The sequence below is a fragment of the Erpetoichthys calabaricus genome, chromosome 5, assembly GCF_900747795.2.
Source record: "Erpetoichthys calabaricus chromosome 5, fErpCal1.3, whole genome shotgun sequence".
In the NCBI taxonomy this organism is placed as follows: Eukaryota; Metazoa; Chordata; class Cladistia; order Polypteriformes; family Polypteridae; genus Erpetoichthys; species Erpetoichthys calabaricus.
In genome coordinates, this window is record NC_041398.2 from 25,810,214 (window position 1) to 25,868,467 (window position 58,254).

The following is a 58,254-nucleotide window of genomic DNA, read 5'->3' on the forward strand; positions in this document are numbered from 1 at the left end:
TACAATAAAAATTGCGATAGTTGTTGTCTCATATGGAAATAAAGGTTTATCATTTCACTCATTTTCTAATCTGCTTATCCAGTACGGGGGAACATTGCCAATCCCATCACTGTGCACAAGATGGCAGCAACACAAATATTAAAAAAATATGACAGCTTTTCACTTTATAAACTACACAGAATTTGCTGTCCACTCAAGGCCTACTCAGAACATGACAAGGTGAGGTAACCTACTTGAGCATGGGAAAAGCGCTATATAAATAAAATGTATTATTATTATTATTATTATTATTACTCCCTGCACAAGCTATCAGCTGCATGATTTACTGCTGAAGTGATTGTCATAATGTTTGAAGACAGTAGCTCCGTCATATTGCTGATACTTCTGATAGCAGTTTAAATAGGAAGCAGAGTTGCAATGGCCTCACAGATCCTTCTTGCTTCAGTTACACATGGGAAGTCATGCCAACGTTTCCACTGAGATATTAACCACATCTGCACACAGTTTTCTTTTTGGCCACCATTAGGCTCAGTTCTCTCCCAGAACCTGAAATAAAAGAGGAGACATCAGTCCTGCGCCTTATCTGACCAAACAAATATTTCATGTACATTAATACACATATATAATCCACATGTATCCACATGAGGTTGGCCATGTGAATCATGACAAAAGTTTGTTGCAAAGGTCAGTATATGGAGTATGAAGTTACAGCCCACCGCAGGGCACGCACACACTAGGGACAATTTAGGATCGCCAATGCAACTAACCTGCATGTCTTTGGACTGTGGGAGGAAACCCATGCAGACACTCCACACCGGGAGGACCCGGGAAATGAACCCGGGTCTCCTGCGAGGTAACTGTGAGGCAGCAGCACTACCCATTGCGCCACCTGACAATACCAGGCTGTTGAAATTAAAATATTCTCATTTTTAAAAAATTACTTGGAAAAAAGTTCTATTGTGTGTAACATTATTTAATGTACAGTACTTATGGTACTAGGGTGTTGTACCGTGTTAGCCATTATGAATGTAGAGAAAAACCAAGCAAAATGTCACCTTTTATTGGCTACAATATGCAATCTTTTGAGGCAACTCAGGCCCCTTATTCAGGCAAGATATATAACCAAGTTATATAATTTTTTAGGAAAGCTTGCATATTGTAATCTTTTTAGTTAGCCAATAAAAGGTGTCATTTTGCTTGGCTTTTCTCTACAGTACTTATGGGAAAGAGTTTGCTAGAATTTCACCTGAAATTGTGTTTACTATACAGTATGTTATGACTCCATTCCAGTAAATGTGCATTTAGGATTGGAGCGTAACTGCTGTTGCTTTAAATGATTAGGATTAGGTGAGTTTGACTAAAACACACAGGATACTATTATATATTATTATTTATAAAAGAAACCAGAAAACACAGAAAATCATTAGAACATTAAACCAATTGTGAAGAGTACAGGCCATTCAAGGGAAAAATCTATTCATGGAGATTGTCCAAAATGCCATCAATCTGAGATTTGAAGGCCCTGCTATCTAGCATACTATCTGATCATTTATTCAACGTATGTATATTGTTCTTTGTGTAAAGAAAAACTTCCTAACATTTGTATGAAATCTGCCTTTAACAAGTTTTCAACTGTGTCCCCGTGTTCTTGATGAACTCATTTTAAAATAACAGTCTTGATCCACTGGACTAATTCCCTTCATAATTTTAAACACTTCTATCATGTCACCTGTAAATCTTCATTTGCTTGAACTGAAATGGTTTAACTCCTTCAATATCTCCTTAAAGCTCCTACCTCTCAGTCCTGACTCAGATGGCTCTTTCTTCTCTGGACTTTCTCTAGTGTTGCTATATTTCATTTTAATTATTCATGAACCTATAGTTCTGGAGATGGGTATTAACACTACAGTATAACAGAAGACATAGAAAGCTGCGTGGGTGAATGAGAAATCACCTGTATATATACTTTTTTGATGGCGTGTTGTCCATCTTAAAAATTATAATTGTAATGACAGGTCAACCCAGGTGGATTTAGAACAATATTATTAAAGTTACAGAGCTCATACAGCTGTCATGATTGCATATACTTTCAGCCAGCTGTAGCCTAATATATGGACCAGCTTTAATTACAACACTGACAAAAATTAAACCCAGTGTAAATGATATGGAATGAAGCTCACAGGAAAGAACACCACAAACCTGAGAGGCTTCTAGAGGAGCGCCATCCTGAGATTCATGCTAAGGTATGTCACATTATCTAGGTGGCGACTTGCCTGACACCAATACCGTTACCTCTAGCTCTTGTTCACCCGGCTAATACTAATGTATCGAGTGCGAGTGAGGAAAACGTGACACACACACACACAGGATTTTGTTATTACCAGGTTTATCCCTTTACAAGTTGCTTAAGAAACAGATTTGGGCAGCTTTGAAAGTGCAATCAGATGTGCTGAGCTTCAGAAGTAAGTTGTAACTGTTTAGCTTGTAGTATTATGCATTTGTTGCAGCAGATGAAATTGCTTTTAAGGCAGTGTCCTACATAGTCCTGGTAAAGGAATGGAAGCTTTGCAATCCTTTTTTTGATTGAAATGAGTTCATCTACACCTGCTTGTCTGAGTATCCACCTGTTTGGTAACTAGTGAGTACAGTTCAGGGTGGCGGGTGACACCACCTCACATGCATCCACTTACACATAAAGGCACAGTGGCAGTGATGGCAACAGTCGTAGCAATTAAACATCAAGGTAAGTTTCAAACAAAGTGGCTATTTGGCTTGTCCACCATCACCGATGAAATGAGCTGCTCCATTTATTAATACTAACATAAAATGTATTTAGGATTTCAGTGCTTGAAGCACATCTCCTAATTAATATTATATGTACATGTACGTTACGGCAAGACAGCATTTCTTTACCAGTGAATTCGAATCTGCAAACACTAAATTTGTGTTATTCATTTGGTTTTTCAGGGCAAACTAACGTTTACAAATATAACCCCTAAAATGTAAAGAACGCAGAAGCACTTATATCACATATTAGAATGTTGTGTTACTGATTGTAACGCAGTCTCTCTGGATTAAGTAATTACAGGTAACTTTTGTAATTGTGGATTTGCATAAAGGCTAAGCAATAACAAAGTCTGACCACTTATGTGAGACACTTTAGAAACAGCATAGCAAAGGCTCTTTTACAAGAGTTCTGAAATACTGGATTAGTGTAAAAATGGACTCCTCTCGTTAAATGTTACTCTTTAGTGAGCTGTTAACAAGCTAATGATCTAAACATAAATCTTACAATATCAGATGTTGCAGACCTAACAAAGGGATTCTCTGACAAATATTTTGTTACAAAAACAGCTTTTAAGGGTTTGTTTAAATGTAAATTTTGTACATTATTTTCGAATTCATTAATTCAACAGTACAGATAAACAATGTTTGAATTTTAATCAGTATTTTTCAGTTGCTGGAGAAAAACTATCAGAGATTAAATTTAAAATTTGCACATGGTCAGATAAATCAGTCTATATGTCCATATATCAGTCCAATATGTGCTTCCCTGCAGTGGGTTGGCACCCTGCCCGGGATTGTTTCCTGCCTTGTGCCCTGTGTTGGCTGGGATTGGCTCCCAGACCCCGTGACCCTGTGTTCAGATTCAGCGGGTTGGAAAATGGATGGATGGATATGTGCTTCCTTGTCCAGCCTTTTTGGTGAAATCTTATAGCGGGATAACTGAGGCATGTTGAGGGCCATAAAACTGTGATGACAGACCAGAGCTGCCATTTTCTGATTATGATCTTTTGGAGTAAATCCTTTCCACACCTACTCTTCAGTTTATGTTCAATGATCACTACATGTGGTTTGGCTCATTAGTGTGCATGTTAACGTGATAAGGTGCCACATGAGAGGTTGGGCATTTAATTAAAAGAAGTGGGAGTTCAGGGTGATGTTTTTAGATAGATGCAGAATTGGCCTCAGACACAGGAAGGAGAAAGTGATGGTGCGAGGAACTTCATCAGAATTGGTTGATGTTGAGAGTGGTGTTCACAGGGGCCAGTGCTAGGGCCATTGCTATTTTTAATACTAGGGGGCTTTGCCCCCTGCTCGCTTCGCTCGCCAACCCATATGTGTGGTTTTCCGGATACACACTTTTAAGATTTTTTTTTCTTTGAATTGTTGCTATTTCATTAGTTTCACTTTTATTTCAGAACTTTTGTAAAAACAATATTTGTAATCTTGCGAGTCCCAATATGCTGAATCTTTTTAATGAGGTCAGGATAGTTTTCTCTGTTTGGAATTTCAGTACAGACAAAACGATCTACATCATCAGCAGTTAATAATTTCTTTTTACAAAGTGACCAATAAATACATGTGCGGTAAACACCATTTTTGAAATTCTCAAGATTCTTTATTTGTCACATGCATAGTTATACAGGACAACATGCAGTGAAATGCATCCTGATCCGCTTATCAAAAACTGTGCAAAGTTAGAAGAATATCAGTTAGATTAACAAAAAGTCATAGATTGAAAGATAACAGTATAGTAGAACATAATAAATAAGTAAAATTATGTGAATAAAGTAGATTTAAGTGTTACGGTGCAATAGTGTAGTGATTATTGTGCAAAACCAAAGTTAGACTGGTGCATAGTTAAATGAGGCAGTTTGTTTGTTTGAGCTACTACGATGTTTACTTTCTTTTTTTATGTTTTCTAATTTTCCTACTTTCATATCCTTTAACTTTCTCCAAATGTATATAGCACCAACGTTTTTTTTTAGCCTTTCTAATTTCCCTGGTTTCATAGTCTCTAACCTGCTCTGCATGTGTTTAGCGCCAACGTTTGTAAACGTCTTTATGAAGTTCTACTTTGTCTTTTACTCATTGTCTTTTAATTCTGAGCCGGATTGGACGTGCTTTTTTTTTTCCAATTCCACTTGTTCCGGGCTGATAATTACTTTCCTTATTTTATGAATTTGCACATCGATTATTCTTTTTTGCTCTTTTTTCTCTCCAACGAATTTGAGTCTCTTTTCTCCACGCTGCTTTCTTCTTCGCTTAGATGTTGACATTTCATTTATAACGTACTGTCCTTATACGCTTAATATGTGCTGAGAGCCCTGGATCTGTGTGTGCACAAATCCTTCATAAGTCTGAATGTTTTGCTGCCCCGTTGTCCTATTTGATAGATTGTAAGTAGAGCGTGTCTTTCAAGAATTTCATGTTCTACGTCATCGCGAGACGGTCCTGGGTCTCGCGGGTCTTTTAAACGTCTTCCGAGAAGATCACATATCGTAGCCTTGCTTTTGCTTTCCAGGACAGGATTTCTTTTTATAATAGAGAGATATATATAAATGATTTAGATAAGAATATAAGTAACCAGCTTGTTAAGTTTGCAGATGATACTAATATAGCTGGATTAGCAGATAATTTAGAATCCATTACATCATTACAGAAGGACTTGGATAGCATACAGGCTTGGGCAGATTTGTGGCAGATGAAATTTAATGTCAGTAAATGTATTAAATGTATTACACATAGGAAGTAAAAATGTTAGGTTTGAATATACAAAAGGTAGTCGGAAAAGCGCAAACAAAATGTCAGGTTATATAGCACAGTGTGTGGAGTACAAGTCACAGGAGGTTCTGCTCAACCTTTCTAATGCACTGCTGAGGCCTCATCTTGAGTACTGTGTGCAGTTTTGGTCTCCAGGCTACAAAAAGGACATAGCAGCACTAGAAAAGGTCCAGAGAAGAGCGACTAGACTGATTCCAGGGCTACAAGGGTTTAATTATGAGGAAAGCTTAAAAGAGCTGAGCCTTTAGAGTTTAAGCAAAAGAAGATTAAGAGGTGACCTGACAGAAGTGTTTAAAATTATGAAGGAAATTAGTCCAGTGGATCGAGACTGTTATTTTAAATTGAGTTCATCAAGAACACAGGGACACAGTTGGAAACTTGCTAAGGGTAAATTTTGCACAAACATTAGGAAGTTTTTCTTTACATAAAGAACAATAGACACTTGGAATAAGCTACCAAGTAATGTGGTGGACGGTAAGGAACTTTAGGGACTTTCAAAAATCGATGATGTTTGTTTAGAAGAAATAAGTGGATAGGACTGGCAAGTTTTGTTGGGCTGAATGATCTGTTCTTGTCTGAAGTGTTCAAATATTCTAATGTTAGTTTAGAGGTACAGTATATTCTGTACAGATTCAAATGTGAAATAAGATATCCATCTGATTTTGACTGTTTGACTAATTTCCTTTTACTTTTAATTGACTAAAACATGGCCTGTTCTTGTCTGAAGTGTTCAAATGTTCTAATGTTCGTTTAGAGGTACAGTATATTCTGTACAGATTCAAATGTGAAATAAGATATCCATCTGATTTTGACTGTTTGACTAATTTCCTTTTACTTTTAATTGACTAAAACTGATTTACGTTTTCTTGGCAAAAATTCATTTACTTTTTGTGGACTATAACTAGACTAAAACTAACAATAATTAAATGACTAAATATGACTAAAAAATGCAATATAGTCAGAAGTCTAAGACTAAAACTAAATCAAAATTTATTGTCAAAATTAACACTGCTTTCAACCCTGCCTAGTTTCCCAGTCCTTGCCATTGAAAAAAAAAAAACCCTACAGCATAATGCTGCCACCACCTGCTTTTAGAATGGTGTTGCACAGGTGATAAGCAGTGCTTGGTTTCTACCAGATATGACACCAATCTTGATTTTATCACTCCAGAGAATCTTGTTCATTATATGCTGAGTATCCTCTAGGAACCTTTCTGTAAAATCTAAATGGGCTTCCATGTGTCTTGAGCACTTTGAGTAGTGAGAAAAGCACTATATAAATGAAAAGAATTATTATTATTATTATTATTTTACAAATGAGAGGCCTCTGTTGAGCTATTCAGTCATAAAGCATAGACCAGTGGAGTATTTCAGTGATGGTTGTGCTTCTGAAAGATTCTCCCATCTCCACACAGGTTCTCAAGAGCTCATCCTTAGTGACCATTGGGTTCTTGGTCACTTCTATTACGATGGCCCTTCACAGATAATTGCTCAAGTTGGCCAGGTGGCCAGCTCGAGGAAGAGTTGTGGATGTTCCAAACTTCTTCGATTTAAGAATAATGAAGGAAAGTATTTTCTTGGGAATCTTCAATGCTGATGGAAGTTTCTGTAGTCTTTTCCAGATCTGTGGCTTGACACAATCCTGTCACTAAGCTCTGCATGGTAATCACTTCAAATATATGACTTAGTTTTTGCTTTGCTGTGGGACCTTTTCATATCATGTCCAGTCAATGGAATTGACCAAAGGTGGACTACAAACAAGGTCTAGAAATATTTCCATTGATGATAAATTGAATGGGTTGCACCTGAGCCAAACAAGTGTCAGAGTAAAGGGTTTGAAAACTTATGTTGATGTGAGATTTCGGTTTTTTATTTTTATTAAATTAGCAACAATTTCTAAAATCCTGTATTCCACTTTGTCATTCTGGGTGTTTCTTGATATGGGGAAAAGTGAAGTTAAATGATTTTAACACAAGGCTACTACATAGCAAACTGTGTTAAAATTGTAGGGGTCTGAATACATTCTGAATCCACTATAAGTGTGTCTCATTTTGTGTGAAGACAAACAGCAGTAACCCTGCAATTGTTTACTTTAAATTACTGGGATCCCCTGTTGCTCTGCAAGCGTATTCCATTAGGTTTAACCCTTATTCTATACCAGGACCCCCCATTTCAATCACATTTCCCTTAGATAAGAATCTGAACACTGAAACTTCAACTATTGCAATATTTATAAGAAATGTGCAACAGAACAAACAAACATTACCCCTTGAAACAATCTCTATATATATTAAATCCAACATCTGTCTGTCTGTCTGTCTGTCTGAATGTCTGCTTTTCACGAGAGAACTACTGATTTAGATCAGGTTTTTTTTTCTATAATTTTCTTGAACATTCCGATTGATTTTGGGACTTCTGTCATCGCGCTAAGAATCATAGTTCACATGCAGGAGCGATATATATTCATGCTAATCCGAGACAGAGGCTGTGGGCCAAGGGAAGGGGGAAGCGTGATGTCAAGAGTGGAGATTCAGCCTGACCCTCCTCACTCACGTGCCAGCCTCCATTCGAATTGCTCTGTCTCTCGCCATGTTTTGGAGCAGACCTTGCCTCTGCTTAGCTAGCGATAACTTTGTTTTCACTGATTTTTAAAGTTTGTCCTATTTCACTACTACACTGGCGTAGCCACCGGGGATGGTGAGTTATTTTATAAATACAAGAAATTTCCGACATTGCACCAATGGGTTGCTCTCATTTTGTTTAACCATCCTTAAAAAAGACAAACTAGAGCTGGCTTAAGTTATGTTTCAAACTTAATGGAAGATGTGTTTCCACTGGATAGAGTGCTCATCACCTGCCTAATACCATCCCAACAGTGTATAGAATGTCCCCTATGGTGGGACTTTAAATTCATATATGTGTGCCTTTCAAAATGACACAATCAGTTCAGATTGTCGAAGGTGAACTCCAATCAGGGTCTTGAAACATCTAGGATAATTTAAGTAAACAGGATTCATCTGACCACAATTTAGAACACCACGAGCACGGGTCTGAACAGTTACTGTATATGAATGAAAGATTCAGTTTGTGATTTTAAATAAATTTGCAAACCTTTCTGAACACATTTTCACATTTTCATTATGTAGAGTGCAGATTGATTGGAAAAAATGGCAAATTTATGCATTTCAATATCCTCTTTAATAAAATCCCTGCGTGCGTCCAGGTGTCTGTGTGTGTGTGTCTTCTGGTGAAGTGCGCATGTGTGGGGCACGGTGTGGCGCACAATATTACTGTCACAGAAAGTTACAGGCGTTTTATGGAAATACAAACCAGTATTACTGCGAGAGGAAATTAAAGATACACAATACAGTGACGCATATTACAGCCACATACAAGTCAGTATTACTGTCAGAGAAAATTAAAGGCATATTACCGATGCGCACGCCTGTATTACCGCCAGGGAAAAGTAAAGGTATATTACGAACGTACAAGCCAGCGGACGTACAAGACAGTATTACTGCCACAGAAAATTAAAGACACACAATACACGGCGGCAGCCCACGAAGAATGGTCAGCTCAGCAAGTAAACATCAACAAAAGAAAGGCTGAAAGAAAGAAAAATACGACCAACAAAAAGAATGAGGTCAAAGTCATTTAATATAGACTATTCCTACTAATGTTTATGCACTACTGTTCTAGCGCCCGTTATTGTAATGGGCTAAATGACTAGTATAGTATATTTATTTATCTGTTTCTTTTTATAAAGAACTTTTGAATTAAAAGGGCTGTTTACATCTATCTATCTATCTATCTATCTATCTATCTATCTATCTATCTATCTATCTATCTATCTATCTATCTATCTATCTATCTATCTATCTATCTATCTATCGAAATTAATCAGGTCAGCTGACTCCATGAATTCTTTTAAAAAACAACTCAAAACTCATCTGTTCAGGAAGGCTTTTAGCTCTACTTGACTTTATTACCTTTCTCTCAGTTTACTTCTCTGTTAAGATGCTCATGTAACCTGTATGTGTGTATGCTGGACCATCAATTATGTTAATTATGTTGTCTGTTTTTTTTCAGAATTTACTGTCTTAATCTTCTTTATTTATTTATCTGGTTTGTACAATGCTATATACTGTATATTCTGCCATTCTTTATTATATTCTGTAAATGCCTTGAGCATGGGAAAGGCGCTATATAAATAAAATGTATTATTATCTATCTATCTATCTATCTATCTATCTATCTATCTATCTATCTATCTATCTATCTATCTATCTATCTATCTATCTATCTATCTATCTATCTATCTATCTATCTATCTATCTATCTATCATTCAATTGAGTGAGATCAACACAGATTCTCACAGTGCTGATAATCTTGGGCACTACCACCATGCAGTACCATTCCTTGGTCGTCTTCATTTTACTAATCACTCCCAGCTTTAGTTCTGATCAAGCTCTGTTTTGTCCTTGTAATGGGACCGACTGGGGTGCCACCTGGGAGTAACGAGTCACATATGGCCTCAATTGGAAAGTGGAAGGCTGTCAACCCTCCCTCAGGCAATTGCAGAGTATAGGGTAAGCTTTCTTCAGCCTCTCTATCTCTATACAGTTCAGTAATGTAATTAAATTTACTTTAATTATTGCTAGTTTGCCCAAGAAAGCCAAATACAAATCTTTAACAATATATACATTTTCATCTAACAAAGCTTTTCTTTTAGAGAGAGACTCAAAGCAATGCCTACCACTGGAAGAGTTTAGCCACTAGGTCCATATAATAGCTCATCAGTTTGTATTCAAGTCTTAAAATTTTTACTCCCTATGTGTAATACTTTATATTTAATTACATCAAATCTTCCACAAATATGATTAAACCAGTGTTTGCTGTCTGACTCCCTCAATAATAATAATAATAATAAATAATCAAGGTGCTTCACAGAGTCTCAGTAAGAACAGCTGGTATATGTAACATTGGATACATATATTTTCTGCACACTAAAACAGTTAAATACAGGACATGCAAAGTAATAAATAGAATAAAGACAATAAACCAGAGTAAATACAAAATTCAATACAAAATAAAACCCTGAACAAATAACATAATTAATAATATAACACATACAAATTATCCTGATCATCTGGACAGAGAGGTAAACTGAAAGAAGGGACAGAATGTTAAGTTCAGTTACAAGTCTTCCTGAAGAGATGAGTTTTAAGTTGTTTTTTAAAAGAATGAATTGCATCAGCTGATCTAATTAATTCGGGAGGTTATTTCAAATGTCAGGGTGCCATACATCTTATGGCCCTGTCATCCAGAGTGCAGGTTAGTGTGGGAGAGAAGAAGATGGACAGAATCAGAGGACCTTAGTGGGTGAACAGGAGTAGAGTGATGGAGAAGGTCACTGATGTAGGCCAGTGTGAGGCCATTTAAAGCTTTGTAGGTTATTAATAGAATTTTATATTCAATCCTGTAAGACACGGGGAGCCAGTGAAGGTGAAGTAGGATTGGTGTGATGTGCTCACTGTTGTTAGTTCACGTAAAGACTCTTGCAGCAGAGTTTTGAATTAACTGGAGCTGTGATATAAGATTAAAAGGGGCACCTGCCAGTATTGAGATACAATAATCGCAGCTGTGATGTGCCCTGAAACCAGACTGAAAGGGTTCTATTAATTTTTAGAAGTTAAGTAATTGGTGAGTTGAGAGGCTACAACACACTCGAGAACTTTTGACAGAAAAGATGAGAAGTAGGCTGAAAATTGTTAAGATTGTCAGCATCTAGACCAGATGATTTTAACACTGAGGTTACAGAAGTGATTTTAAAAGTGGCTGGCACAAAGCTGGTGTCATGGGATGTATTTATTATTGTTGTAACAGATTATGGCATGAAGACAGGATTTAAGAAGTGTGGTGGGGATGGGGTCCAGTACACAGGTAGTCGGCCTCATCTTACAAAGCAGGTCATTAACAAATGCAGGTGTGACTGGTGAAAATTTAAAAAAGGAGCTGGATGGAGTGGGAAGACAGGGCAAGATATACATGGATGATGGATTTATGTTTGTTGAATTATTTAGATTTTTAATTTCATTATGGAAAAAGTCGAGGAATTTTTCACAAACCTCAGTAGCAGAGGTAATTTGGGTTATCATGTTGTCTTTAATTAGTTGTGTTAGTGAATTAAAGGAGTGGATGAATGAGAACTACTTGTCTTTAAACACCGATAAAACAGAGATGTTAATTGTTGGAGGGAATGACGCTGATCACAACAATATTTTGTCATCATTTAACTCAGTTGGAATCCCCATTAATTTTACTGAATCAGCCCGCAATCTAGAAGTTATCTTTGACTCTAGCATGTCATTTAAAGTGCATATTACAAAGTTGTCCAAAACATGGTTCTTCTGTCTTAAAAATGTTAGGAAATTAAGGAGCTTACTAAATAAACAGGATTCTGAGAAATTAATTCATGCATTTATTTCTAGTAGGATTGATTACTGCAATGCAGTGTTAAGTTTAGGGCAGATTTCAAAATCCTCCTTTTAACATATAAAGCATTAAATGGCCAAGGTCCAGCTTACTTGTCTGAACTTATCATGACTTATAAACCAGAGCACACATTAAGCTCTCAAGATGCCGGTCTGCTTATGATTCCAAGGATTAATAAAATAACAGTGGGAGGTCGAGCTTTTAGTTACAGGGCCCCTAAACTGTAGAATGGTGTGCCTGCTACTATAAGAGATGCCCCTTTGGTCTCAGCTTTTAAATCCCGGCTGAAAACTCACTACTTCAGTTTAGCATATCCTGACTAGAGCTGCTGATTAACTGTACAGACTGCATCTCTGTTGTTAGTCATTAGCACTAAAACATAAGTAACATGATAGTTATAATTGGATACTAACCCTCACCTATTCTGTTTCTCTTCTCGGTATTCAAATGTGGCACTTGGTGCCACGGCCCACCTGCCAAGTTGTTTTGCCTGCCTAAGGTAAAGTCATCCCTGATGAAGGATCGCAGGAATCATGGGAAAGAGGGGTCCTTTCATCGGATTGGCTGGCCCAGCGCTGTTTCAGCCGTGGAGTGGCCAAATGGGGGAGGCAGCTTGATGGATGAGGTCTCCAGGATTCTAAACAAATCCCTATCATATTATGTGATATCATCTACTGTTAAATTCTGCTCTGTACTTCTAAAATTTTATTTTTATACTGTATTGAGGGTTTGTTCTTTTCTGTGTATTGTATTGTATTGTATTGTATTGTATTGTATTGTATTGTATTGCATTGTATTGTATTGTATTGACCCCCTTCTTTTGACACCCACTGCATGCCCAACCTACCTGGAAAGGGGTCTCTCTTTGAACTGCCTTTCCCAAGGTTTCTTCCATTTTTTCCCTACAAGGCTTTTTTTTTGAGAGTTTTTCCTTGAGAGTCAAGGCTGGGGGGCTATCAAGAGGCAGGGCCTGTTAAAGCCCATTGCGGCACTTCTTGTGTGATTTTGGGCTATCCATATTACTAACCGAGAATGGTAAACCAGATGGCATGGACGCAGGTACATGGCGATGGGACCATGAGACATACTGCACAGGCGCGTACAGCGCATGTCTCATAAACCGCAAGCGAAGTCGTATCCACAGCGAACGAAGGAGTCACAGCCCAAAAACGAAAGAGCTCAACTGACGTGAATGAGAAATGAAGTAACAACGTGCACATAGCTAACAACTAACGACACAGCCACACAAAAAAGAGGATTCTGCGCTGCAGCCCAGATTCAAACGGAAGACGCTACGGAGGCCCCACAGGTCCACAAAGATAGTACGGAAGGCGCAGGTGTCACCGCCATATTGTGAGTGGCACTACTGTGGAGTGAAGTTACGAATAATGTGCTGCTTGGGATTGTACCAAAAACGAAAGAGCTCAACTGACGTGAATGACAAATGAAGCAACAACGCTCCCATAGCTAACGACTAACGACACAGCCACACAAAAAAGAGGATTCTGCGCTGCAGCCCAGATTCAAACAGAAGAGGCTACGGAGGCCCCACAGGTCCACAAAGATAGTACGGAAGGCGCAGGCATCACCGCCATATTGTGAGTGGCACTACTGCGGAGTGAAGTTAGGAATGATGTACTGCTTGGGATTGTACAAACCGCTGAATGCTTTACACCAAATTCAAACACAATACAGCTCAACTAACACACGGCCCCAGAGAACGGCCACAGAACAAACAAACACAACAGGATTCGGTGCCCCGCCCAAAGTCAAACAGGAGAGAGTACAGATACAGATCAACGATACAAACACGAGCTCACCTGGATAAGATCAATGGCAAAGCGGGCACAGCTCCAAAACGAACGAGCTCGACTAATGTATTTCAGGATACCCAACGCCGGGGGTAGGCGAGCGAAGCGAGCAGGGGGCGGAGTCCCCTTGTACAAAAATAAATGGTATTGTATTGTACTTTCTATTGTTCTGCCATAATGTGTGTTCTTGGCTACAGTTAGTGCATCTCTGTAACCCTTTGATGTTCAGAGAAAGCCTGGATGTGTACAGTGAGGCCAGTGCTAAGTGACATTCTCTCAAGGCGTCGGCCAACTGCTTTCATAGACCATAATTCTGAGTTGTGCCATGAAAGTGAACACTTAAAGGGACCCTCCCTATATTTTAAAGGAGTGATGAATGAAAGGCTGAGTTATTGTAGTCAACAAGACTATCTAGTGTAGATGGAGTAGGAGAAGACAGAAAAAGATCAGAAATGGATCCAACAAGGATAGAGAGACAGATATTTTTAAGGCTTCTGAAAAAAAATTGACATTTACAAGTAAGAGGAGGGAAATGTAATGAGACAGTGAAAAATACTGCTTTATGATCAGAGAGTCCCAAATCAGGGCTATAATTGTTGTTGACAGATAAGCCAGATGTGCAGATCAGGTCTATTATATGACCACCAGAGTGGGTAGGAAAATCAACAGGTTGCACCAAGTCAAAACAGTCTAGTAAGGGCAGGAATTCTTTGCTTATTTTACATGTAGGAATATATCAATACAAATGTTGAAATTGCCAAGAAGAATGACCATCTGGGAAAAGGAACTTAAGTGGGTTAATAGTTCAGTCAAATCAGGTAAGAAAGACCCATCGTATTTTGGGGGATTTCTAGTTTATTATTAGATTATTAGTTTAAGAACTAATCCCAATTGGCAATGGACAGTCAGTTGGTATTCTCTTGATGTTTAGCTCAGATGTAACAATTACGGTGACTTTTCTACCTTGTCTTGAGCTGTGTGCCTCTGCGATGTTGTCACCTCCATAAGAGGCATACATTTGTTTGGTTTTTGCCAAGTTTCTGTTAAGCATAGCATATCAAGTTTTGGAGTCTGTAATGAGTTTTGATAGCACCACTGCTTTGCCATGATGCAATGTAATCTGCCTGTCCTATCCTCCGTACAGACTATGTACTCTGTCAGACAGATAAATGTTTTTCTTTGTCTTCTTTTGGCTGCTCCCATTTAGGGGTCACCACAGTGGATCATCCGTCTCCATCTATCCTTGTCTTTTACATCATTTTCTGCCACACTGACTGCCTTCATGTCTTCTCTTTGGCCTTCCTTCTTTCCTCTTGCCTGGCGGTTTCATCCTCAACATTCTTTTCCCAATGAACTTCTAATATCCCCTCTGAACGTGCCCAGAACATCTAATTTCCAGCTTTGCCTCCTGCCTTTTTGTCAGTATTACTGTCTCCAAACCATACAACATAACTGGCCTCACTACTGTTTTATAGACCATCCCTTTCACTCTTGCAGGTACTATTCTATTGCAAATCACTCTTCTCTGCTCAGCCCACCCTGCCTGCACTCTCTTCTTCAGCTCTCTGTCACATTTTCTGTTGCTTTGAACTGTTGAACTCAATTATTTAAATTCATCTTCCTTCACCACCTCTGCTCTTTGCAGTCACACCCTTCTACCACCTTGTCTCTCATTCATACACGTGTACTATGTGTTACTCCTACTGACTTTCATTCCCCTTCTCTCCAGTGTGCACCTCCAACTCTCCAGGTTCATCTCAACCTCTTGTCTACTCTCACTACAGATCACATTGTCATCTGTGAACATCATAGTATGTCTTTCTTTTACCAAAAATGTATAGACAGTTGCTTCTTTGTTCATTTATTTACATTAAATGAGATAGAATAAGATAAAACACAATAAATCCATCCATCCATTTTCCAACCCGCTGAATCCGAACACAGGGTCACGGGGGTCTGCTGGAGCCAATCCCAGCCAACACAGGGCACAAGGCAGGAACCAATCCTGGGCAGGGTGCCAACCCACCGCAGAACACAATAAATGGCTTTATATAAATTATGTAAATATTATACCACTTTAAATAAATTATTATGGCACAGTAATAATTATGTCTAATTAATAAATTCAGAAATGTAAGGACAGAAAAGTATACTTTAGAAAATAACCTAATTGTTAACCTCACAAGAATAGTTAATTACTTGAACAAAATATGTGCAAAATGGAGGATAAGTGAAAGGAACACATATTTGTTATGCTTCCACAATCAAAGAAGAATCAGTGGCAGTGGATTGTAACAGTACAGAAAAATACAAAGTACATCCACTAGATGGTGCTGCCAATCTGAGCTTGGTATTGTCTGCAAACTTAACCATCTTGTACTTATTTTCCTATCCACATCATTTATATATCTATTATCTATTAGAAAAAAAAATCTTGGGACAAGTCTTTTCCGGCAATGAGACCTGATCTTTTGAAAAGAGACACTTTCAGCGTCCCACGACACGGGCAAGTCACGTCATACTTACAACCTTTGTTTGATACACATGCAGAGCAGGTTAGAGATAAAGGAAGTAGGAAAATTCAAAAGTCTCAAAAAAATTAGAATAAAGATCACATTAGCGTAAACAAATGGAAAATATTACTCAGTGAAATAATGGAAAAGCGAAAAGAGATTGCATAGTGTTTGACGACAAAAGGACATGTGCTATACAGGCTTTTAAACCTTCGAAGCACCACACAAACGTGGCACGGCAGCTGCAGTAAGCTAGTAGCAATCCAGCAGCTGATTGAGCAAAGAGGAGGTAAAAAAAAACAACTGTTATTTGTTTCCCATTGTATCACTGTTTAAGAGGGGTTTCAGCCTACCTTTTCACAACGATGCATACCGCTGGCGGGGGGTGGGGGTTGGGGAGAAATAGGTGAGCGAAGTGCAGATCACACGGGACGGTAGCAGCAGCAAGGCAGCAGCTGATTGAGCAAAGAGGAGGTAAAAAAACAACTGTCACTTGTTTCCCATTGTATCACCGTTTAAGAGGGGTTTTGGAGGAGCGACCGCATCTCCTTGGGGTGCATTCAGCCCCCCTCTTCACAATGTGCAAAATGCTGTCGGGGGGGGGGTGGGGAGGAGGGGATGACGAGTGAATTGAGCAGGGGGCAAAGCTCCCTAGTATATATATATATATATATATATATATATATATATATATATATATATATATATATATATATTAAAAATAGTAGCAGCCCTAGCACTGACCCCTGTGCGACACTACCACATTTAATATCATCTAATTGTGATAAATAGCCCCCCATTTGACCTCCTAAAAATCTAAATTGGGATGGATGAGCAGAAAATACATTTTAAAACTATGTTATGGGGTTATACATCGCTCTCTGCACAAAACTGGGTTTGTAAGTAAAATATTGTAGTAATCAGCAGACTTCTTTTAACAGGTTAGGTGGGATGCAAGCTGTAAGCAAGTGCATCACACACTGGGTGAAGTGAGATGCTGACAATTAGAGTGGAAATGGAAGAGTGTCCTTTTAATCAGAAGGATTTGAGAAAGAGGGCAGAGAATATTTGATGAAAAAGTAAAAATAAGGGCTCCATGCAGGCATTAATGCTTGCCTTGGTCTCTGTAATAGTGAACAATATGACAATGTGGATAGCAAAAACTGATAAATATTGCTAATTCTGGGATATGGTGTGGAAGAACACTACTTTACCCTCAAAGTGATGTACTTCTGCCTTCCGTGCTCTTAACTACCTAGAGCAAGGGTGTCAAACTCCGGCCCTCGAGGGCTGCAGTGACTGTAGGTTTTCATTCTAACTATCTTCTTCATTAGTGACCAGTTTTTGCTGCTAATTAATTTCTTTTGCCTTTGTTTTAATTGACTTGACTCAGACCCCTTAGTTGTCTCTTTTTCCCTAATTACCAGCCAAACAATAATGAGACAGAAAATGAGCCGCCACATAACCAGCTCACCTGTGCCCATCACACAATATCTGAAAATAAAGAAGGGTGAAGGTCTTAATAAGGTTGATCTCTCAGGTCAACAAAACATTTTGATGGTGTTCTTAGAAAAAACAGAAAATCAACAGTTTTGGAAATGTCTGCTGTGGCAGAATGAGAGCAGCAATATGCAGTGGAATTAAATAACGGGTTTAATTAACAGCAAGAATCAGCTTCTCATTAAGAGATTGGTTGGAGTGAAATTGGTTGGAGTTTTAAATCCCAGTTTAGCTGGTCATCTGTTGGCTCGTTTCACGTCTCATTCCTGTTTGGCTATCATTTAATGAAGAAAAGAAACAATTGAGAGGACTGAATCCTTAAAAACATGGCTATTAAAATGAAAGGAACAGAAGTTAATTAGCAGTGAAAACAGGTCACTGATTAGGAAGGGATAGAATGGAAACCTGCGGCCACTGCGGCACTCCAGGCCTGGAGTTCGACACCCCTGAGTAGACCCACAGCACTGATCTATAGCAGAATGGAAAATTGGATCACAGCACACAATTACTTTAAGCAGCATGATAAAACAGCCATTTTAACATTTCTCCCACAGCGTCTACAAGTGTATGTGTTTTGAAAAGCAACTGTTTTGTCTGATGCCAGTCAGAAGTACATGGTGGTACGGTTGGGTAGGTACATGGTGGCATAGGTTTTGTTTATAGATTGCATATTGATTTCTGAAGTGTGTCATCTAATTAAAATGTAAATATCCTCCATAGCTAATTTATTGTATAGATAGATAGATACTTTATTAATCCCAAGGGGAAATTCACATCGTATATACTATAACAGTGTTTCCCAACCTCAGTCCTGGGGGCACACTGTGGCTTTAGGTTTTTGTTCCAACCAGCTTCTGTTTCCCAAGTTCTGTGTTTTGGGAACAATATAGAAATTAGAAAAACAAGTTTGGTTAAAAAAAAAATTTAAATGTACCAAGCAGTTATATGGGAATAATGCGTTTTTTTCTTTTTTAACAATATTTTCATCTGGATTTTCATTCTACTTTTTTTAGGTGTTCTAATTGTTTAATTAATCCATTATTTACTAATTAGTGGGTCTGACGCTAAAGTACCTACAGCCTTTGATTATTCAGTGTTGTTTGCCTGGGTGTCTGCTCTGCTCGTTTTTAGTTGTCATTAATACGATACAATGAAGAGGGAAAAACTGCACAGAGAAAGGGCAAAATATAATGATATCAACAAAAGAGAGTTAAGCATTTAAATCTATAGCAAAAATAGAAAGATTTGTAAATGTCTTATAAATGTAAAAATCATGCTGCTCTGCTTTTCTGAATGTAGAATAAAAGAAAAATTATCCCAGCTAATTAAATGAGATCAGTGTTATCAGGTGTTGTCACTGATTAGGAATCTGGTTGGGACAAAAACCTGCAGCCACAAGGGGGGCCACAGGACTGAGTTTGGGAAACATTGTACTATAACAGCAGAGGAAGATCTCCGTTGCTCTTTTAAGTTCTGCTTATTATTACAGAAACAAAAATTGCATCCATGATTACATGTTTAGTGCCAGCACTGCTGGTAGGATTTGGGGAAAGAGTCAGTAAATTTGAAACCATCGGTCAGCAGTTTATATTTGATAACAAATAATATGCTTTTTATCTAAGAATATGCTAGAAGGACACTACTAATTATCATATTCATTCATCTGTAAAATGTTGAGATGATAAAGAGTTAGAGTTCATCTTAAAAAAAGAGGGAAACTTATCCTGAGGTGTCACCCTTTGTTCTTGCCTAATTCTGTTTTGCTGCAGGTTTTAATTTAAGCAAGAAGTCCCAGTATGAAAGGAGTTTCCTTACCTGTATTTTGGGTCTAGAGGTCTGCTGTCCACCCAGACAAACTGGCCTTCTTTCTCCAGATCAGTTAGGCCAATCCAATAACCATAGTTTTCACCTGTCAGGATATTAGCTTTATCTTCTAAAAAATTCTGATATAGAATAAAAAATCAGTGAGGTTTTCATACAGTTCAACTCAATCAGTAGTTCATGGATAGGTTTGCATGATAGTCATAATATAGAAAAATTGAATTATCATTTATTATCTTAGCAAAATTCAATTATTTTCTCCCTATGTTTGTTAAATCATTAATTATTGACTAAGTGGAAGAGGTTAAAGCACGTTGTCTGAAATAAAATTTCTGAATACAAGCCCTGAATTTGGTTAAAAAAATCCAAATCTAAACCAATGCCAAAGAAGAAGGAGAATTATACTTGAAATCAAACACTAAAAAAACAGACATTAGAATTGTCTAGAATTGCATTAGAATTTCTAGTTATAATCTAGCAGAAAGTTAAAACTAACATTTATTTGGGCTTCAGTAAAATTGGGTGTATATCCTCCTGCAAATACAAAAAACTGGCAATTTTTATACAAATTGGAGGAATAATGGCTCACCTAATTAATTATTAATTTTAAAAAATAAATTAAAAAAACAACTTGGCCAGAAAGAGAACTCTGTATATTATTTGGTGTGCTAAAATACTTTTAAAATGATTTTCCTCTGCTTTTTTTCTCTCCATGAAAAAACTGAAGAGCAAATTACAACTGGCTTTTTGTACTAATTGATCAAGAGTACTCTTGTTATCTGTTACACATCTCCTAGTCCTGCACTCAAAGATCCAGATCAGCCATATACAGATATTCCTGCTTTTGCATAGCCCCTGAAAGACTTGTGCCAGCTATGATGTAGCACTGAGTTGATGAACTCTGTGGTTCCTCTTGTGATGCTCTTTTAAAATCCTGTGCAGTTGTTCTGAAATTTTAATCAACTGTATAATAAAGTGCTGTCCATTAAAATTGTAACATTAGCACATATGAAAAGGATATGTTTGAGATACACCGCCTGGACTTTCTCACAGTAGTATAAAATGAGCCTGCAAAGGGAACCTTATTGAGTGAATGCTGGCAGTTAGTGTATTCTTAGGGACCAAACATGCCATGGTGAGGAGGACGATAGCCATATAGTACAGCCAACTCTCAGACTTTTGTGGGGATATAGCAAGGTAGATTATCCTTCTGGGACATCCAACATGAATGCAATGATGAGGGTATGGTGTTAGTGGGGAGATTAGGGACCCACTGAAGTCAAATGAATGGGAGGACAAACTTCACTTATGTACAGTAGTGCTGGACCAAACAGCCACATCACAGACTCTGGCCAAACACTAGGGGTATGTCACATGCCAGATAGTGCCTGTACGTGCTGTTTAATGCTGCTTGCAGCAGAATGACCTTCTTACTTATCATTCATTGCTTCAGATACCCTTGACCCTTAACTACAAACATCTGCAACTGCAGTGGATTCAAAAATGCCACCTGTGGCAGGATGACTGGCATCACATAGTGTTTTCAGATATTTCTTGGTTCAATTTACTTCACCATCATGGACAAATCTGAGTTTGGAGGCATTGCAGTGAAAGGCAAGAATTTTGCAGCACCATACAAACCCAGAATCAGGTGTTACGATGGGGAGTGCCATTTGTTAGCACACTCATTCCCACCTCATACACATTGCTGGCACATTTACCAGCCAGCAATATATCAAAGAGGTGTTAGAGGCTGAGGTGTTGTCCTCTCTGCAGTGCTGTCTTGGTGCCATATTTTAACAGAAACCACATGATGTACCATCTAGCACTTCTTCCTTGGCCTGCACATTGTCCCTATATTACCCTCATTGAGCACATTTGAGGTACAGTTGGATGATGACTGGAGTACAACTGAAGTTTTGGCTTTTATATAGGCTGCAAGGCAAGCCATTCCACAAACACTCATCCAGCATCTATCCTGTCCATGCCATGTAGAAGCTGTTATTTCTGCCTGTAATGGATACACCAAATAATGATTATTGTGCGTTCTGCATGCATGACTGGGCTATACTACTGATCACGTAAACCTTGTACCATAAATAATCTGCCATGTAATATCGCTTTGACATCTCCCATGTTTCCTAATACTGAATCTTCACAAAAGAAAGAACTTTTCAAAATAGCTATATGCAAGTTCACCAGGATAAAGGGTGTACCTCCTCCTCCATACTTTCTATGATCACCAAGTGTCCTCCCATACTCATGCACTGTTCTTGGCTCAACTGCCAGGTCTTTATATCGGTGGAGAAAAAATAACACTTGAGATCAAAAAGCAACCAGCCTTCTGGACATGAAACATTTTCTGCAACAACAACAAAAAAAAACAAAAGATCATATAAAATGAGGAAGTAGGTTAAACTAGAGAACTCAAAGTATACTCACGCTACAGTAAATCACTTACCCCGAGTCATATTTATAACAGGATTATTGCATTTCTTTAATTTTCTGTTCCATGCCAGAAGCTCAGCATGGTCCTTTTTTAGAATTTCACATTGAGATTGTAATGTAGCATGACTTTTCATTAGAGCACTGTGATTTCTTGTCCAATGAATCTCTAAGGTAGCACGACTTTCCTGCAGAGCACTGTAGTTTCTTAAACACTGAGTCTCTAAGGCAGCTTGACTTTCCACCAGAGCACTGTAGTTTTTTGTGTATTGAGATTGTAGGATAGCATGAGTCTTCAACAGAGTACTGTAGTTGCTGGTCAAGTTGTAATATGCATTTTTTATCTCTTCTAGGTCTTGCTGCTTGTCATTAAGCTTTGAGAAATCTGAAAAAAAAATGAGTTATTTAATACCATCAGTAATACAAAGTAATATATCATTTAGACATCAATCAAGATACTATCAGTTTTAGATTGAAAAAAACCTGGATAATTCATACAGCTTGAAGGTAGTCTGACTTAGGAGAATAAAGGTGAGACTGCCCACCGAAAACAGAATCACATCACATCAGTCTTAGCTTCTCTTCACTGGCTTCCTGTTCACTACAGGATTGTGTTTGAAGTTTTACTGTTTGTTTTTATGTCCCTGAATGGTTTAGCCCCCTTTTATCTTATTGACTTCTTGCACCCTTACTTTCCTTCATGATCACTGAGGTTCTCTGACCAGACCCTATTGGTTGTGCCCAATTCTAGACTTAAGCTTAGAGGGGACAGTGCTTTTTCAGTAGCTGCCCCTAAGCTTCGGAATAGTCTGCCTTTTTATATTACATCAGCACCAACTTTAGTCACTTTTATATCCCGTCTTAAAGGCTATCTTTTTTGCCTTAGCTTTTTAGATTTTTATGTATTTATTTTTGGTGAATTTATTTACTATCTATCTATCTATCTATCTATCTATCTATCTATCTATCTATCTATCTATCTATCTATCTATCTATCTATCTATCTATCTATCTATCTATCTATCGGTGTATTTATGGAAGCTGCACAGCAATTTGGTCGACTTCTGTTGTTTTAAATGTGCTCCATAAATAAAATTGACTTCACTTGACTGACTGCACCACACCCAAGTTATTCATTTAACTGATCACAGTGAAAAAAAAATGTAAGAAATTTAACTTCTATCCTTAACACTATCCTTTAGGAAACCTTGGTACACAAAAAAGCAAAAAACAGTAAATACTTTTCATGCCAGTCATCAGCCAAATGAAGGTAATGTCAGTCAGTCAGTACCTAACCCGCTATATCCTAACACAGGGTCACAGGAGTCTGCTGGAGCCAATCCCAGCCAACACAGGGTGCAAGACAAGAAAAAATCCCCAGGCAGGGCGCCAGCCCACTGCAGGACACACACACACACACTAGGGACAATTTAGGATCGCCAATGCACTTAACCTGCATGTCTTTGGACTGTGGGAGGAAAGCAGAGCACCCAGAGGAAACCCACGCAGACACAGGGAGAACATGCAAACTCCACGCAGCTAGGACTCTGGAAGCGAACCCAGATATCCTTACTGCGCGGCAGCAGCGCTACCACTGCGCCACCATGCACCATGAAGGTAATGTAATTTTTTAAATAACATACAATGTCAGAAAATATAGACTAACAACAGGTCGACACACTGATTACTTAGGAGCATCAAGTGCAGGAGTGATGGAGTATGAAAGTATGTTAGAAGTTTTGCACATACTTAAAAATGGCAGTTTCACTAAATATATTAGCCTCTGTGTCAGGTTCTGTAGCTGGTTGATTGAACTTCACACAGTTTTGTGCATTTTATTGTTATAGAATTTAGCAGCATGTGTATATCCTTTAGTACAATATGTTTCCTTGCTGAACAAACAATGTAGGGCCTCATGTTAAAATCCATGTTTTGATTCCCTACTAAAATTTTGCTAATACTCCAAAGGCAAAAATTAGACTTGTAAAATCATATGTACATCATGTGCTACACCAAATTCCTTTATAAATCTCAAATCAACTTAAAACTATACGTTTGTGTATGTGCTATTAGCTACTCCATGTCACTTCCCTCCAGAAACCATATATGACTTGTATAATGCCCTTTTTTGAATAATCATGATCTAATCAGCATAAAAAATTTGCCCCTGTTCCTGAATGACATCTTTACAACAAAGTATAACAGAACAGAGGAAACAAAACTTCAGCAAACTTTAATTTCAGGTGTTACTAGAATAACTGGAGATGGCAAAAACATTCGTTTTGCTGGTCCATCTGCAGGAGTCACAAATAAAAGAAAAAGCAAGTGTGGGAGCAAGTGCAGACTGCTGTGTATTACACTACATATAAGTTTCTTTTCATTTGACATACAACATCCAAGCGTCTTCAAACTGCCATTACATCGATGACCTGAGCGATAGGGTCTGGGACATCATTGCCCTCATCTTGGCCTGTTCCAGGTGGCAGAGGCAGTCCAGGCTTCTGCGCTATGTTGTGCAATACTGCAGAAGTCATCACAATGTGGCAAACCTTTGTGGGGCTGTAGAGCAGTGGGGCAGGCTACACAAGGAATGAGTTTTCAGGGATCACAATTTTTTGGTGATGATGATGATGATGATGATGCCTAGCTTATAAGCTAATTTAGACTATATAGAGATGTCTTCTTGGAGTTGTGTACTGAATTGGAACCTACAATATAAAGACCATCATGCAGAAATCACGCTGTCTATTCTGTTACAGGTTTTAATACTCGTAAGGTATTTTTCAAATTTTTCCTAATGGTGCAGTTGACTACTAACATATTGCACTAAAGGCGCCATCATAGAATATATACAACTAATATGTGATTTGTTTTCAATCCCATTTTTTTATAAAAATTGATCTATTTAATAATAATATTTGTATGGAATGCTTACAATAAAATCAATAAAATTAAAAAAAAAAAAAAAAAATTTGTGATACCCAAATGTGTATGTCGATCATGATTGTAAAGTGGCCTGGCTCAACCTATGATCAGTTTATTTTATCAAATAGTAGTGTAGGAAGCAGGCTTCAGGGTCATGCCATGTGTAATGGTTGACTCGGTAATGCTGCCATTGCCATTTATGCTGTGCAGCAGACAGGATTCTCTTTTTATAGAAAGCATAGACAGATAACACACTAAGGCAACTAATGCCTAAGGCACACATTTATCATTATTACCATCATTGAAGACAGCTGTATGGAGTGAACGTATCAGTTAACTGTGATAGAATTAGTTCAAGAACATTGAAATGGGGCTGAAACATTATTGAAATGGGCAATGAAATGAGGTTTTCTATTTACGTCCTTCTCCTTCCACCTGGAGTCACTAAAATACCAACACTAAATATGTCTGCGTAGGACTTACGGATGATCGAAAGTTGCTGCAATGTTAAGCCAATTTTGCTGCCAAATAACTCTGTTGGATATTTTATACTCCCAGAATATTGGCTTATACAGTATTTATCATGTCATGCCCTGCCATGGAATGCCGTGGTAAGTAGTGTCAATAAATGTGTTCAAAAGCATGAATATAGCATACCCTGCATCAGATATATTAGAACACTAGCCAACCCGCGGCGTGCCATACGCCGCATAATCAGGCCGGTTTTTTAATGATTTTTAAGCACAATGAAAAAATTAACATTTGAAAAATCCAGAGGAGAGGAGAAGGACGCCCATTACGCCCTATCCGTCATGCTAGTCTGCTGATTTCTTGTTCAGTAACCTGTGAGTAGTGATGGGCGGAGTGAAGCCTCACGAAGCATCAACACGTTTGAAGCAATTGTGTCGGAAATCGTATCGAAGCTTCAAAGTATTTAACACTCACCTCTCTAGTGACACCTCCTGGCCATTTTCATTAACGTTACAGAAACTTATGATACACTTTAATGACGTCTGTTAAAACTCATATTGCTTTTATTTTTTCGCAGTTACAGACTGACAACGAAGAGAAGCATTCGTCAGCAGCTTCTAGTGTGTGATGTGTAAAAAATAGAAATATAACTAACGCCGATAGGCAGAATGCACTATACGATAGCAAGAGTTAAACAAAATAAGACATCTCACCTCATGGATTCCCGGCTCTTTCAATTAGTATTTACTTTTGCACTGTATCATTATAATCGCTCCTGTTATTAGTATTATAATTAACCCTGATCTTTTCTTGAGATCACATTTAATAGCCTTACATGTTTTGTTTGGTATGTCTTAATTAAAACGAAGTAGACAGAAAATAAAGGTTTATCCATGTACTTTGCCATGATATAGGTAAGCACATTTGAGAAAGAAAATGTGAAATCCTTAAATCACAGATGTTATTATTCGATCAAGTATTAAAATCTGCAGTTCTTCGAAAGCTCGACACAGTGTCGAAACCTGAGTATCGAGCGGCCCATCACTACGTGTGAGTCAGGTAGACTTTTCATTGTTTGCAGTTCTGGCCGCTTTTCGCGTACTGAGTTGTTCTGGAGTCACAGTTGAGAAACACTTTTTTAATGTCTTTTAAGCACAGGGGAAAAAATGAATATGTGGCCCGGTGCATTCTTTAACTGCCTTGTGGCGCTGTAGTAGTACGGCTGCTTTGCAGTAAGGAGACAGTGGAAGATTGTGGGTTTGCTTCCTGGTTCCTCCCTGTGTGGATAGCAAATTATCCGCGACAAACAAACTGTTTTACACTCTGCAAACCAACCCGCGGCGTAGTATACGCCGCTTGGCGACTTTTTGCCAGCCGTCTTTCCTGGTTTGGGCTGTTTTTGCAGTGTTACCGCTTGTGCATATTAAATCTTGAATTCCTTTGAGTAACTAATAAACTAACACCCACCCACTTAGCTTGTGTGAAAAAAATGCGCCCGTTCTTTCATCATTTTTTTGCAGCAATATATATTGTGTTTTCACTCAGCGCGGAGGTGCGCATTCATCTCGGATTATTACATCCAGCTAATCTGCTACACGACTGGGTTTGAAAAACCGACTTATCCCTGATGAGTTTCACCGGCATTAATGATTAGGAATCTGGTTGGAACAAAACCCTGCAGCCACAGGGCTTCACCAGGACCGAGTTTGGGAAACACTGCTGAACATAGACGAAACTGACTCAGGTGAGGAGTTGGGACGGGCAAAGTAGTTGCAGCTATTGATTATTCAGTGTTGTTTGCCTGGATGTCTGATCTGCGTTGACTGACATGGCTATTTTCTGCGTATCCCATGGTTGTCTTCCGGAAGTGTGAATGCCTCGAGAGACAGGGCGTCCTTGTGTGGTGAGTTGTTGCAGTTTGTAGAGAGCGAGGGTAGACGCGGTCCGTGAAAAAAGGAGTGTTGGTGGCGCGGATGCAAATCGCTTTATGCAGCGTGTAAAACAGTTTGCGATGGAGGACGCAGTTGTACGTCATAACCGAAAGGAATCTGTGGCTCTGAGGTGCATGTGGATCATAGCAGGGAGGAACTCGACTAACGTGGTGATTGGTGAGTTTTTGCGTCCGAGTTGGTGGTCGTGGCTCTAGCCAACCCACGGCGTATCATACGCCACATAATTATGTATTGATGGGTGAACACTTTCTGAACGACACAGTTGTCCAAACAGAAGTGAAAGTAAAATCAAACCTGGTGCATTCTTTAACTGCATTCTCTGTCTTATAGCGCAGTGGTAGTGTTGCTGCTTTACAGTAAGGAGACTGTGGAAGATTTTGGGTTCATTTGGGCTGCATTTGCAGTGTTACCGCCTGTGCATATTAAATCTTGAAATCCTTCGAGTAACAAATTAACAAACACCCACCCACACACACACAGCTTGTGTGGAAAAAATGCGCCCGTACTTTCATCATTTTGTTGCAGCCTATCAAAGACTTGCTGCCTCCAACTCAAGGTGGCTCAGAGGTCCATGTGTAGCGTACAACAGATGAACATAAATGACGCCGTTTTTTCCAAGGCGTCGCGTCCCAGTTAGTGGGCGTGGCTCTGCGAGTTGTTGTCGTATCCAATGGTCATAGAGTTGGTGGGCGTGGCTCCTTCCTACTTGTCGGCAGCTTAGTGAATCCACGCCCCTTCCTGCGTGCTTTCATGGGTGTCTTGTTTTGGTGTGCGTGCTTTCATGGGTGTCTTCCCCCTTTGGCGGTGACTTTGTGAATTATATGTATAGATTACTAACTATGCAAATTAAGGCTGCATTTGTACTAACAGAGGCAAAATCTAAAATACCTGTGTTTTTTGATCAAATAATTAAAAGAAAACAAAGAGACAATCATACAGAACTCAGAAAACACATTAGACCAGATGTTGTTAAGACTGCATTATACTGCTATATTTATATGAGGATTAAAAAGTAAATTTTTAATTGGATATAAGTTTAATTTTTTAATCAAAATTAAATTAGGCCATTGTAAAAAAAAAAATACTGGCCAATAAAGAGGTAATATAATATAATATAAATATAAAAAAATATATATATATACAGTAATCCCTCCTCCATCGCGGGGGTTGCGTTCCAGAGCCACCCGCGAAATAAGAAAATCCGCGAAGTAGAAACCATATGTTTATATGGTTATTTTTATATTGTCATGCTTGGGTCACAGATTTGCGCAGAAACACAGGAGGTTGTAGAGAGACAGGAACGTTATTCAAACACTGCAAACAAACATTTGTCTCTTTTTCAAAAGTTTAAACTGTGCTCCATGACAAGACAGAGATGACAGTTCTGTCTCACAATTAAAAGAATGCAAACATATTTTCCTCTTCAAAGGAGTGCGCGTCAGGAGCAGAGTCTGTCAGAAAGACAGAGGAAAGCAAACAAATCAATAGGGCTGTTTGCTTTTAAGTATGCGAAGCACCGCGGCACAAAGCTGTTGAAGGCGGCAGCTCACACCCCCTCCGTCAGGAGAAGAGAAAGAGAGAGAGAGAGAGAGAGAGATAGAGAGAGACAGAGTTTGTTTTTCAAGCAAAAATCAATACGCGTCCTTCGAGCTTTTAAGTATGCAAAGCACCGTGCAGCATATCATTTCAGGAAGCAGCTGCACAAAAGATAGCAACGTGAAGATAATCTTTCAGCATTTTTAGACGAGCGTCCGTATCGTCTAGGTGTGCGAACAGCCCCCCTGCTCAATCCCCCTACATCAGAATCAGAGAAAGTCAGCGCAAGAGAGACAGAAAAGTAAGCCGGGTAGCTTCTCAGCCATCTGCCAATAGCGTTCCTTGTATGAAATCAACTGGGCAAACCAACTGAGGAAGCTTGTACCAGAAATTAAAAGACCCATTGTCCGCAGAAATCCGCGAACCAGCAAAAAATCTGCGATATATATTTAAATATGCTTACATATAAAATCCGCGATGGAGTGAAGCCGCGAAAGGCGAAGCGCGATATAGCGAGGGATTACTGTAAAAAAATACTGGCCAATAAAGAGGTGGTGGTGCAACCACTGCAAGGACAGCTTTTCACAATCTAACAAGAAATGTGTGGCAGAGATTAAACACATCATAGTTAGACAGATTCAAAGAAAGGCCGAGTTTATATACTTTGAATCCTTCATGCTATTACCAAAATAGCCAGAACTGACAGTCGGAACTGGCACAGCTCAAAAGCCAACCACTGGTCAGCCAGAGTGATGAACTGCCTGGAGTGACTGATGTGACCCCATAGGAATGACACTATTGGTACACATTGATGATGCCGTCAACAAAAGTGTCATCTACACTTCACACTGCTTTTTGTAAAGTGAATCATTGTTGTGGCTCCAATCTGCATTGCTGCATCTTTATGGAAGATAGAAGTAGGGTGATGTACCGTGTTATCCATTATGGATGCAATGAGAAGTGAAGCAAAATGATAAGTTTTATTGGCAAACTGAACAGATTACAATATGCAAGCTTTCGGGGCATCTCAGGCCCCTTCTTCAGGCAAGTAGAAGAATGGAAGTATAGTGCTTTAAAATATTTTTTATACCCCACATCATCTCAGTTCTCTAAGACACCTACGGTACACTGTCAGGAAGATAATGGCAGCCACCAGCACAGCACATATCAGCAGCAGCAGCTTCAACAGACGGTGTTTATTGCCTGGACTGGCAGGAGGGTCTGGATCTGATGGGAGACGGAAAAAGAATGAGTTGAAAGAGAGAAGGATCTGCAGAGAAAAACTTCACTTTGTCCACTAAAAGCAGCTATGACCATTTTCTGCCACGATTTCTCTGGAATGTCTGTCTTGCTTGCAGTATTCCACATACAATCTACTGTTTTTCTTTTTTTTAATCATTGACTTTTCAAAACTAGTTTACTAAATTTGAGATTTTCTGCAGGTATTAATGAGAATGTGGATAAAGCTGACAGTTGCTTTCTTATTCAGCGGGACCCAGTGTCAGATGTCATGGACTTTAAGCAACCAGATATCTGCTGAATATATATAAAGCTACATGTTCCTGTTTGGCTCACTGATTGAATAGCAAGAAATTCTTGGCAACTTGCAGATAACTCACAGAAAAATGTTTTTCTCACAGCCTCAACACCCCCCAAAAAATCCAACCACATTGAAAAGTAAAGTTAATCCTGAAAAAAATGGAAAAAATAATGTGATCATGTTTCTCGTGAATGTTACTTGTAGTCCACATCAGATGCTGAAAAGCACAGATCTGCTTGACAGCAAGTCAGTGTCAAACTGATATGTATATGTCCAGTTCTTTTATTCATTTTTGGTGTTTCGTACACACATATACATTTATTTCCTGCCCTTTGCTGGTTAGCCTGAAATGAATAAACAACTTCCCCCATTTCATGGACCGCAGAAATGGGGGGTATTTTTGTACGTGGATTACTCGTTTAGCCGGATGTAATTGTTGACGATTTGGCCTGATCCTTGATCTGTCGGTTTTTCGAAACTCTTGCTGGATGTGTTGTCATAACAGCACATCCAAATCCTCAAACTTGTTCGGAGCAGGTTTGTTCTATGTAAACAAGGATTAGCTCACACACTTAATCAGTGTCCATGCGTGGAATTCATTCAGTCATGGCTTCACCGTTCATGAATGAGCGACCAATTGATATCGGTACGCAAATTATGAGAAGTGAATTTCATATAGAGAGGGTTTTGTGTGATTGACAAGATCCTTTATTGTTCCCGGAGGAAATTCTTTTCGAAAGATACCGCTTTAGCTGAGGGCGAATATTGTACCTCAAAAATTTATTAGGACCTTATATTCGAAGTCAAACTCGGCGAAGTCGGTCTCTCACAACCACACAGACAGTATGCATTGCTTTGAGGTTTTTTGCAAGCGGCACTTTTTTATATACTGTAGGCGATGCGGAAAATCTATCTAAAAGTGCAGTTTTCCAGGCGATTCATAAAGTCTGTTTTGCTCTGAAATATTTCCTTCGGGTTTTCATTGTGTTTCCTGGACACCTGCGTGTGCAGACAAAAGAGGCGTTTCATGCCATTGCTGGTAGGTAATACACAGGTAAAAACACCCACAGTTCTGTAAAGAATCTCACAATCAGCCTAACATTCTCATTACCCAGGATTTCCAAATGTGATTGGGGCACATGAGACTGATCAGAGTGGAGTTTGATCAAACATTATTTGGAAAATGTATCTCTCCTCCTGATGAATAATCAGACACAGTGTCTTCATCAAATATTTGACCTTTGTCAATATCTCGTTGGTCAGACATAGGTTCTAGGGATATGACATTCCCTGCAACTGACCCCCCCCCAAAAAAAAAGAGGGCTATATGGAACATACCTATGGCACACATTGAGGACAAATATATGCAATGACCATCCTTTACCTGAAATGAAGTGACCACTGCATCCTGCCACTGGTTCTGAGGAGGAGCTTCCCCCTGGGATGCCCTCAGAAACAGGGCGATGGGCATTTTGCTGGAGAGCCAACTCTTCTGCAGGGGTTAGGTCTGGACCGCGTGGACCTCCACCTGTTTTTTGCTTGTCTGCCTTCTTATTGGCTTTAAAATTAATGTTTTTTAAATTATATATGATTCTTTATGTCAACAATTCTTTAAATAGTTATATACTAATTTTTACCAGTTTGAAGTATATTCTTGTACTTCACTTTAACCTGTTCTCGTGTTCTCCTTGTGCTCACGTTTGATCTGGAATTATGACATATTAAATAATAATTAATCTGACACATAGGAAATGAAATGCTGCTTTCAGTAAGTACAATGCACACACATTTCATTTGTCGGCCACTTTTTGCCAGCTGTCTTTTCTGGTCTGGGCTGCTTTTGCAGTGTTACCCCTGTGCATATTAAATCTTGAAATTCTTCATGTCCTTCGAATAAAAGGTCTTGCTCTGCTTGTGTGAAAAAAAAATTCGCCCATTCTTTCGTCATTTTGTTGCAGCCTATCAAAGACTTGCTGATCATGTTTTCTAGACTCGATATATATGGGCTTTTCAATCAGCGCGGGCGTGCGCATTCATCTCGGATGATTAGATCCAGCTCGACTAATCTACTACACGGCTGCGTTTGAAAAACCGACTTATCCCAGATGAGTTTCACCAGCATTAACTCCTCCAAGATGAGGCACCTGATCTCGGATGATTTAAGCAACGTACGGAAAATACCCCCATGATCTGCAGCCACGGGTAGCACATTACACGGAGATTGCAGCACAACAGAAACTACAAGAAACGTTGAAGGCAGCTTGTGATTGGTAATATTGGTAATGTTCTAAAGATTACTAAGCAATCATTCAAATGTCATTTGAACTTATGGACTTAATACATTTCTACCAATAAGAAACAATCAAATTTAATAATTTGAACAAATGGGTGAAAGCACTTCCCAGGATATGACGTAGCTTCATGATCTCTTTCCCAAAAGTGGGAGCGAATATGCAAGTGATTCAGGCCAGGAGAACTCATCGATTCCAGAAGGTTCATTGAAACTGAAAATGGCCTTACCTTCCGTGTTGTCAACTACTCCTCATGAGCCAGCAACTCCGACTCCAACTAGGATAGTTACTTCACCCACATAGCATGGAGAAGACTGAAACGATCTATCCGAATTGAAGGTAACGATCACTGCAATGGCCATCGCTCTTGGCAGGGACATAAAGAAGCTCAAAAATGATATAAAGAAGGATATAAATGATGTAAGGAAAGAAATAAAGGATATACACAAGACAAACGAGAAGCTGCTTCAGGATATTAAAGATCAGGAAAAACATTTAAGTAATCTCTTTGAGGCAACCTTTAAATGTATGCTAGAAAAAATAAAGGGAAATTCATCTAAGTTTGAGAATAAACTTAGAACACTTGGTGCTCAGTTTGAAAACATTAAGCAAAAGTTCACGACTCGTATTGAAATAGCTGAACAAATGCCATCTACCGCTAATGGAAAAGCAACGGCTGCAAATTCTGAATGCAAAGTGCTCAGAGACTGACTAGCTGCACTGGAAGATGGATACAGAAGGAATAATATCAGAACTGAAGGTCTCCCTGAAAACCATTAAAGTCCAAACCCAGTAAAATTCATAGCTGAATTATTCTCTAAAATAATTGGAGAGGACTTCAAATCAGACACACAGATAACAGCAGCTTACCACATACGTGGATCAAATACCTCAAAACTGGAAGCCTCATTGACCATTTCGACAAATTGTAATTTAAATTACATATAATGTTACTTCTCAGACAGAAACAAGAGATTATATTTGAAAATAACTGCATTCGTATTTTCCCTCATTTCTCACCTTCAACAGTTGCTAAACATGATGCATTTTACAGTATTAAACAGCGCTTATGAAAAGATGCAATCAGATACAGCCTCTTATATCCTGCCAAACTGAAAGTGGACATTCAAGGCAAGTTGTACATATTTACTTCTCCGGAGGAAGCAGAAAAAGAGCTAAGAAAACTGATTGTGACACTTCTTGAAATAAGATTGTGAGTCGCACACACATATGTATGTGTGTGTGTGTTTATATATATATATATATTGTCACACATGTATGTTTAGGAGACAACTAAAGGGCTTGAATTCATGTAATTCCACGGCAGACCAGAGGGTGGCGAAATACACTAATTCTCTCTCTCGATCTCTTGCAGACCATTCTAGAGAAATCCCGCCCAGCTCTGGGGCAGCCAGCGACGTCACTTCTGGTTCTAATCCTGATGACATCACTTCCCTTACTGGCCTTTAAAGCCGCCATCTTGTTGATAACAGATCAGTTCTGTTTTGGACTCTGTTCTGCTTTGTCATCAATTTTGCAGCCGGGAAAAATTATACGGGTGGCTGCCCCAAACCTTCTTGACCTTATGGTCATTCTTCTTACAGTGGCATAGTCGGCAGCAATGTGGTAGACAGTAAGACTTTAGGGACTTTCAAAACTCGTCTTGATGTTTTTTTGGAAGAAATAAGTGGATAGGACTGGTACACTGAATGGCTGAATGGCTTGTTCTCATCTAGATTGTTCCAATGTGCTAATGTCAGGGGACTGGGACTTCATGATGTGTGGTCTAGCCTCACATGGGGAGGCAAAATGGGGGGGGGGGGGGGGAGGGTGGGAGAGAAAGAAAGCACGCTATCACGAGCAGTCTGAATGATTTCCGCCCAGTGGCACTCTCATCTGTCATCATGAAGTGCTTTGAGAAACTGGTGCAGAGTCATATCATTGCCTGCCTGCCAGCAGACCTGGACCCACTTCAATTTGCTTACAAAGCAAAGAGATCCACGGAGGACGCTATGGCCACAGCCCTTCTTGTTGCCCTGACCCACCTGGAGCAGCAGGGGAGTTATGCCAGACTGCTTTTTGTGGACTTCAGCTTGGCGTTTAACACTATCCTTCCACAACGACTGGTGTCCAAACTGGTAGATCTGGGACTTCGATCACTCACGTGCACTTAGATATCGGACTTCCTGTCTGGTCGCTCCCAGAGGGTCAGACTGGGTCCCCACACCTCCACTGCTCTCAGCCTCAACACCGGGATGCAACAGGGTTGTGTGCTCAGCCCACTCCTTTACACCCTCTACACATATGACTATGTCCCCACTCACCATAGCAACAAGATGATAAAGTTCGCGGATGACACGACAGTGGTTGGACTCATCTCGGGCAAGGAGGGTGAGCTGGCATACAGGGATGAGGTGGAGCGGCTGTCACAGTAGTGCAGAGTCAACAACCTGCTCCTCAACACCACAAAAATGAAGGAGCTTGTTATTGAATTTAGAAAAAACAAAACTGACATCCCTCCACTCATCATTGGCGGGGCCTGTGTGGAGAGGGTCCCGTTGTTCAGGTTTCTGGGTATTGAGCTGGAGGATGACCTGACCTGGAGCGCCAACACCAAGCAGCTGCTGAAGAAGGCACAGCAGAGACTGTATTTTCTGAGAATCCTCAGAAAGAATCATCTCCCCAGAAATCTGCTACTTGCCTTTTATCACTGTTTCATCGAGAGTGTGCCCATGTACGGACTGTGTGTGGTATGGCAGCTGCACTTCCTCAGAAAGGAAAGTGCTCCATAGGGTCTTTAGGACAGCAGAGAGAACAACTGGTTGTACCCGCCCCACTCTGGAACAAATCTACACCTCCCGATGCCGCAAAAAAGCAATAGACATTTCACAGGATTCATCACATCCCGGTCATTGCCTCTTCCAGCTTTTGCCATCGGGCAAAACCACCTTAAAAACAGCTTTTATCCAAAAGCAATCATTGCTCTGAACTCAGAATAAAACTGCTCCATATCATTATCCCAATGTGCAATATAGACCTTAAGTCAACCAGTGCAATTTGTATATATAGCAAGTGCAATTCGTATATTTTGTAAAGTACTTTTATTACTATTCGGTTTGTTATTATTTTCTCTTTTCTTGTCTTTTTAACTCTTATGCCTCACACTGAGTCGACTGCACCTTTAATTTCGTTGTTCCTTTGTAAAAGTGACAATGACAATAAAGATCTATCTATCTATCTATCTATCTATCTATCTATCTATCTATCTATCTATCTATCTATCTATCTATCTATCTATCTATCTATCTATCTATCTATCTATCTATTCTTTTAATCCTTATAATTGCAAGTGCCAACATAAAAATAGGCTTCATGGCAATAACATCTGGAAAAAAATTGAAATTAAGGTCAAAGCTATCTTATGTAATAATGTACTATCTTAAATTAGACTGCAAAATGTTAACAAAAGTTCAGAAGCAATGTCTCCATGACCAAACAGTTAACTGTGTGAGCTGGATTGTTAAAGGTCTCAATCAAGAATTAAAGAGAAAAAAAGTATTCTCTCACCTAACAAGTCTAAAAGCTAAAATAGCATTTTTACAGGAGAGCCACTTATTAACCAAGGATCAGTTTTGTTTGCACAGAGATTGGACTGGCCAAATATTCCATTACAGCTATACAAAGAAAACTAAATGTGTGGGAATTCTTATACATAGAACAATTTTATTTGTAGTAGCAGATATAGTATCTGATTCTGAAGGGCGATATGTGATCGTCATGAGTAATATATTTAACTGTAAAGTGATTTTGATAAATATCTATGCAACCATTGTGGATGGTGGGGACTTCATCCAAAACATATTTGCATCCATTCCTAATGTGAACACTAATAAAATTATAATGGCTGGAGACTTTAATTGTGTTTTATTTCCAGACATGGATAGGTCTCCTGACACAGGGGTGATGACATCTAACACTGCAAAAACAATTACACGGTTTATCACTGATCACAACTTATCAGACTCCTGGAGATTTCTAAAACCCAAACCCCAAACTCAAGAGCATATTCCTTCTACTCACCTGTGCATCACTGCTACTCAAGAATTGATTACTTCTTTATAGATAACAATTTCTTGCCTAAGATCTTGTAAGTACAATGGTATGTTATCACTGATCATGCCCCTTTGATCAGGGGTGGGCAGATTCAGTCCTGGAGGGCCGCAGTGGCTACAGGTTTTTGCTCCAACCCAATTGCTTAATAAGAAGCCCTTATTGCTCAAGTAACACTTCAGCTTCACTTTAGTTGTCTCGCTCGTTAAGATTTTGAACCCTTATTTCTTATTTTAGTCTTAAACAGCTGTATTCTTGGTTTTTAATTGCTCCTAATTAGCAATACCATGCAAATGACAAAAGAGACCAGCATTTCTCCATTTAGCTTGTTACCATTTACACCTGTGTGTATTTATCATGCACTATTTGGTTTAAGTAAATACTTGGAAGGAAAGTGAAGAGAAAAAAGTGAAGCACTGAGAATTACTCATCTGTTTTAGACTTCAAATCATTTGGATGGTATCCTTAGAAAGGAAAATATATCTAGGATATGAGAATGACCTGAAATGGCAGAGTTAAAGCACTAGCAAGCCATGCAATTAAATAATTGATAAGGATTGGTTTTTAATTAAGCAACTGGGTTGGAACAAAAACCTGCAACCACTGCGGCCCTCCAGGACTGAATCTGCCCACCCCTGTCTTTGATCATGGAGCTCAATCACTATACCCCACATACTAATCTCGCAGCTGGTGTCTTAACCCACTTTTATTAATAGACGAGAACTCTACAGAATTTATATCCAAGCAAATCAATTTTTTTAGAGACAAATACATCCTCAGAGGTCTCTGCAGGAATACTCTGGGAAACTCTGAAGGCTTTCTTTAGAGGACAGATTATTTCATATCTTTTCCACAAAAATAAATCAGAAACCAAGAAGGCATCAGAGCTAATCAATGAAATTACCAGAATGATCAATAACATGCTAGGTATCCAAATGGGCAACTTCATAGGAAAAGCCAGGCTTGGCATTCAGAACTCAGCCTCTTGACAACAAAAGACACAGAACAACTTATTTTTAAATCAAGACACCATTACTATGAACATGGAGAGAAGGCTAATAAGATCTCAGCTCAACAAATCCACAAGCAGGATGTTTGCAATGCAATACCAGTAATTACCAACACAGATGGAGACAAAATCATTGACCATAAAAATATAATGCACAAATTTAGAGACTACTATAAGTCCTTATATTCTTTAAAGAAGAGAAGACACAACCTAATACGTTTTTGGACGCATTACAGATACCGCAACTAGATACTCTCAGTGCAGAGGAATTGGATAAACCTCTGGCACTCTCAGATTTACTAGATGCTATAAACTCACTTCAGAGTGGGAAAGCAGCAGGCCCTGATGGCTAACCTGCCGATTTTATAAAAAAATTCTCAATTTAGCTCACCTTTTAATAGCCACATTTACAGAAGCTAGAGACAATAAAATACTACCTCAGACCTTTCGCCAAGCATTATTTACTGTCTTTCCTAATTAAAATAAAGACTTATTACAATATGCATGATACAGACCAATCTCACTTCTGAATAATGATGTTAAGATACTCTCCAAAGTTCTAGCTAGAAGGATTGAGAAAATGTTTCCTTTGGTAATATCACAAGACCAAACTGGATTTATTAAAGGCAGACACTTAGCTTCCAATTTTTGACGACTGTTTAATGTAATATATTCACCCATAAAGTAACACCCCGGAGATATTATTATCGTTGGATGCAGAAAATGCATTTGATATGGTTGAACTACCTTTTCACTACATTGGAGAAATTTGGGTTTGGCCTGAACATCTATGCATTGATCAATCTACTGTATACCCGTCCAGAAGCTTCAGTTTGTATTAACAACATTATTTCAGACTACTTTAAATTTGATACTAGACAAGGATGCCCCCTCTCAACACTGCTTTTTGCAGTCACCATTGAGCCACTGGCAGTTCAGTTTCTAAATGCTTATGAGATAAAGGGGATTATCAGAGAAGGATGTGAACATAAAATATCACTATATGCAGATAAAAGTGTGCTCTTTCCAGTGAACTCTCTAGCATACAATATTAGATTGGATACCGTCCCTTTTATCGTTGCAGATCTGTTTAAATACCTAGGGGTAAACATCACAAGTAAACATAAAGCTCTTTAACAACATAATTTTGCTGTCTGCATGGAAAAGCTTAAGCAAGACTTGCGTAGATGGTCTACCCTTCATCTCACTTCAGCTGGAAGAATTAACATTGCCAGATGAATATCTTTCCTAAGCTTCTTTTTCTATTTCAAGGCATTCCAATATACATCAGTAAATTATTTATAAGAAGTTAGATTCAACCATAATCTCATTTATTTGGAATTCAAAACATCTACGTACCCAAAGGGCGACCCTACAAAGTACTAAGGCAGAAGGTGGCATGGCTCTACATAACTTTCAGTTTTATTACTGGGTGGCAAATATACAAGCTATGAAAACCTGGACACAAATAGATGAACATACACAGGTTGGTCTGCAATAGAAATAAAATCCTGCAGTACAGTAATCCCTCACTTATCGCGTTCCAAGGCCGACCGCGATAACTGAATTTCCGTGAAGTAGGGACACCATATTTATTTAATTATTTAACGTGTATTTGGATGTTTTTAAACCATCCCTGTATTGTTTACAACCCACCCTTTACTCTATTAATAACAGGGACAACTGCTAAGCAATATGAAATCGGTAGATAAGTTTACACTTACTGTATAGCGAAGTACAAGTAGCTATATTTGACGTGATGATGGTGATGAATATGCTGCGCAGTAAAAATGATGACGATGAAGGTGATGATCCCCTGAATGCAGTAGCAAGAGCACGTTAATGCTGAATGAGTGAGATGAGACTTCCTGGTTAATGCAGCACTCCGTCGCTGAGCCAATCAGCAGCACACAGGAACTTAACTGCGTGCTCTGATTGGGTAGCTTCTCAGCCATTCGCCAATAGCATCTCTTGTATGAAATCAACTGGGCAAACCAACTGAGGAAGCAAGTACCAGAAGTAAAAGAAACCCGCAGAAACCCATGAAGCAGCGAAAAATCCACGTTATATATTTAGATATGCTTACATATAAAATCCGCGAAGTCGTGAATCCGCGAAAAGTGAACTGCGAAATAGCGAGGGATTACTGTACTTCTTTTTATTCCTTGCTTCGTACCCCAGTAAATACAAGTTATCGCCAATATACTAACAACCCAATTGTGCTTCATTCACTCATAATATGGAACCAATGTAGGAAGTACTTCAAGACAGAGAAGCTTTTATCTGTGGCATCTCTGCACGATAACCACCTTTTTCCACCCTCTCAAACATACACAGTTTTTAATGTTTGGAAAATATACGGGATTAAATCACTTAGAGATTTATACATAGACAATGTCTTTGCATCCTATTATTTACACTCCAAAGCATACAATTATTCAACTTTAAATTATATATCGAGCACATCTGTCTCGAAATTGTCCAAAATGTCCAGGGAAAGATTCAACCTGTGAATGTTGCAATCAAGTTCCAGCCTCATTGTGTCATATGTTTAGGCGTGCACCAAATTAACATCATTCTGGACCAAAATATTTAAATGCCTTTCAGATAGCCCTGGTGCAACAATCCCTCCTAACCCACTAACAGCTGTGTTTGGTGGACTCCCAGATGGGCTTAAAGTGGAGAAGGACAAACAAACTGTGATTACCTTTACTACACTATTGGCACATAGACTTATCTTGCTCAACTGGAAGAATCCTAACTCACCTCTTTTAAGTCAGTGGGTAACTGACTTTTTAAAACCTGGCAGGATCTAATTATTAACATTTTAGAATACGCATTTAAATTGGTGAAAAGGATTTTCTTCCCTTTTTTATTTATTTATTTTTTTCCTACTCTTAAAGTTTTACTCTGTATGCGCATGAAACGTCTTGTGTCTCCAGCATGATGATCATCTTCCTGTGCTGTCGGAGAAGCTTTGTAAACTCTGCATTTCAGTGGCGGCACTCTCTGAGGTACGAAGACCTGTGACTGGCCAGATCTCTGCAGGTGGGTACACATTTTATTGGTCTGGTCACTTTAATGGCTGTCATACTCAGGGAGTAGCTGTTGGTGTGGCAGATCTCCTTCTTCCGGATGGTGTCCGATGTCACTCCTTTCAACCAGTGTGTTGTGAGAATCAGATTATGGCACTCTCTGTATGCTCCAACCACAGTGAGTGATGTCTCAATGAGGGAGATATTTTATTCACAATTTCGCTTGGTGGTTAATGGGTGCCCGTGAGGTGGCACTCCTCTGGGCATAGATGACTTCAATCTGACCATTTGCACTGACAGGACTGGCTATGAAGATTGTGTCATTACCCATGGGTCTGGCGTGAAAGTGGCTCCATGTTCCTTGAATTTGCAAAAGGTTAGGGGCTGCAGTACTCCAATACTGGTGGTGCGGTGAAGGAGATCGATCACATCCTTGTAGGCAGATACCGGAGGCTTTTACAAAACTGTAGGGTCTACAGATGTCCCCAGATTGTGAATTTTGACCATAGACTTGTTGTTGGTACTCTGAAGATCCACCTTAGGTCCAGTAGGCTACTACCTATTAGGAAAATTATGCTGGATTAAATAACTAGAAAAGTTCCAAAATATAGGCAAAGCTCCACAGGTGAAAGGATGACCATAAACCTTCAAATTGTATACAAAATGCTATCCAAAAAATCTTTATAAATGAAAGAGTTATTAGAACAATACAAGCAAAATGCTTAAAATAGCAAAAATAGGCAAAAATGAGATGCCAAATATGACCAAATCCACAATTCACAAAAATCCAGGGACAGAAACAAACAAGAAAAAAAAAAATAGAAAACTAGAAGACCAACAAAAATAACAATCCTTACAAATGTTTCATAAGCAGTGTTCTCCTACTGCTGAACCTGCTCTACTCTGATTAAACAGCCAGAGAGAGGGTTCAAGAGTGGTGACATCAGTGTGACCCCACCTCCAGGTCATTTAACTCTTTGAGGGCTGAATATTTTTTCCAAACAACTCAGTTTTCTAAAAAGCACACAAAACAGTGGTTTCACGCATAAATCAACATGAAACATCTGTTGCTACGTGCTGTGGCTGCTGTTGGTGCAGGTTCGGCATCTCAGGCAGCAGTGGTTGTGCAGGACTGCCCTTAATGGCCAGCAGGAATGCATGGTAGGCCAGCTGCCTGGCTGTCTTCGCACAGCAAGTTGGTGGTAGTGGCAGTCGCAGCGGGACGCAATATGGTTTGTACCTCTTGTCATCATATGTGGTGGTCCTCCCAGGCGAACACTGCTGTAGGCATATCAACTACACAGATATGTTCAGCACCATGATCAGCTGGGGACTGATCAGCCGATGCTGATACCTCACTTTCGTTTTTGATCTCCATCTCCAAATCATTTACATCAAATTCCAAGTCCGATAAGTCAGAGTCCGGTTCAGCGATAAATACATAAAACGTCTGTGGAGTATTTATTTATTACCTGCATTTTTATTACTCTTTAATTTAATATTGTTTTTTTGTATCAGTATGCTTCAGCTGGAGTATGTGAATTTCTCCTTAGGATTACTAAACTATCTATCTATCTATCTATCTATCTATTTTAATTTGCACATTTGCTTTAGTCTCAGATGTCGATGCCATTTTAGAGGTTGTTTGCTCTTCACTACTGATGCACACACAGGAAATCGAGGTTAAATCAGCAAAGCTACTTCACTTTCCTTCTAGTAAAGATAGTCAAACTAAAACGTAAGGGAGATTTTTGGCACAGTTAACACCCGATTACCATCCTCTCCCCCTGAATTTCGACAAAAGTCAACATCAGCCCTGAAAGAGTTAAAGGAATGGTACATATTTACAAATGTCACAGAAAATACATAAAAAAAAAGAAAAATAATAATTCCAGAACAACAAAACTAACAATAAAACATAAACACACATTAGCTCGGCCTGTGGCAGGTCATACTGTGAACTTACGATCAGCTTAGACTTTGATGAAACTTTAACAACCTTTTCCTTCTCTTTCTGCCTCCTTGGTTTCCTGCTAATGTTTTTAATATACTTGTAACTGATTCCCCTCCACTTATCTAAATACAGGATATTTCAAATAGATTAAAAAAAAGCTGCCAGGGAACACCGTCCCAGACATCCACCCTAATTGTTCAGTTTTATGAACAGAGACAATACACATCTTGTTTTTGGTGCAGAGTAACAGCTGAAGTAATGGACTTGAGCATGGATGGACGCTGCTCCCAAGGAAGCTTACAGTGTAACACACACACATTTATGACCTCTTTGATTTTTTCAGAAGTTAATTTCCAATACCTGGTGCATTAAGTAAATGTATGTACATAGTTAAGTCAATAAATGTTCAAAATTAAAAGTATTTGCATAAGATGTATAAATCAAAATCTCAGCATACAGTTTATGCACATAACTATAAAGTTTGTGCATCTCAGTATCTAGTCTATGAGCAGATCTCGGCATAAAGCGTGCATTTCAGTGAAGAGTGTATGCATTACTGTGTATGAGACAATATCTCACTATAGTGTAGTGTAGACGTTTCACAAGACTGTGGAAAGCAAGAATTTAGATAAAGTATTTAAGTATTTAGTGTATGTAATGTTAAGAATGAATTAAGTCCCAAATGATACCTCATGTTTATGTGAGGTACCTCCAAAACAAAAGAACATAGGCTGTTATACAGGAGTTCTGAAATAAAAGGTTAAACATAAATGGACACATTTGATTTAAAAGAAACAGCATAAAAGTTGGAACAAATGTAAAAAAAAGAAAGGGAATGTGGAAAATTAAAGCATTGGTAAAGTATGACATTTGAAATTGATTGTGCCATTAAATATTCCTCTTCATTATTATTAGTAACCAGCTAATATTTACTCCATATGCAAAGCACACGTAAACCTCATCAACAGTCAATGTCACAAATCTGAAAAAGCTGACTTTAAAAGTATGTGGTTAAAAAACAACTTTAAAGAGTTTGTGGAAATGAATATATAGTGAATTTGCTTGATATTCATTAATTGATGTTTGCCTTTTATATAAACAATTTCACCATATATTACCTTTCATTGATCTATTATATAGTGCCTTTCCTTTTATACAAAGCCTTTTACTATCAGTTGTGCAGCACCTTTCATATAACTGTATAACTCACTATGTCTCCCTTGGTTAGACAGTTTTGTTAAATGTGTTCTGGGGTTTTTCAGGTAAGGAAAACACAAATGTCAAGGTGAGGTAGTCTGCTTACTAATAATGGCACCAAAGAGTGGCCATGCAAGCAAACATTTCACTGTACTCTGTAAATGTGACAATAAATGTCACTATAAAGCTATAATGTAGCATCAATATATATCTTTTTTAATATTGATTTTAAGCATTATATATTTTTCAGTTGCCGATCTGAGGAGGGATGTGAATACATTTACCATAAGTCAAGTAGACCCCCAAACCAATAACCCAGTTTCTTACACTGAGGAAAACTCCTGCCACCTCTACCACAAGGGAAATTCAGGCCCTGTCCATAAATTTTTAAGTGAGATTTTTATTATGCTTATGGCATTCCTCTATTATTTTATCCAAACTTGCCTGTAGAGGTGGGTACACCACAGTGCGTGTTTCATATCTTATGGTGATGTGATTTTACAAGGTGGACTTTGTATGTGACGAGGGTTGTTACCGAGCCTAAGAGTGAGGTATGTCTTTATAAGCAAAACAATAATTATCAGCACAACAAATGGCATATCAAAAATTGTTTATCCTTTATTCTTTGTTTACAGATTTAGGAATTAGATATATTTTCAACAATATTCCATTTAATTTATTTATTAAATTAAACATTTCCTTATTAGTATCTCTTTGATAAAAACATTATTGAACTTTGTGCATTATAAATTAGAATATTATGCTGTATTTTTGTCAAGATTTTTCTTCTAAAAACCATGCAATTCTAAAGTGTTCAAAATAACAAGTTTCTCAGGTGTTAAGATGTGCATTGTGTGTATTTGCGTAGCCTGTTTGTTTTCCCGTTTAATGTTGCAGTTACGGCACGGTGGCGCAGTGGTAGCGCTGCTGCCTCGCAGTTAGGAGACCCGGGTTCGCTTCCCGGGTCCTCCCTGCGTGGAGTTTGCATGTTCTCCCTGTGTCTGCGTGGGTTTCCTCCCACAGTCCAAAGACATGCAGGTTAGGTGGATTGGCGATTCTAAATTGGCCCTAGTGTGTGCTTGGTGTGTGGGTGTGTTTGTGTGTGTCCTGTGGTGGGTTGGCACCCTGCCCAGGAGTGGTTCCTGCCTTGTGCCCTGTGTTGGCTGGGATTGGCTCCAGCAGACCCCCGTGACCCTGTGTTCGGATTCAGCGGGTTGGAAAATGGATGGATGGATGGATGTTGCAGTTACTAATGTGTCTACCAAAATGTATTAGAGTAAAAAGAGACATTTGCATTTGAAAATGTACAGAAGTAAATGCAAAAGTAGACAAAACGTTTTAGACTTGTGTAAAGCAGAAATATTCTAACAAACAAACACAAGTACAGTAACAGATTATTTTTCATTTGTTAACATATAACACTGAATTTACATGGCAGAATGATTCTTACTTACAGTATACAATGTATACACCTTTTCCTCTTTTTCTAACTAGAATTTAGCTTCTTTCCCTGTGCAGAAACACAGTGTGTATCGGTCCACTCATTTGATACGTGCTCTTTTAAGTTTTACTTTACCACGGGCTGCTTTTGCCATGTGTCTATTGGAAACAGTTAAGAGAGCATTGGGAGGACTGCTGCTGCTACCCTTGTTCACAAAGATTCATTCTGTAGCTTCGTAAGGGATGTGCCGGATAAAGAATTGTATTGAAATGCTTGTCTACCTTTCAAATGTTCAAGTGTTGTCAGAAACTAACAATTCTATAAACTCTGTGCCCAAGAGGTTTTAAAGCCTTTTTGACACTCTTCCTTCCTCCTTACACTGAATGTTTTGTTACTTGCACTGGTATACGATATATTTTTGAATATTTCTAAAGGAGCCGGCAAGACATGTTTGTTACTTTTTAGTATTATAGTATGTCATGTTTATGTATTATTTATATATGTATATATGATGCCTTGCATTGATTGAATGGTGATAATGACTTCTTTGCATTTATGCAGGATGAAATAAAAAGGAAGCATAGGCAAATTATACACCCTTTTCATTGACCTTTGAGATTATACAGTATTACGCTATTGAGTTTAGTTCAAGAGTCTAAATATAATCTATATGGTTAAAGTATATGGGATTGCATAGAAAAATTACATTAATGTGAACTACTTTGTTAGCTGGTGGTTCAAATAGAGAGTGTCTCCTAATTACAATTGGAGTTATTTCTATTCAAGGGCAACTTTTTTTTTCACTCATGTTACAAAAATATTTTTAGAAAAGCTTGGAATGAAAGAAAAAAAAAGCCTGCTGATACATGTTTTCTGCAGTGTCACACACACCTTAAACTTGCATTTTGCAGAGAGAGTCTTGTAGACACCTTTAGCAGTGATGACTCCACTCAGAGCCCCTTTGAGTACCGACAGACAGGAGCTGACCAACCTGCAAAGAATTTTCAGTCAGCATGTCGCAGGTATTCAGGCTTGTTGATTAGGTTTCATCTGTCTGATTAATTCATTTTTATTGATTTTGCAGATTCAGTATAAATATGAGTACACAGTCATATTATTGTAAGATTAATTTGAACAGTTCAACCAAAAAAATAAAACAACACATACTGTATAAGCCGAAAAACAGAACCGAAACACTAGATAGGTCGTAGTGTGGAAAAACATATCCTCAATTTGTATTGTATTTATGTGGATATATGTGTCTATTCAGGGTTTGCATTCTGCTCTGTTAACTTTAAATCATATCACAAGGAAAGTATATGTTGTTGTTTAACAATAGATAATGAACTGGGTTTCATGTATATTAAATAGTTTCATACTAGTTATTTTCTTAAGTTGTAACCGAATCTTTGTTTTTATAGGTATGGAGAATTTTGGAGTTTCAAGGGTCAGGCAGTTACTGAAAAGACAATTAATGATCTGTAAGCAATAAAACAGATAAATGTTTGCTAAGTAAGGGTCACCAGACATGACCTAACTGTTGTTGGTATGAAGCAGGCCGGTTGACATTGATTGATGATATGGCAAGGTGGGGGGAAAGATGTTTAAGCTTTAAAAAACTGGAGAATGCTTTAACTGATATTCAGAATTTTCTTATTAAAGTTCTGGATCAGCATTAATGCTATTAAAGATGCCCTTAAAGACCTCCTTTCGTTAAATTAAACTATTGAGGCGTATTTTCTTCCACGATTTCAACCTAAAGTGAAACACAACTTGTAGGGACTTTACAACTCATTTTTATCTTCTCGCCTTTTCTGCTCCCATATTGCCTCATTCCATACACCGGTCTAGTCTGACAGCAGGGGGTGAGTGGGCTTGATATGATCTCTGGAGGGTAATCAACCCCCTGGAGTACATTTTGTAATGTATAAAGTACATACTAAATATGTAGTGTAACCAAACAGGTTACATTATATTTACTGGCTACACCTTATTTATGAAAATGATGTAAAATTAATATTAATATCAAAAGTGTTAACCTTTTCTGAATGTGAATGCCAAATAATGTTAAAAAATGTTTACTAAAGCTTGAATACAAGACAGTAGTTTCTTATTAGATAGATAGATAGATAGATAGCTGCTGTACATAGTGATAATATTTATTAATAGTAAATCCTGAGATGTAAAATAGAACCTCCAGCTGTAGCAAAAAAAAAAAAAAACGTTTTCTTGCTATTTCAAACAGAATTTTACACACATACAGCTCATATGGCCTTATAGAAGCAACATCAAGGGGTCAAAATTGAAATATTACGATTGAAATTCTTAATTACAAGTTCCTCTGTTCAGAATTGTGATTAAATTAGCGACGTACAGAGCATAAGTGTCATTCTTCTCAGTATCTGCAACAGGTTTGTAGAGACATTAAGATTCAGTAACCTCATAGGTAACATCTCCTCCAATTCTTAAAGGTCATATCAGTCTACCTAATATAATGTTATGAACAAGTTTTGCTTTTTTTATTACTTAATCTGTATTATGTATGCAAGAGTTATGTCTCAGCTGTATAACAGATATGACATTGATTAACAGAAGTGATTGGTTGAACTGTTGGATGTACAAAGAGATCTGTAGTAATAGCACATCACCATTTACAGCTCATTTTGACAGAAGGAAGACTGCTTGGTTACAATTAAAGTATCTAAATGGAAACACTCCATAGAATGATCCCTGCTTTAAAAATCAAGTCTGCCCTTATGGATTTCAAGATTGCCAGCTCCATCCCCACCACTGAACCCTTCTGTGGACTGAGTAAAATGATTTACTATAACCTGCCATTGCTCTACAAGGTGAAAACATGAACACAGTTATACTTCATTATCATAAATGTATGTATCCAAAAACACACAATGAATTCATGAAAATTGCTGAAGGTGTCAAAAACCTATGACAGTGTACCAAAGGACAAAGCATTAATGTGAAACAAAAATAAAAGTGTAGGAGGAAAAGTTCAGAAATATGCAAGATAACTGAATAAATATTTTTTTTAGCTTTTTAGAATAAAAGTTCTCCCTATGGTATGTCATATTATACTCTTCAAAGGTCATACAAGGAACGTTAAGCCATACAGATGGCAACCTATGATCTTGTGATGGACAAGCCAGGTTCAAAACAATAGTAAATAAGGTTAGGACCAGACGGCTAACATAAATGAAACTCGTCCACAAGCACACACGGGCACTGATTACAGGCAACTGGGTTACGTTTGGTTTTTACTCAAATATTAGAAAACCATTATCTGTCATCACATTAGAATTGTATAGAATTACATTAACCTACCTTCTTGTTGTCCTACATGTTTTTTCAGATATAAACTGACAACATTTTCATAGCTGGCTTCATAATCTTGAGGCATGAGGCGATTATTCAACTGCATCATTGTTGCTCTCTAAAAAGTAACTGAGTTGTAAAGTAAAGGAGGAAGAAGCTCAGAACTTTCCCTGTGGTATCAGTGAGTACTTTTATTTATTTATTTATTTTTTGTGGTTAGACTCACAGTTTCTCGCATATTTATAGAGAGAATTTTCACAACTGTTCTTGTAGATGTTGGGTACAAATTCACAGACTCACAAAATGAAGCCCACTGTCCAGATTGCTCCATACTAGCAATTCTTTCAGTTGCAGATTTATTGCGATTCTTTTCTTTGTCTATTTAACTTCTCCCTTGATTATCATTTTTCATTTTTAGTATTATATTAATTCTGCATTAATTATATGGTGATTCAAAATTCCAAGAATGACTAAAAGAGCACATTCTATTTTGTACTTCAGTGCTCGGAGCAAGCATTCTTTTAGTGGGTCATTCTTTGTCGATTTGATCTTGGCACATCTCCTGTCATATTAATTTATGTGCTCATCAGACTTGAATAGCAAGTACATTATAACCATGACAGTACAATCTTAAAAAGTAGGATTAAATAAACCATTTAATCCCCCCACAGAAACACTTGATATATTCCTAAAAAATTAGCAAATCAAAATTATAATTTATGTTTATTTTCATTTACAAAAAACAAAAGTAACTGAATAAAAAATGTATGATTAATATAAGGACTCCAGTTAACAACAGAAATTGACTGGAAGGGAAAATTCCAGCCACCTGAGTCCCTGAAGAGGCCCTGAAGCACCGCTCAGCTACTGAAATCTGAATGAAAATGTGTATGTAGCCTAACTTTACACAGGCAATTGTGTGAATATACAGTATATGATTCTAAAGATTCTTTAGAGACAACTCTCTATTAAAGTTCCATTATACTGTGCCATTGTTGTGCAGAGACTCGAGCCTTAGGCTTCAAACTGTACGACTGCCCATCTTAGAGTCCACTCATCTACACACAGGTCCAGTATCAGAACTGCAAGCAAGTAGAAGATGAAATAGATAGATAGATAGATAGATAGATAGATAGATAGATAGATAGATAGATAGATAGATAGATAGATAGATAGATAGATAGATAGATAGATAGATAGATAGATAGATAGATAGATAGATAGATAGATAGATAGATAGATAGATAGATAGATAGATAGATACTTTATTAATCCCAAGGGGAAATTCACATACTCCAGCAGCAGCATACTGATAAAGAAACAATATTAAATTAAAGAGTGATAAAAATGCAGGTAAAACAGACAGTAACTTTGTATAATGTTAACGTTTACCCCCCTGGGTGGAATTAAAGAGTCGCATAGTTTGGGGGAGGAACGATCTCCTCAGTCTGTCAGTGGAGCAGGAAAGTGACAGCAGTCTGTTGCTGAAGCTGCTCCTCTGTCTGGCGATGATACTGTTCAGTGGAAGCAGTGGATTCTCCATGATTGACAGCAGCCTACTCAGTATCATGTTACATACCGCCTTCTTATCTCGTCAGGTAAATAGGGAACCACACCGGCGCCAAACATATTGGCATGTTTACTGTGCATGCATTGTTTTTATGACATATTGGAGGAAAACAGTTGGACCCAGAGAAAAAAATCAAACACAAGAATATGACACAAGGACACAGGGAGAACGTGCAAATTCTAAACAAGCAACAATCAGAAGTAGGATTCAAATCTAAGACACATCTGTTCCACACCCAGTATTTAGTATAGAATATGTTTGATTAACACTAGAATTACCAGAGCCTACGAAAAAACTCTCCATCAGCATCTTTTGTCCTGTAAATGTGCCGATAAAGACAAGCAGCAAGCAGCCTGATATTCCATCCCCCCACTGCCGCAGAACGTTCACAAAGTTCTCCCAGCTCATGTCTTGATTATCTGGGAGTGAAGTGCTGGAGTTTTAGAGTGGAAATAATAGATCGTTATTTGGAACACATGCATTTCATGCGTTTTCCGTTTCTATAATAATCTGTGTAAACACATTGTTAAAACAGAAATGTTTTTCATATTTTAATAGTAAATGACAAAATGTTGGCATAAACTGTATAATTATAATGTGAGTCCTGCCACGTGCAAAAGTTCGCTGATGACACTGCTATCGTGGGCTGTATCAGGAATGGGCTGGAGGAGGAGTATAGGGACCTAATAAAGAACTTTGTTAAATGGTGCGACTCAAACAACCTGCACCTGAACACCAGCAAAACCCAGGAGCTGGTGGTGGATTTTAGGAGGCCCAGACCCCTCATGGACGCCGTGATCATCAAAGGTGACTGTGTGCAGATGGTACAGACCTATAAATATCTGGGAGTGCAGCTGGATAATAAATTAGACTGGACTGCCAATACTGATGCGCTGTGCAAGAAAGGACAGAGCCGGTTATACTTCCTTAGAAGGCTGGCTTCCTTCAACATCTGCAATAAGATGCTGCAGATGTTCTATCAGACAGTTGTGGCGAGCGCCCTCTTCTACGCGGTGGTGTGCTGGGGAGGCAGCATTAAGAGGAAAGACGCCTCACGCCTGGACAAACTGGTGAGGAAGGCAGGCTCTATTGTTGGCATGGAGCTGGACAGTTTAACATCTGTGGCAGAGCGAAGGGCACTCAGCAGGCTCCTATCAATTATGGAGAATCCACTGCATCCATTAAATAGTATCATTTCCAGACAGAAGAGCAGCTTCAGTGACAGACTGCTGTCACTGTCCTGCTCCACTGACAGATTGAGGAGATCGTTCCTCCCCCAAACTATGCGACTCTTTAATTCCACCCAGGGGGGTAAACGTTAATATTTAACATTATACAAAGTTATTGTCTGTTTTTTCACCTGCATTATTATCATTCTTTAATTTAATATTATTTATTGTATCAGTATGCTGCTGCTGAAGAATGTGAATTTCCCATTGGGATTAATAAAGTATCTATCTATCTATCTATCTATCTATCTATCTATCTATCTATCTATCTATCTATCTATCTATCTATCTATCTATCTATCTATCTATCTATCTATCTATCTATCTATCTATCTATCTATCTATCTATCTATCTATCTATCTATCTATCTATCTATCTATCTATCTATCTTCAGGCAGCTGGTAATGACCAGTATTCTTAAGGCCAAAGGACGTGACTTTAAGATTAAAGAAGTATAGTAGGATTATAATGGCAGTTTTCATCTTGCACCCCACTTCCATCAGCTTTTGCCAAAACCTACTTGTGGTAAGATGAAAAAGGAGTCTGTAGAGGTGTGTTGGTTCTTAAATTGAAAATTTGTGCTCAGGCTTGGGATGGGTGTATGGAGCAGCCCCAGGGTGTTGATGGTTGAATTGGTGAGCCCAAATTCAAGTGCAGGCGAAGACAGTTCAACAGATGTCTTCATTAGCATTCTGAAGTCTGTAATTAAGGTACTTGAGTGGGAGATGTGGGATGTGCTTGCAGCGTCAACTGTCAAAGTTAATTCATGAATCCAGTTCAGGATGAGAAGAATACCTTTATTGACACATACATTGAGTCACTCTGTACATGAAAAGATATGGCTGACTAAGACATAGTGGTAACACTCCTTAAATACACTTGTCAATTATAAAAGTGTGCGATTAGTTGAATTTGTCAAGTCCTTGCTAGTTACTGATAAACAGGACCCTTGGAGTAAGGATTCTGCTACACTAGATTACACTGGATCTCTTATCCATACTTGCCTTTGTGTTAAAGTAGCAGCGGGACTGGGTCACAAATCAAGAGGCAATAATTAAATTTTTTTCTAAGAGTGCTAAAGGCAAAATCTAACAATTAACAAGGACAGAAGTCATTCAGTGTAATCAATATATACTCAATTTGTGAAAATAATATTTATCAGTACAAATTTACTTTTTATACACCCAAACAAAGTTAAGAGATGCCAGAGCAGGTCAGAAGAGGAGGGAGAAACCAAGGAATAAGAGCAGCAGACCCCTCCTTTAACCGTCACCTTATCGTGGTGGAGGGGTTTTGCGTGTCCCAATGATCCTAGGAGCTCTGCTGTCCGGGGCTTTATGCCCCTGGTAGGGGCACCCAAGGCAAACTGGTCCTAGGTGAGGGATGAGACAAAGAGCGGTTAAACAAACCTCCTATGAAGAAAAACCATTTTGGATGGCGTTTTCCCTTGCCCGGACGCGGGTCACCGGGGCCCCACTCTGGAGCCGGGCCTGGAGGTGGGGCTCGATGGCGAGCGCCTGGTGGCCGGGCCTGCACCCATGGGGCTTGGCCGGGCACAGCCCAAAGAGGCAACGTGGGGTCCCCCTTCCCATGGGCTCACCACCTATGGGAGGGCCAAGGAGGTCGGGTGCAGTGTGAGTTGGGTGGTGGCCGAAGGCGGGGACCTTGGCGGTCCGATCCTCGGCTACAGAAACTGGCTCTTGGGACGTGGAATGTCCCCTCTCTGAAGGGAAGGAGCCTGAGCTAGTGCGCGAAGTTGAGAGGTTCCGGCTAGATATAGTCGGGCTCACCTCGACGCACAGCTTGGACTCTGGAACCAATCTCCTTGAGAGGGGCTGGACTCTGTACCACTCTGGAGTTACCCCCGGTGAGAGGCACCGAGCAGGTGTGGGTATACTTACTGCCCCCCGACTTGGAGCCTGTACATTGGGGTTTACCCCGGTGGACGAGAGGGTAGCCTCCCTTCGCCTTCGGGTGGGGGGACGGGTCCTAACTGTTGTTTGTGCGTATGCACCGAACAGCAGTTCGGAGTACCCACCCTTTTTGGAGTCCCTGGAGGGGGTGCTAGAGGGCATACCTTCTGGGGGACTCCCTCGTTCTGCTGGGAGACTTCAGTGCTCACGTGGGCAATGACAGTGAGACCTGGAAGGGCGTGATTGGGAGGAATGGCCCCCCTGATCTGAACCCGAGCGGTGTTTTGTTATTGGACTTCTGTGCTCGTCACGGATTGTCCATAACGAACACCATGTTCAAGCATAGGGGTGTTCATATGTGCACTTGGCACCAGGACACCCTAGGCCTCAGTTTGATGATCGACTTTGTGGTCGTGTCGTCGACTTGCGGCCACATGTCTTGGACACTCGGGTGAAGAGAGGGGGCGGAGCTGTCAACTGATCACCACCTGGTGGTGAGTTGGCTTCGATGGTGGGGGAGGATGCCGGTCAGGCGTGGTAGGCCCAAACGTGTTGTGAGGGTCTGCTGGGAACGTCTGGCAGAGCCCCCTGTCAGAAGTAGCTTCAACTCCCACCTCCGGCAGAACTTCGACCACATCCCGAGGGAGGTGGGGGACATTGAGTCGAATGGGCCATGTTCCGTGCCTCTATTGTTGAGGCGGCTGACCGGAGCTGTGGCCGTAAGGTGGTCGGTGCCTGTCGTGGCGGCAATCCCCGAACCCGCTGGTGGACACCGGCGGTGAAGGATGCCGTCAAGCTGAAGAAGGAGTCCTACAGGACCCTTTTGTCCTGTGGGACCCCGGAGGCAGCTGATAGGTACCGGCAGGCCAAGCGGAATGCGGCTTTGGTGGTTGCTGAGGCAAAAACTCGGGCGTGGGAGGAGTTTGGGGAGGCCATGGAGAATGACTTTCGGACGGCTTCGAGGAGATTCTGGTCCACCATCCGGCGTCTCAGGAAGGAAGCAGTGCAGTGTCAACACTGTATATGGTGGGGATGGTGCGCTGCTGACCTCGACTCGGGACGTTGTGGGTCGGTGGGGGGAATACTTCGAAGACCTCCTCAATCCCATTAACATGCCTTCCAATGAGGAAGCAGAGCCTGGGGACTCAGAGGTGGGCTCCCCATCTCTGGGACTGAGGTCACCGAGGTGGTCAAAAAACTCCTTGGTGGCAGGGCCCCGGGGGTGGATGAGATACGCCCGGAGTTCCTCAAGGCTCTGGATGTTGTAGGACTGTCTTGGCTGACACGCCTCTGCAACATCGCATGGACATCAGGGACAGTGCCTCTGGATTGGCAGACCGGGGTGGTGGTCCCCCTCTTTAAGAAGGGGGATCGGAGGGTGTGTTCCAACTACAGAGGGATCACACTCCTCAGCCTCCCTGGAAAAGTCTATTCAGGGGTCCTGGAGAGGAGGGTCCGTCGGATAGTCGAGCCTCGGATTCAGGAGGAACAGTGTGGGTTTTCGTCCTGGTCGCGGAACAGTGGACCAGCTCTATACCCTTAGCAGGGTCTGGAGGGTGCATGGGAGTTTGCCCAACCAGTCTACATGTGTTTTGTGGACTTAGAAAAGGCATTCGACCGTGTCCCTCGGGGAATCCTGTGGGGGGTACTCCGAGAGTATGGGGTACCGGCCCCCCTGATAAGGGCTGTTCAGTCCCTGTACGATCAGTGCCAGAGCTTGGTCCGCATTGCCGGCAGTAAGTCGAACCCGTTTCCAGTGAGAGTTGGACTCCGCCAGGGCTGCCCTTTGTCACCGATTCTGTTCATAACTTTTATGGACAGAATTTCTAGGCGCAGCCAGGGTGTTGAGGGGGTCCGGTTTGGTGGGCTCAGGATTGGGGTCACTGCTTTTTGCAGATGATGTTGTCCTGTTTGCTTCATCAGGCCGTGATCTTCAGCTCTCTCTGGATCGGTTCGCAGCCGAGTGTGAAGCGGCTGGATGAGAATCAGCACCTCCAAATCCGAGACCATGGTCCTCAACCGGAAAAGGGTGGAGTGCCCTCTCAGGGTTGGTAGCGAGATCCTGCCCCAAGTGGAGGAGTTCAAGTATCTTGGGGTCTTGTTCACGAGTGAGGGAAGAATGGAGCGTGAGATCGACAGGCGGATCGGTGCGGCATCCGCAGTAATGCGGGCGCTGCATCGGTCTGTCGTGGTGAAAAAGGAGCTGAGCCGCAAGGCGAAGCTCTCAATTTACCAGTCGATCTATGTTCCTACCCTCACCTATGGTCATGAGCTATGGGTAGTGACCGAAAGAACGAGATTGCGAATACAAGCGGCTGATATGAGTTTCCTCCGCAGGGTGTCTGGGCTTTCCCTTAAAGATAGGGTGAGAAGCTCAGTCATCCAGGAGGGGCTCAGAGTAGAGCCGCTGCTCCTCCGCATCGAGAGGAGTCAGATGAGGTGGCTCGGGCATCTGATCAGGATGCCTCCTGGACGCCTCCCTGGTGAGGTGTTCCAGGCACGTCCAACCGGGAGGAGGCCCCGGGGAAGACCCAGGACACGCTGGAGGGGACTATGTCTCTCGACTGGAATGGGAACGCCTTGGGATTCTCCCGGAAGAGCTAGAAGAAGTGGCCGGGGAGAGGGAAGTCTGGGCATCTCTGCTCAAGCTGCTGCCCCCGCGACCCGACCTCGGATAAGCGGGAGACAATGGATGGATGGATGGATAAGAGCAGCAGAATCAGGTGTGAGAGTCAGCAGTCAATGTGTGGAGGCAGGCAGTTAATGGTGCCACCAGGGAGTGAAAGGAACGGCATTCCTGGATTGGATCATCCCCATTGAACATGACAGAGGAGTGGGAAATGATCCAATATACTCCTAAGGCACCTGTAAATGCTGAGGTGGGCGCATGGAAGATGGAGAGCTGGCTCTGAGCATCCTAGGAGTGACTGGGTGAGATAAGGAGAAAGAAAGAGAAAGATTTTCTGGGCTGGCAGGAAAGTAAATATATAAAAGGAAACCCAAAGTATGCATGGTTTTATTCAAGAATTTTATTTTTTGGAAAGAACCTATTTATGGGATTTTAACCTTCACTTATGCTCATTTTTATCATCAATTAATTATTTATTAAGAAGCACTGAAGTTTGTTGTGATAAAGCACTGAACACTTTTTGCAGTTATCTCTTGTTGTGATGGGACATGACTATCGACGGACCCGTGTTCCAAGGGAATGTAGAGATTTAGAATGTTGAACAGAGAGGCTCCATGTAGTGAATCTTAAGACTGCATACACCAGAGGCTTGGAGTAGGTAATGTGCCTGATCTTGATGCTAATCCTCACAAAAAGAAAGTTTCATCAGACTTTTTGGCAAATACCATGAGTGCAGCCCTGAGAGGATGATTGTTTGTTAATCCCTTCAGCTTTCTTCTGCAGTTAGACATTGTCTTAAACTGGAACCTGACTGATGATGTAGATCTTTTGTGAAAACTGATGCCCAGTACACATGCCTTCACCTCCACAATGTGTTCACAGATCAGAGCTGCAGATGAGTTTTCATCATCTCTCACCTCTGTAGCATAAAACCTGAGATATGCCCAAATGAGATCTTTCTGGTCATTTTTTTAATTGCATAGCCCACCAATTAGCACCTTACATATTTTTGAATGGAGAAATATAATTATTTGGCTGGTGTAAAGATTTCTTAACATTGGAGGGATGGACATGTGCCATTTTTCCAGGACATTAACGTTAATCTTTAACTACATTATGCTGTATGCAGACAGAAGTCTGTAGTGTCTTTGTCTATTGCCTTGTGTTCATTTTTGTCATGTTTTAGCCAGGATGTGTTCCCTTGCTTATGTTTACTTTCCATTTCTTTGTTTTCTTTATTTATTTTAAATCAGGAGCGGCACAGTGGCGCAGTGGGTAGCGCTGCTGCCTCGCAGTTGGGAGATCTGGGGACCTGGGTTCGCTTCCCGGGTCCTCCCTGCGTGGAGTTTGCATGTTCTCCCCGTGTCTGCGTGGGTTTCCTCCGGGTGCTCCGGTTTCCTCCCACAATCCAAAGACATGCAGGTTAGGTGGATTGGCGATTCTAAATTGGCCCTAGTGTGTGCTTGGTGTGTGGGTGCGTTTGTGTGTGTCCTGTGGTGGGTTGGCACCCTGCCCAGGATTGGTTCCTGCCTTGTGCCCTGTGTTGGCTGGGACTGGCTCCAGCAGACCCCCGTGACCCTGTGTTCGGATTCAGCGGGTTGGAAAATGGATGGATGGATGGATTTTAAATCAGTTGTTCCTAAACTGGATTCTGGAGAGCCCCCAGAGCTGCTGGTTTTTGTTACAAACCACTTCTGTATTTAATTAAGGCTTATTAAGTGAGCTGTTATTTCCCAGTTTCTGTATTTTGGGGTCAATGAAGAAATTACAAAAGTAAGTGTGTTAATACATTTTAATAAAAATTAAGTAGTTATATGTGGATAATGTATGTTTTTTTACTTTTTATTTACTGTATGTTCATCCATTCTGTCTTTTAGTGTTGTTCACCCGGATATCTGTGTTGCTTGTTTTTAATTGTTAATATTAGGATACAATGAAGAGAGCAGACTACATAAAATAAGGGAAAAA

The 58,254-nt window shown here is 39.7% G+C and overlaps 1 protein-coding gene across 1 annotated transcript; it reads right to left on the minus strand.

The window, feature by feature from the left end:
• Window positions 1-276: 276 nt before the first annotated feature.
• On the minus strand, window positions 277-22,855 carry LOC114651556 (C-type lectin domain family 3 member A-like). The gene is made up of 5 exons (XM_051928510.1): window positions 22,846-22,855; window positions 22,170-22,538; window positions 21,925-22,070; window positions 19,703-19,830; window positions 277-546 (listed from the first exon to the last, which is right to left on the minus strand). The coding sequence occupies exons 1-5, from the start codon at window positions 22,853-22,855 to the stop codon at window positions 396-398; spliced, it is 804 nt and encodes a 267-aa protein (XP_051784470.1). The 3' UTR covers window positions 277-395.
• Window positions 22,856-58,254: the final 35,399 nt, after the last annotated feature.

Excerpts from the sequence above, each read along its gene's own strand:
- LOC114651556 (XM_051928510.1), bottom strand. Across the intron at positions 22,071-22,169 it reads TGTTATAAATATGACTCGGG|AAAATGTTTCATGTCCAGAA; the intron begins GTAAGTGATTTA and ends TTGTTGTTGCAG. Across the intron at positions 19,831-21,924 it reads TAGAAAGTATGGAGGAGGAG|AATTTTTTAGAAGATAAAGC; the intron begins GTACACCCTTTA and ends ATTCTATATCAG.